Source organism: Argentina silus, assembly GCF_951799395.1.
Source record: "Argentina silus genome assembly, chromosome: 20".
NCBI lineage: Eukaryota > Metazoa > Chordata > Actinopteri > Argentiniformes > Argentinidae > Argentina > Argentina silus.
The window spans coordinates 2,690,464-2,762,552 of NC_139674.1; the positions used below are offsets into that span (position 1 = coordinate 2,690,464).

Here is a 72,089-nt window from a genome sequence, read left to right on the forward strand (position 1 = left end):
AGGTTGGGGTACAGAGGCAGGGGGGGAGGATTAACGGCCAATCATAAAGAACAGGAGGGAGGGAGTTGTGTGTTAGAGGGGAACAACAAAGAACGGGAGGAGAGAGAGAGAAGAAAGAAAGAAAGAGAGAGAGAGCGAGTGTGAGTGAGCAAGCGGTAGATAAAGCCAGAGCTGGCGCCATGAGCTGTGCACTGCCCTATGACTCCCTGCCCGCTCGGTTGAGCCCCCGGCGTGCGGTGGAGTGGGAACGCGAGCAACAAGCGGCGCGGAGGCTGTCCTCTCCCAGGGGCCTGGGTCTCCTCACCCCTTCCGCTGTCTCTCGTCGACCCTCGGCGCTGCCGGGGTACTTGCTCTCGCCCTTCCAGGAGCAGCAGGAGCAGCTTCAGCAGCAACAACAGCGCCTCTCCTTGTCTTTGTGTTCCGAGACCTCCCTGGCGCCCCCTGCTCCCCCTCCGGGCGTCCCTCCGCCCTGCTGCCGGCTGGTGGGTGTCATGCCCCTCCTGCGCCTGGCTCTGCTGGCCTTTAGCTGCCTCTTCTGGGCAGCGGGGCTGGCCATCTTCACCTTGGGCGTGTGGGCAAAAGCCTCACTGGCGGACTACATGCTGCTTTCGGCCAACCGCTACCCCAATGCCCCGCTTATCCTACTGGCCACGGGGGCAGCCGTAACTGCCTGGGGTTTCCTGGGCTGCCTTGGGGTGGCTGCCAACCTGCCCTTCCTGCTTCGGGCTTACGGCTTCTTCCAGCTGGCTGCACTGATAGCGGGTTTGGCTACTGGACTCTCTGGGCTGTTTTACCGCAAGGACATCGCTGGAGGGTTTCGCAGCGGGCTGCAGAGTGCAGTGGCGGGCTACGGTGAAGACGAGGGCTGTGCTGATGCTCTGGACAGCCTCCAGAGGGCGCTGGAGTGCTGCGGTGCTGAGGGATGGCATGACTGGTTGACTTCTGGCTGGGCCAACCAGGATGCAGCCGTCTCAGCCCTGGGCAACGGCTCCACAGTGTCACTGCCTGACAGCTGCTGTGTGCAACGCAAGGGCTGCAAGAACCGACCACTACCAGCAGGGGGCAACGAAGGGGTGGTTGCTGCCGGAATCCATCCCCATGGATGTTTCCAGAAGGTGTTCAGTTTTGTCAATGACAACGTCTTCCACATCGCTGCCACAGTGCTGGGGCTGGCCTTCACCCAGATAGGTGGCATCGCCCTGGCTTGTCTGCTTGCTAACCGCCTAGCACCTAGGCTACACCGACCTGTGGCACACTAACGGCCTCTTAATAATTTTTGGGCATATTTCTCGTTAGCCCACCACACCGATAATCATCACCAAAATATCATTACAAAGCGTGCATTGCTGTTAAGGTATGTTGAAGCTTGCAATACCAGGTGGCCATACAAGGCACTGCAATGCCTGGTGCCACAAAGCATGTTTCCCGTTGAAACCCATGTTAAACTTTGTATTACATCTGGCCAAGTAATGTTTTGGACTGTGATTTTGGTTTCTATTATTTCCTGCTATTACTGTATATGTAGTGATGTCAGTGATTTCAGTAATATTGCCGAATTGAAGGTTCCTTTTGACCTCACAAACATACATGCACGTCCAATGCGTGTGCATCATTGAGTATGTGAACCCAGAAAGCACAGAAACAAGCCTCTACACAACGGACTGCTCCTGGGTTGGTTCCCAGGTTGGAGCCACCAATCAGATGTCACTACGAATCAAGATGACAGCGCTCATGAACAGCTGGGCCAATCACCATCTCTCATAGGAGCCCATTGACAGGTCAGTAGTCAGCAGCATCCATATATGTCATCCATATATTATCAATGATACAAACCTCATAGATATCCTGGCAGCAATAACAGATGATTGATAGCTCAGATTGCCTATTCCAGGACATAAATCTCAGCTTGCTATTAGGATATCTATGATAATCAATATTTTGGAACCATCCAATTTTTGCAGGAATAATATTTTAAAAAGAGAGCTTTGACATATGGTACCTGCTCTTTTTCATATTCATTCAACAAACTTTTGCTCTGTCAAACTATCCTGAAACATTTTGAAAAAACCCCATTAAGACGTGATTGTAAAACTGTACTCATATTGTCATATTCATTATTGTGATATTAATATGATTGTGGTGTTTGATAATATGGGACTTAATATTCTAACAGTAAGATATTTTGTCAGAACATTTGGGTGTACATCATTTTGGTGTTTCTAGGGCTGTGATGGTTACACGATGACTGTCGGTTACACGGTTTAGACGACCAAAACAAAAAAGTGTCATAACCGTTTCAATACATTGATTTTAGAATTTTTATTTTTTATTTTCACATAAATATACTTTACCAAATAGCAGCAGTGTAAATCGATTATTAATATTTGTTTTGCTCCTCTAATCAGTCTATCTATCAAACTGTCTCCATCTCCTTTCTAAAGGGAAACGGGTATGGGTTACTTTCACTTTCACTATCACGTTCACACGTCATGTAGTTTGAGTGTGCACTTTGTTTTATGCCAGATGTTCTTCTCTTTCTGTTGAATAAATACATAGATCTTCTATTTAAAAACGTTGGATGTCTAGGCCTAGTTATTCAGTAATACGTTGGTAAGTAATCCCCCCCCATACATTTCGCAAGTGAAAGTGATGAGATAGCCGTGCTTGATTGTTTGATTTAATCAAGGCGTTGTATAAAGGTAATTATTTGTGCTTTCCTCATCATCCCAGAAATTGAGACAACCTGTGCAGGTTAGAATATTTGTTTTTCAAAAATCGGTTTTCAGCTATATTGGTGACTGCATTATTATTATTATTATTATTATTATTATTATTATTATTATTATTATTATTATTATTAGTAGTAGTAGTAGTAGTAGTAGTAGTAGTAGTAGTAGTAGTAGTATTTTTGGCACTTTACTTGAAACGGTTATGATGGTTATAACGGTTATTTGCATGATGATTGACTGAAACCAAAACTCCATGACTGTCACAGCCCTAATATAACCATTGATCAAACTCATAATACCATACTGACAAATATGATTATTATGATCATATTGACGGTTTCAGAAACTGTCCTGTTTCCCTATGCTGTAAATAAAGTGTGGCACAGTTTGACAGTCAGTTTTGACAGTCAGACCATTATGGAGGACAATATACCGTTTTATGTCCAAAATGCTATCCACAGCTGCAAACATGCAGGTCTATTTAATTCTGTAACTCAATTCACAAATGAATGGCAACAGACTTTGATTTGAGATTCAATATCATTACTTATAATCATAAATTACATTGCAATGTATCACATTTCTATTAGTCTTGTAATTTTGAATCAGTTTAAAACGCAAAAACATGTCAATATGCCATTTAGCATACACTTTTATTGAAAGCGAGTGTGGTTTCAAGTACAGTGAGTGTATACATTTTAAAACCCTCAGTCTAAAGCTGTGTGCACATAGACTGCGGTATACGGTTACGTTCAAGCGCAAGTCAAATGTTTTTCAAACCGTGTTTTGGACTTTTAGATTCAGCCAGTCAGTTGTTTGAATGACGATGTGCAGTGCACCCCAAACCACCCAGCTCAATCTCCCACTCACCACACCATGCTAGCAGGGTGAAAACCTTTGCTAGAGTTTATGTGCGCATCAGTAAGCATTCCTAGCTCTACCACCTGAGCCACACAGGACAATGAAAGTGATACACAGTACAGTATATGGAGATCAATGAGAAAGTTGTGCAACCAGGGGTTACATTGGGATTTGATAGGTAGTGGAACGGTTCTGAAATGTGTTGCTCTGCAGATATGTATTTAATTTCCAAAGGATGCTGTCTTTAAACCTATGGTGGTGGAACTCTGTCCCTTCCCATTAAAAACCAAAGTATCAACAGACCTAATGAGGTCTTGCAGTTATAATTCATCCTCTTCCTTCCCAATCCCCCACACTTGTCATTGTGTTGTGATTGTGTTATGTCGTCCATATACTATAATGTGTGTGTCTAGAGTAATGAGTATCAATGATGGTGATAGGCATGAACCAGTCATACAGACGGTGTCTATTTAACAATAAAAAGATTTGCGCCTCATACAGAGAGACAGGGAATGGATACATTTCACAGACTGGTGGTTATGCTTGAACATGAAAGACAAAAGCAAATAGGAATCATATCGAAGTTGTCATAATCCTGTCAACACATGTATAGATACTTAAATACATTAACTAAAATACTAACAGGATTAGATGAGGGCAAGTGAGTATAATGTTCCTGCTGAAATAAACATACTTTCACCATTTGATAACTTTGTGTGTTCATGTGTGTGCATTAGTAAACAGGTGTTGCATGTCCCCAATATGTTCTGTGACACTGGCTTTTAATTAATTTTAATTTAGATACTTAATTAGAGACTTCTATTGACTTGACGAAACACAAAATAATATGAGTATATTAGAAGAGCTTTGCTTGCCTGGGTAACCAGTCAGAGAAATATTGCTATCTTAGACAAACAGAAAATTCACAACAGGATAGCGGCTACTTCAGTGGAAAATTAAAATGTCCTCCACTACAGTTTACATTTACATTTACATTTATGGCATTTAGCAGACGCCTTTATCCAAAGCGACTTACAACAAATGCATTTGTCGAAGTAAGTGAATCATCTATCCATCAGTCACCATAAGAAAAAGTAATCTATGCTAGGTCCAGGGGCTATTGGCAGTCACAATGCTAGAAGAAAGTTTCTGAAATATACACTCTTTTTGTATGAAACAAACACTCTCTAAATGTATTTACCCCCTCTTGCTAGCAAGCTACTCTGTTACTAGCATAGAAATGACTACGAAGTTTGTGTTAGCATGGTAGTGGTAGTAATGGTTGTGTTGTGTGGGATCTGCCATGATGATCCATTGCTGTACCACTGTGCCCAGAATACATGTTTAATGTAAACCCTCACTCTACTGTGTTTTCTACTGTGTCTCTAATTCAACACTCTTTACTGCACGTCTTTGTAGAAGTCCAACTTTTCTTATCGACAGCATGAGAGAGAGAATGACGAGAGAACACCAACATGGATGCTCTCTCTTTGAGATGTCATACCTCTTACTGTTGTGTGGGTTATGTGTAGGGAATGGAGGGGTTTATTGTGCAGAGAGAAGGGGGAAATGGGGGATGTTGTGCGGAGTGTACTGTCCTTAAAGCCCGTATTGATTTGGGAAAAAGGGCGTTTAAGTATGCTGTTCCCTCTGCTTGGAATCAGTTGCAAAATTACCTGAATCATAGGGAGCTGGTCTCACTTGATGCATCTAAAGTAATTCTAAATGAATTGGGGATAGGCACATCTGGCTGTAGATGCTTTGGCTGATCCATATTGCTCCTGTTTGATCCCTGATGTTGATGACTTGTGAGGAATATTGACAGATATTTTTAATATTTTTGATTCTGTAATTTATTATTTATTTTCATTGTAAATTGTTATATGTTTTTTAGTTTTTTTTATGTCTGCAACCCCTTTGATGCACAAGCTATGCGAACCCCTTCTAATGCACAACATGGGTAAAAAATGACCCTTATTCATTTCCTATGTTATTTCATGCATGGCTGAGTGTTTCTTTGCTATATCTTTTGAAATCAATTCATTTATTTTAATATCATTAAATATCTTGTTTTTGATTCCCACAAATCATTATTTTCATTTTTCCTTTCTTACTTTATGACATTTCTTTTTTGTACTACTACATCAAGTTTACACACATGGGTCAAAAATTACCCATGTATGCAAGTGTGATTTAAAAAAAATAAAGACATACTATAATAATAATTTTGTTAAAAGAATTATTTTAGCAGTGATTTGGACCAAACAATAATACTGAGTATTTGAAATATGTTTATTTGTCACTTTGTCGCAAACTGCCATCTCAGTGCTTACATGCCTCACAAATGTCAGAAATGACAACTACATGTTTGTGCTTTTTTGTCTTTTGACTTTTCTGTCTTTGGCAGCTGGGCAGATCTTGCACCTCTTGCTCTTTACTTTCACCTGTCTGATGTCCTCCTGTGGCTGGGTGGTGGCTGCTTTTTTTTTTTTTTATCCCACATCTTCCCATTGCCTCTGTAATCTGTTTTTGGAGGTGGGGCTTTTGTAGGTGCCCTCCATGCACCTCTTCATATGTAGCATGACAAGCGCTTTGCCCAGCTCCTTGATGAAAAGCCGCTGTGCATTGGTCACACCACCCAGGTAATCAGGGTGTTGTGCAGTGATGTTGGTGTCGGCATTAAGGGTGGAAACATCCAGCACATTGTGCCAGAGCACCATGGGTCACCTCTGTGTTCTCCACTTAGATGAGTAGGTGTGAACCAACTGATCCATTGTGTCCAATTAGATTGTGCTTGACAACCCACAAGGGCTATTAAAAAAGCAGCAGCAGAGGCAAAACAGCCTAATATATAATTATAATTATAACACAGAAACTATACTGGCTGCGTGCGTGTGCCAAGGACATGCAAGTGTGGCAAAATAATGTAACGCTCTATTCAGTCATTTCATCCACCACTCACGTGCGTCCGTGAGCACCTGTTTTTTCCCCCACTGTCTGGTTCTACTGTATTTGAGACTCTCTGTGTCAAGTACTTACATTTGGTGGCGCATGGTCAGTGTCGTTTCTGTGTTTAAGTTGTACAGTATATGTTGTCTCAAAAGGAGAGGAGCATGTGCTAGCCAGCCTGTTGGTACTTATTGCCATAGAAATGTAGCTACCAGTTCGATTTTACAGTCCACTCAGTTGCAATGAAGTAACAAAAAAACAACTAATTCCAACAACCATGTTTTATCATCTATACATTTGGAGGAGGCGTATTGATGGACAGTTTTATTTCAGAGTTATTATTGGCTCTATGTACTCCATGTTCTCTACTAGTTTATTGATGTCCACAACATCTGGTGGAGGGCGCTCAGTGTTGAAATAGAGAGGGTTGTCAAATGTGGGCAGCATTTGGTGAGATCTCTTGTAGAGAAGAAAAGCTGTGAGTCCTATTACTGAAGTGATGGCCAGGACCACCACTACAGCCATGCCAGAGTGGATGCGCTGGTGAGCCTCCTGTGGTTCTGCAGGATGAAAGAAACAAGCATGACAGCAGATACATACTTATCAATAACCAACGTAAACTAGGTTTACGGTTAGTAGAAAAATTGTAGTAATAGTCGAGTCAGGATGTTCAACAAGACTTAATGATTTAAGTCAAATGTACTTTTGTAACTCCAGTGGATTGACAAATTCTGTTTCATGTAGTAGATAGACAAAACAACTCACCATGTGTTGGTAATGGATTTTGTCCAATAACTGGAGGGGGAAAATAAAATAAATCTTCTTAAGAGCCATCCTAACTATTAGTAATGCATGGGTTGACTCATACAGCCGTATGTGTTTTGGGTCAGAAAATATTGTTCCATTTTTCAATTTCAGCATGTGCTTTCTTCCACATTGGCCTATTGTTCAACTAATGTTCAATGAATGAGCATATCAGTGTGACCATTGATGTTGCTATTTTTTATTCCACCCTATTTTGGCTTTTATTTCAGCAAACAAGACAATGTCGTCCAATAGCCTACAATAGCCCTAAAGCAGTGCAAGCGGTTAATATAAGTCTCTTGTGGGAGAAAATTTTAAAAAACATTTACATTTGTACAGTGCATTTTTTATAGGGGTCGGGTGCAGGTCATTATTTTTTACATTATTCCTGAAATACAGTCAGGCGGGTGGGTTATTAAGAAACATGGGCAGGTGAAGAAATAACTGACCCGTGTATCACTCAGGTCTATTGTCTTACAATTCAATACAATACACTGACACTAATTTTCTTCACAAACACAAAGTCAACTTTACTAATCAATTCTCACCTTTAGGCATCTTGCAGATGTATGCTCTGCCTTCATAGCGGTTGCCTGTGCCCCATGTGCCATCAGAGGAGCGGATCTTTGCATAATTATACATGTTTCTCTCAGTGGGCTGACCCTCAGTCCAGTTAGTGTAGTCCAACACTGTGTTGTCCAACCAAAGCCACTGCCCTAGAGGAAGAAAATGCACTTTTCTGTTACCTTTCAACCGTTTGAGATCACAGTTATTGTTGGACCATGATTTAACGCAAAAGGCACATTGTGTTACCTTGGTGTGTTTTGTATAGGCCTATCCAGAACGATTCGTGACTGTCTTTAAGCATCTCCAGGTTCCTCATAATGAAGGCTAGCTCCATGGGATCTTCAATGCTGGCCAGAGATGCCCCTTCACAGAATAGGAGTGTTTTGTTGATGATTAAACATTGTTCATGTACAGTGCCCTGCGTAAGTAATGGGACAGTGAAGCATTTGTTCTTCTCTTGTCTTTACACTCCAAAATTTTGGATTTTAAATCAAACAATTACTATGAGGTTAAAGTATAGATTCCCAGCTTTTATTTGATGGTATTTGTGTTGATGTTGGTTTCACCATTCTGAAATTACACCACATGTATTGTGGTATGCATAATCCCCCTTTTTCAGGGTACCCAAAAGTAATGGGACAGATTTATCAGATCAAATAAGCAGGGCACTGTTTGTATTTTGTGTGAAGAGCACATGGATTTTCATTGTACAACATGAATGCCATGGTTGGGGTCAATTTAATTTCTATTCAGGAAGTGTTACAATTCCAAAATGGTCCATTTAAAAAGATTCTCATTATCAGTTTATTGAGAACTCTTTAAAAATGATGCAATGATTCAATTTACTTCCTGAATTCCTTGGAATTCAACCGACCCCAAATCTGATTAACTTTTCAGGAAGAGCGACCATAATGACATTTAATTCAATGAGACCCATGGCAAAAAGGCTCCTACCTTTTCTTACACAGCGAGTTGAGGCGTCAGCCCACTGTATATGATGTGTCATGAAGGCGTAACAGTGACCCCTAAAGGGTGCCCAGTAGGCAGGCTTGTTATACTGCTCGTCTTCCACATCCTTAGGGCACTCTCCAGGGTACTGGGCCGGTGGAGTCGGTGGCAAGGCTGTGGGAGTGAGTGATTGAGATTAGTATGTATTACTAATTGCAATCAGGGGTCTGGGAGAAGAAGTCATACTGTAAGTCAACTTAAGAGTTTGGTGCCCCCGCAGCCATTGAAAGAAATAAGAAATGGCTGATCCAGAACTTCCTCCAAGACACCTGTATGTCTTCTGCTTTCGTGCCTGTTTTGTCTACGCCTCTCTTGTCAATAAAAACATCATTTTGTACTCCACCATCTGATCCTTCATTATTGATCACTTTGAGTCCTTCAGCAATGACCATTGAACCACTTACTATCGCATCGTGATCAACAGTTGCCACAGTAAAATGACAGAATTTGCCTACAACTTAACCTAAATCTCTAAACCAAAAGATTTCACTTAAGGTTTTACTCAAATGGATTCACTGCAGAAGATGGCAATTCATTCAAGACTCCATTAACCTTCTTAATACTTCTACATTGGGATGTCTGATACTGTAAACAGGAATGATTTTCTGGTAAGTAAACTCTACTTTGTAGAATCATCTTATATAAGCCTACAGTATTTTGTCTATTTTTATCTATAAATCTAAAATGTATATATCTGCCTGATATCTCACCTGTGGACTGCTTACAAACACTGTTGAATGTGCGATTGCAGAAGTCTGTACTCCATCCGCCACGCACAGGGTCCAAGTACACACAGGGTCGATCTCGACTTGGCTCAGCCACGTTCCATTTGGCCAGGGTCAGATGCCAGCCATCGATCCATCTGAAGTAGCCCTCAGTCTGAAAAGGAAGGACCAAAGTATGTCTTACTACGCTGTGCAGCCATGTTAAATCTGAACACGTGATATTGGATAGATTTGAATAGAGGTATGAGTGAGTAAAGATAACCCATATACCATATATACAGTATTACATTGAACTAACAGGGGTTCTCTAAGAGGAGTTTCAAAATGAATATTGACAATAATAAAGTTTCTTATCAGTTATAAAGTCTGTAATCAGTTATAAAGTGATAGTTTCACAATTTAATAGTAATTACCAGCTAACACCAGAGGCAACCTACAGATTCAAATCAACTGTTGAGCTTGAAGAAGTAACATTGCAGTACTGTACCTCCATTTTATTGAGACCAATCCACAAAGGAGTCTTGAGGTTCAGAGCCTGCAGCTCAATGTAGGCCTCAGTCCACTGATCCAGAATGCTAGCCAGGTGAGCACCATCTTTCTCACATTGCACCATGGCATCTTTCCAGGTCATGTTCTGAGTCACCACTTTGAAGGAGTTGTTGCCCAGCTTGATGTAGGCATTAGGGAAGACTGTTGGTGCCGTAACACGGATTAATGGATCTGGGGGGGAGGGGATTAGAACAAGGGGGTGATGGTGTTACAGAATACGCTAATCAACTCTGGAAATCTAAACAAAGATAACAAACCTGTCTTCCAGGGTCACTGGTAGGACAACGATAGTCTGTCTCTATATCAACAAACACTGGTGATATTATTGAGTGTCCTCAGAGATGCTTTGACTGTACATATTGGACTATGTTCAAGTATTTGTGCTCAGATATTGACAAACTCAGTGGCTACATCACTTTCTGCAAGGATACTGTTATACCTGAAAAAACTGTTATGGTTCGTCCAACAACACCCCCTGGGTTACAAAATCACTTAAAATCTTACTGAATCAGAGAAATAGGACACCGTATTACTTAAATCCTTACTGAATCAGATAAATAGATCGTTCTATCACTTAAAACCTTACTGAATCAGAGAAATAGGACGTTGTATCACTTGCTCTAGTACTTACGTCTTTGCACAGGCTTCCAATTAAAGCACAAGCAGACTTTAAAATTATTAGCCAATAAAGCGTTACATGGACTCGTTCCCTCGTATCTCACTAACCTCCTTCAGCCGTATACACCTTCATGTGCGCTTCGTTCACAAGATACAGGGAGATTGGCCATTCCCAGAATATCTAAGACTACAGCAGGGGGCACAGCATTTTGCTACAGAGCACCCCATCTCTGGAATAATCTTCCAACTCATGAAATTAAATTTTCAAGTTTAGGCTCAAGACTCATCTCTTTAGTCAGTGTTACGACCGGTCTTAGCCTTAAACTATCCTTGCTGTCTCTGCCTGGCTTGCTGGGTGGTTACTGGGGCGCTTTCTGGTGGTGTGGGGACTGGGCCGACCTGGCCAGCTGCACCTTCTCACCGGATGCAGGAATGTCACTGGCTTGGCATTGGTCTGGTGGCTGGTGTTAGCTGTTAACAAGCGATTACCATGCTCTCTTCATCCCTTTTCATCTCTCGGGGTAAGCAGGCACTGCTGGGTTGGGCTGGCATGTGGCATGGGCTACACAGATTGGGGGTGGTGGTGGTTGCCCCGGGCGTTATCTGGGTCTGGCTGAAGTCATTGTCTGTGGGTGCCGAGGCTGGTTTGGCCTGGGTGCCTGGTGTTGGCCCTCATACCCAGTTGGTACAGTTTGGGGGGTGGGGGGCATCTGCTGCCTAGGTCGGTCTCAGGTCCTTCTTCCCGTTCAGTGGTGGGTGGGCTCCTGCAGTGTGCGGGCTTGGTTTGGCTGGGGCCTCTGCTTGTAGGCCCTCCCAGTGCAGGAGTACGGCCCTGAATCGTGCAGGCTGGGATGGTCGTGGTGCTGACTCTGGGCATCTCGGGTTCATGCTGCTGCCCCCTCTACCCCCCTGCCCATGACAGAGTGGATGCGGTGTAAGCGGCCGCTGGCCTTGTCCTTTAGATGTATTTTAGATGTGCCCCGAGCTTCAGGCCACCTGCTTTATGCTGATTCTCTCCTACTGTTTAATGTATCAGTTTTTCAGTTTGCAGTAGCCTCAAATCTTGTCCTCTTTGTGCTCATCTCTCCGAGGGGCTCTGAGGGGCTCTGAGCCCCTAAATTCCAGTTCCTGAATTCGTCCAGGCTGAGTCTACTCCACCATATATCCTGCTTCAATCAGAAAGCTGCCCTTCACTATGGACCCCTGAAATCTTGCACCACACCACATTCTACATTCCACATTAGTTTACTGTTCAGCACCTGATCAGCTAGAGGAGGATGGGTTCCCCTGGAGTCTGATTTCTCTTAAGGTTTCTTCCTCTGAGGAAGTTTTTCCTTGCCACTGTGCCCTATATTTTCTCCCCTCTGGGGAGTTTTGTCCTTGGCTTACTCCTGGGGGTTTATGATTTTGTGTTATTGTCTATATTGTTTCGTATTATTTTGTTGTGAAGCACTTTGTGACATTTGTCTATGTAAAAAGTGTGAAACAAATATACTCAACTGATGATTGACTGACTTAAAACCTCACTGAATCAGAGACATAGGACGTTCTATCACTTGAAACCTTTCTGAATCAGATAAATAGGACGTTCTATGAGGGTCAGATAAGAAGGGCCAAACAAAACTTCAAAGAAAGGCTAGAGAAATAATTGAGGATGAACAACCTGGGTTTGGTCTGAGATGGGATGAGTACTATTACTGGATTAAAGGATAAAAGTAAGAAGTGGATAGAAATTGATGGTGCAAAGCACAGGAGTTTTATGAGTTTTATCTCCGGTTTGATTTTAATGGAAAGGAAATCAGAGGTCTAAAACACCACTGCTACTGGACAAATACTTTTATGATGTGTGATAAAGGCATTCAGGTGGAGAAAAGCTAGGAAGAGTCCTGGGCCAGACAATATCTCTCTGGTCCTGTGCTGCACAACTTGGCCCAATCTTTTGTGATATTTTCTAGAAGTCATTTAATCAGCAAAGAGTGCCTAAACTATGGAAACAAGCAAATGTGATTCCCATAGCTAAAATCAAACACCCCCTCACGCAAAATAATTTTAGGCTGGCTGCATTTACATCATTAGTGATGAAGTCGTTAAAAACTGGTAAAGACAGAGCTACTGTCAAGAACCCAGGATCTCTTGGACCCACTACAGTTTACCTACAGGGCCAAGTCCAGAGTTGAGGATGCCACAGCCACATTACTCAACTTGGTACTCCAGCACCTAGTGGGCTGCAGACTCATGTTAAACTGCTGTTGATTGACATTCATTGATTTTAAGCGTAAATCCCCAGTTCCACAACAAACCACCATTAAGGTGGAAATTGTTGACAGTTACAAGTACCTGGGTACAGTAATTAATGATATACTGTGCTGTGACGTAAATGCTGAAATCTTATGGAACTAGGGCCAATAGCGTTTCAGACTCCCCAAACTAAAAACCAACAGATCCAAACATTCCTTCTTTCCCACAGCCATTAAGTCCCTAAATGCCACTCAATTTCCAGGAGTATAAAAGGACGATTGACCATTTGTAAGATTTTTGCCTATTAGTATTGCCTTTTTTTGCCTACTGAGTGGTTTACGGAGAGCTGTGATTGCTTTCTCCGAACTGTGTCAAGAGTGTTCCTTGTGGATTCTATGTATTTGACTTAGTGGGGGTGAGAACTGTGAAGACTCAACCCTCAAAAATTGCCATCTTGGATTACCCATGACTTTTGGTACTATCTTGCAGTTCCCTACCTCTCGCTGGAATCTATCTGTTGTGTTCTTACTACCAAACTTGAGTGATTACCCTCTCTTGAATCTCATACAGCCTGTTTGAGACTGCTTGCCTTCCTCCCTGCTTGTCTGCCTGCTCTACAACTCCTTTCCTCTAAAAGTACTTTTCTCCCTGGCCTTCACTGGTAATACAGCGTTGCTGTCTGATGGGCCCTAGCAGATCAGCCTATCAAAATATTTAAAAATGTTACGACATTATTGTTGATACAAGCTAATCAACACTGATTTGTGTGTCTTAACTTAAAAAAATGCTATTTGAAGGTGGCTGCAGTGTCAGAGGGAGGTCTGTGCTCACCAACATTCCGTTGACAGATGTATCCATTGCTGTCATTGCAGGACCTTGACTTCCATTTTCCCATGACAGAGGAGAGACTGCTGTCCATCACAACACACTGATCCTGATAAAGGTAAAGGAGAGGGAGCCCCAATTGATGATAGAAAAACAGTTACGCTGGCTTTATACTCTGATACATAGGCACTTTGAATGGAATATACTGTATGTGAGTTATGTTGAGGATGATAATACTGAACATGATGATTCTTATTATGGTTTACCATCATCATTGCTATTACATACTGTATATTGTGATGTTCAAGATATACTTATGACTTCACAGTAATTCATAGGTTGTACCATGTAATAACTAGGTAGTTACCTCAAATTAAATAAAGAGCAGTCAATTCATAAGTGCTCATAGTCATTTACCAATTAATGTATGGTGGCATTCCACAGACAGTGGTTTAAAGACCACAGACCAGTGTGTTGTTCATAAGTTATAGGGAATAACAGACTCACTGTAACATGTACACACATAAACTAATTTACATTTGAACACATTCATTCATTCATTGAACTTCGAATGCACTTTACCTGTTCCCCACGTTGTCGCCAGCGTGTACGGTACCTTCTCAATCCATACTATAGTAGAATTTTAAGCAGAATGTTGGTATAAATAAACAATAGTTTTGAAGAAAATTACTCAGAACAAAGTAAGAGATGCTACAGGATAATTTGTATAATTTCACATAGTTCTAAAAGTAGTGCTTAAAAGTAGCGAAAACTGGTCCCCGTCGTGTGCCCTGCAGTCTGTGTGTGTGTTGTGTGGATCAGTTCATAGATTTGTTTTTATTTTTATATGATCACATTTTTGGCTTAATTGTATAACAATAACTGAGACAACAAACTATCAAACTATTGACAGACAACAAAAGACAAATACATAATTCCTACTCACACACACACACACCCCACCTGCCCCTACATATTTGACATATTTGAATCTTAATTTGGAGTAGATATTTGGGGAGAAAATTGTTACATAAAAAAACCCAGGGAGATTTTAGGGTCATTCTGTTACCGAACATTGAAACTGCACAGTTCTTAAAAGTTCTTATTTTTTTTATTGTTAGAAGTAGTCCTTTTGCACAGAGTTGTATAGTTTGTTAAACTTTGTTATCAAGGGTTTTTGTTTGGCATACTTCTGAAAGTGAACAATGTAGTCCCAGGGTCATTCTGTTACAGTGGAATTGCCCTGTTCTTAGTTGGTCGCGACTTTTGCAGATAGTTGCAAAACGTTTTGCAATATATTACAATGAGTGATACTGTGTCTTTTTAGGTGTTCGGAATATTTAAACAAACAAACATGAGGGAGGGAAGTGTGTGTGAAATCGCTACATAGCCTGATTTTGTTATGTTATCAATCTACACACAATACCCCATAATGACAAAGCCAAAACAGGTTTTTAGAAATGTTTGTTAATTTATTAAGAATAAAAAACTAAAATATCACATTTACATAAGTATTCAGACCCTTTACTCAGTACTTTGTTGAAGCACCATTGGCAGCGATTACAGCCTCAAGGCTTCTTGGGTATGACGCTACAAGCTTGGCATATCTGTATTTGGGGAGTTTCTCCCATTCTTCTCTGCAGATCCTCTCAAGCTCTGTCAGGTTGGATGGGGAGCGTCGGTGCACAGCTATTTTCAGGTCTCTCCAGAGATGTTCGATCGGGTTCAAGTCCGGGCTCTGGCTGGACCACTCAAGGACATTGAGAGACTTGTCCCGAAGCCACTCCTGCGTTGTCTTGGCTGTATGCTTAGGGTTGTTGTCCTGTTGGAAGGTGAACCTTCGCCCCAGTCTGAGGTCCTGAGCGCTCTGGAGTAGGTTTTCATCAAGGATCTCTCTGTACTTTGCTCCGTTCATCTTTCCCTCGATCCTGACTAGTCTCCCAGTCCCTGCCACTGAAAAACATCCCCACAGCATGATGATGATACCACCACAATGCTTCATCGTAGGGATGGTATTGGCCAGGTGATGAGCAGTGCCTGGTTTCCTCCAGATGTGATGCTTGGCATTTAGGCCAAAGAGTTCAATCTTGGTGTCATCAGACCAGAGAATCTTGTTTCTCATGATCTTTGAGTCCTATAGGTGCCTTTTGGCAAAGTCCAAGCGGGCTGTCATGTGCTTTTTACTGAGGAGTGGCTTCCGTCTGGCCACTCTACCATAAAGGCCTGATTGGTGGAGTGCTGCAGAGATGGTTGTCCTTCTGGAAGGTTCTCCCATCACCACAGAGGAACTCTGGAGCGCTGTCAGAGTGACCATTGGGTTGGTCACCTCCCAGACGATGGCCCTTCTCCCCTTATTGCTCAGTTTGGCCGGGCGGCCAGCTCTAGGAAGAGTCTTGGTGGTTCCAAACTTCTTCCATTTAAGTATGATGGAGGCTACTGTGTTTTTGGGGACCTTCAATACTGCAGACATTTTTTTGTACCCTTCTCTAGATCTGTGCCTCAACACAATCCTGTCTCGGAGGTCTACGGACAATTCCTTCTACCTCATGGCCTGGTTTTTGTTCTGACATGCACTGTCAAATCATTGCCGTTCCAAATCATGTCCAATCAATTGAATTTACCACAGGTGGACTCCAATCAAGTAATCTCAAATCAATCAAAACATCTCAAGGATGATCAATGGAAACAGGATGCACCTGAGCTAAATTTGGAGTGTCATAGCAAAGGGTCTGAATACGTAAATATATGTAATATGAAATGTAATATCAGTTTTTTATTTTTTATGAAATTAGCAAACATTTCTAAAAACCTGTTTTCGCTTTGTCATTATGGGGTATTGTGTGTAGATTGATGAGGAAAAAAAAATATTGAATCCATTTTACTTTCCGAATGCACTGTCACAAAGATCCCGTAGCATCTCTTTAAGTAATGCCCAGTATGTATTTATGTAGGCCGATACAAAAACAACTGAATTACAATAGCCAGATGCTAGTCAAGGCAAAGTGACTGTAAAAACTAGCCCCGAATTATGACTTGTGGTACCACTACTCCATGTAACATTGTATTGGAAACACTTCCTCCAAATCTTCCTCAGCACTTGAAAGCTCAGCCCGTCAATACAATAATTCAAAGTTTGGAAGCAATTTTTGCAAAACCCTCAATCATTTGAGTTGCATTGATGGTGTCTAGCCACCACATAATAATAATAATAATAATAATAATAATAATAATAATAACAACAATAACAATAATAATAATAAAAATAATAATAAATTACAAGAAAGGCTGTATTTTGGAAATGTTTTTCAACTCATAAAAACATGACTGTACAACTGTTTTGATTTGTTTCTCGAAACTGAGGTCAGCATCAAAAATCACCCCTAGGTTATGAGCTGAAGATTTCCCGTTGGTTGATAGACAGCAAAGACTGTCCTGTGTTGCTACCGTGGAGCTAGGAGGGCCAAATATGACTACCCAAGATTTACTGTCAAAGTTCTGGGACATCCAACATCTAATATCCAAGCAATTATTGAGAGAAGCTAAACTGGACGAACACCTAGGGTTTAATAGGGTTTAATGGGAAGATATAACTGGGTGTTGTCCGCATAACAGTGAAAGGAAATATTGTGTGTACGGATAATTTGGCCTTGTGGAAGCATGTATAATGAGAATAAAATTGGGCCTAAAATGAAACCTTGTGGCACACCAAAGTTCACTTGGGCTGAGGAAGAGACACACTTTCCTAGACCAATAGAGAACTGTCTGCCTGAGAGGTATGATGAGAACCATTTTAAAGCAGTGTCTGTAATCCCTATACAATATCTAAGGTGGTTTATTAAAATGGTATGATCGATTGTATCAAAGGCTGCACTAAGATCAAGAATAATTAAAATGGAACACTGACTTGAATCAGCTGCTAAAAGTAGGTTGTTTGTTACCTTAAATAGAGCAGTTTCAGTGCTATGACCTGGGCAAAAACCAGAACTTTTCAAATGAAACATTTCTATCCAGATAGCTACTTTATAGACAACATTCTCTAAAATGTTGGATAAAAAGGGGAGTTTAGAAATAGGTCTAAAATTGTCGAGAAGTGTTTGGCAAGAGCATGCTTAGAACTTTTCACATTCTCCTGGAGAATGGTAGGTAACCTTTTTTTTTTTAGGTAACCTTACTTTTCTCTCGCTTTCTTTACAGAAGCATTCAATTTCAGATCCTTCAAACAAATATGAAAGGCCTTCCATTTTCTTTTGGCCCTTTTGAAGGCGCGGGTGCTTTCATTTACAGTCTATAATGCGTTCCCTATGCAATTTAGAGGTACGACTTTTAACTGTTGGACCACAGTAAAGGGTCGATAATTGTTTGTATGACATCTCTCATGGTTGAACCTCACCTGATATGTATACTAGAAGTGCTGTCGAGTACAGTGGTAGTAAAAATCATGTTTAGCCTTGGAAAATATTTTGTGTACAGTCCATTATGTGTCTATGTGCTCTGCAGTGGAGCAAGGGTAATTTGGATATTAGAAGAATTACAAACCATTAAAAACACAAATTATACATTGAGATGATTAAATGTTTATTCCCAGCTATAGTTCCATATAATTTGTGGTTCCCTTATCCATATTTAGTATTTCTAAATGTTTAAACAAGGTTAACGTGGGTGCTTTTATTTTGAAGAAATTTCAATTTCAATTTACATAAATGTACATTGACCAGAAGTAGGTGGGCGGAGTTCCACTATTGGAGCTCAGAGAACACAGATCCGAATGCCTCTCATCCCGTGACAGTGGCAGTTGGGAAGATGCACACAAAACAAAACCAAAGACACCTGTGGAATATGCAACCAATTTGTCTGTCGATGTTGCACACACAAACTGAAGACTTGACTGTGTTTTGACTGGTTCTGGAGTAGAACTGTAGGATAAGAGCGTATGAATATGTGAGCGATTGCTTCCCCAGCCGCGATTCGAGCCCAGCCCCGCTGCAATTGCTTAAAAGCAACATATTTGACCACGCGTCTTGTGGTTTAAAGTCTACTTTCTTACTTTTTATTTTACAAAACACATATGTTTTCAGTTTACTTGTACCTTATTCAATCTACAAATAAATATGTTATATTCAATATGTATGCCCAAAATGTTACACTAACATCAACAAAAAGTGATGCCAAGGCACTCGTAGTGTTAAGACAAAACAATTGCTTGAACTGAGCTTTCTTGGTACAACACTCTTGTTTATTTGGCTAAATTTCACTCACTATAGTGGAGACATACTTTTAGGGTTCATACTTGTATGGTGGTTATATACAGTGGGGGAAATAATTATTTGATCCCCTGCTGATTTTGTTAGTTTGCCCGATTACAAAGAAATGAGCGGTCTATAATTGTTATGGTACTTTTATTTATAGTAACAAATAGAGACAGAATATCAACAAAGAAGTCCAGAAAAAACACATTATATAAAGTTATAAATTCATTTGCATTTGATCGAAGGAAATAAGTATTTGATCCCCTACAAACCAGCAAGAATTCTGGCTCATACAGACCGGTTATATGCCCATGAGGCACACAGATTACTCCTGTCACTTTAAGAAAGTACTCCTAATCTCTGCTTGTTATGGGTATAAAAGACACCTGTCAATAGAATCAATCTCTTCCATTCCAACCTCTCCACCACCATGGGCAAGACCAAAGAACATTCAAAGGACATCAGGGTAAGAGTTGTAGACCTGCACAAGGCTGGAATGGGCTACAAGACCATCAGCAAGAAGCTTGGTGAGAAGGAGACAATTGTTGGTGCAATTATTAGAAAATGGAAGAAATACAAAATAACCATCAATTGCCCTCGGCCTGGAGCTCCATGCAAGATCTCACCTCGTGGGGTAAGGATGATCATGAGAAGGGTGAGGGATCAGCCCAGAACTACACGGGAGGAGCTTGGTAATGATCTCAAGGCAGCCGGGACCACAGTCACCACACCAAGAAAACCATTGGTAACACACTACACCATAACGGATTGAAATCCTGCAGTGCCCGCAAGGTCCCCCTGCTCAAGAAGGCACATGTACAGGCCCATCTGAAGTTTGCCAATGAACACTTAAATGATTCAGAGAAGGCTTGGGAGAAGGTGATGTGGTCAGATGAGACCAAAATTGAACTCTTTGGCATAAATTCGACTCGTCATGTTTGGAGGGAGAGAAATGCTGAATGCTACAATCCCAAGAACACCATCCCCACCGTCAAACACGGAGGTGGAAACATTATGCTTTGGGGTTGTTTCTCTGCTAAGGGTACAGGACGACTTCACTGCATTGAGGGGCCAATGGACGGGGCCATGTACCATAAGATCTTGGACGAGAACCTCCTTCCCTCAGCCAGAGCACTGGGTCATGGATGGGTCTTCCAGCATGACAATGACCCAAAACATACGGCCAAGGCAACAAAGGAGTGGCTCAAGAAGAAGCACACTAAGGTCATGGAGTGGCCTAGCTAGTCTCCAGACCTTAATCCTATAGAACATTTGTGGAGGGAGCTGAAGCTTCGAGTTGCCAAGCAAAAGCCTTGAAACCTTCAGGATTTGGAGAGGATCTGTAAAGAGGAGTGGACCAAAATCCCTCCTGAGATGTGTGCAAACCTGGTGACCAACTACAAGAAACGTCTGACTTCTGTGCTTGCCAACAAGGGTTTCTCCACCAAGTATTAAGTCATGTTTTGCTTGGGGATCAAATACTTGTTAAAATAAAAGTACCATAAAAATTATAGACCACTCATTTCTTTGTAATCGGGCAAACTAACAAAATCAGCAGGGGATCAAATAATTATTTCCCCCACTGTATATAAGAAAACAAGGATCAAGGACTCAGTGCGCAAGAAACTGGAAACTTTACTCTTCTCTCCAACCCCGAACTCCTGAAGGCCCACATACACAATAGCTCCACAAGAGGGGCATTTAACACAAGACAAGTCCAATACACCTTTCACTATTACAATAGCTTTAACTTCTTCCTTGATCTGAGTTATAGAAATCCGATTAATTATTTTCAAAAGTGTATTGTCAACTAAAGCATTAGTTGATTAATCTGTTCGATTAATCTGTACAGCCCTAGTTTAAATCAAAGAATATCTTATTTATTTTCCTGAGTATGGTGTCTCAGAGTGTCCAAAAATCCCAGTCAAAAATCAAACTTTGTCGACAAAACTCTCAACAGTCAGAGGACCCTACAAAAGCGACTGGTTATAAGTCTAATCTTCAGGAGTTTTAGAATTTCTAAAAGGATGTTTTGGTGCTTAATAGAGTAAGAAACTACATGTCCCAATGACTCCCATTCTATTGAGTGTTGTGATCAAGTTGAGTGATAACAGCTGCTGGACATAACTAAATAACAAAGTTAAATCCTTAAAAACAATATGGTTCTATCGTCAACATGGGAGATTTAAAGCTTATGAAAGTGTAAAAGCACTGCACTCGATTTTTGAAGTGCTTCCAATACGGCCTTAATGACGTAGTTCTAAGTATTAAGTACCACAAGTCATGATTTAAGGCTTTAAAAACGTGTATAAAAATGTGTACATGTTAAACATGTATTTGTACCTTTTGAGGTTGGTTTGGAGCCCAGTTTATGTAGCGCATTGGTCGTCCATCAGTCCACAGGAATTGGTCACGCTTTGAAGTAGTCAAGCCAATCCACAGGTCTGTAGTAACTCCATCAACCATCTTGGTGGTCAAAAATGCTACAACCCATAGGAGAGAGTCTTGGTCAGGTGTAAGTCAATGGTTCGGCTCTTTACTGACAGAGTTATACTCGGATCCATTGGGCATTTTCATGATGAGCATAATCATATTTGTATTCATATTCATTAAGGTTAAAATGATCTCACACACTTTGTACACGCCTGCTCGTAACAGATGCTAGATTTCCTCTCATCTGTATGCACTGTGATCTAGCCTCACTCCATGTGCCCTGGTGTGATTCAATGAGCCTGTAACACTATAGGTAACAAAGAGTACATTCATATACAAATCCTGAGAAACACACAAACTAGAATGTTCTATGGTGGAAGACAATAATGTAATTGTTATAATGTGAATGTTAAAATGCTCTGTTAGACATCAGAAATCATTGACAAAGTATGTGAACATAGCCAACCACATTTAGGGAAGTACCCCCATTAGGCATTCTATCATCATCTTTCTATTTATCTGATCTCTTCATCTCTTCCACTGAATGTAGAGTCTTTCTGACCTTTGACTCACAGCTGACCCAATCAGGTGGACAGCCACCTTTGGGGGGCACAGTGGGGGCCACAGTGCTGTTGGCTGGAGGTAACCCACTCCTTTTGCAGATGGATTTGTGCCCTGTCCCACAGTTGTAATCATGCCAGAACCCTACAAATGTGGAGGAGATAAGATAAATAAGATAATTTAATCATAACCTTGTCTGCAGGCTATTGTGCCCAGCGCATATAAGATTCAAGATTCAAAGTGTTTATTATCATATGCACAGTAGAAAACATGTTTCCCTGTACAATGAAATTCTTGCTTTGCTGTCCGCAGAATGCCAACCAATGTAAAATGTACAATACTAAAAAATATACAATATATACTAAACAAAATGTACAAGATAACAACATTTAAGGCAGCATGTGATAATGAAAAAGCAACAATAATAATAATAAAACAGTGCAAATGTGCAAATAAGTCCGGAATAACAACGACTCAAATCTGGCCTTCGTGGGAGTGAACTTTTTTTCATAATATGTTTTTACGAATCATATGACTGCGAGGCGTGGCTCCGAATCAGAAATGTATGGTGTGCAAGCACTGGGGGGAGGTGCTGTGGGAGATGACTGATTGGAGGCCAATGGCTATGTGTCTGGAGTTTTGTCGATCTTTGTATTGGGTAACGAAGGCCATGTTTGATGCATTGGTCCAACAGACCTTCCGAGCCTTGGGCGGAAATGTCTGTCAACAATATTACTTTAATAAAGACTATTCAGATACAAGTTCACATATATATGTTACCTTCACTATTTTACCAAATACCAGGGCTCTCTTGCAAAGGAGAATTGAATTAAATGAGACTAACCTGGATAAATAAAAGTTTAATCCTTGGAATCATTTCTGTCATACAAAAACATTGTTTACAGATATTTTCATAATTTTACCTTAAAGGTAGATTCAACAATATAACGTTACCACAGTGAAATGACTTCAGAGATGTTCACGACTTCAGCTTCATCCAAGCCAGTGTTAATTTTAGCACCCTTTTTTAGATTTAGTCTAGTCTTTGACTAAAATAATAATAATTTTGAATGCATAATAAATTATGTTCATAACACCTTACTCTGCAGCAGATTAAAAGTCACATGCCTGGACAGGGCACATAAAGGGTAGTAGGCCGAATCAATGCAAAAACAAGCTCTGTGTTTGAGAGGACCAGCCTCAGCAAGGCACTGCGCAGATTCACTAATATTGATCACCCAATCAGTGCCTATTTCTTTACCGCGGATGATTTGTAGATCAGTGATTCTGCGCAGCGCATTGCTCACACCAACCGGCCCTCTCAAATGTGAAGATTCACTGACTGTCTTGAGATCCGTCATATTTTTCCCTGTCAGTTTGTTGGTGCAAAAACATTCTTCTCCTGTGGAAACTTTGCATTCTGACTTGTTTGAATCCACATTAGCCCCTTTTTCTGCCGATAACAAGAGAGTGCCTGTTTGCATCAATGATTGGTTTTGGCCAGATTGGAGAAAGTTTGCCGGGCAGAGATGGGGGTGGTCATGACATGCAAATGGCCTGGCATGGTAGGCCTATTCATTTTTCAACAATAACATTGCAACGTTTTCAACAATAACATTGCAACGTTGCAATGAGAAAGTCTTACAACTCTGCTAACGTCATGCATGCTTTTGATTGCACCAAGCAAATAACAACTCCATCTCTCCAAAAACTCTTATCCATTTAGTCTGATTTTAGTCACAGAGATAATTTTGTCTCGTTTTAGTCAACCAAAATGGCAAATGATTTTCTTTTAGTTACAGTTTTTTCTGGGTCTATTTAGTCAGTTATGGTCTCGTCTTCTGCCACGGAAAAATAGAGAAATCTTTTCGTCATTCATTTTGTTGATGAAATTAACACTGATCTAAGCAAGACGTTTTACTGACATTCTGTTGACTCACGAGCAATGCAACGTGATAGCCACATGACAAAATATGCTGGCGAGTGAATTGTTTTACATTAGGCTAATTATCTATATAATTTGCAGGGCTATTTTGTGGCTACATCAAATAGCAAAGTCTACCTCAAAAACAGCTGTAATACAGATATTGCATTTATTTTTTTGCAGGTGTGCCAATAACAGCAGTGAGTCTAAACCAATCAGTCAGTCTCAGCTCATGTCGGTTCACTCACCCATCTTATGCCCCATCACCACACAGTTCTCATCATTGTTTATGAAGTCAGGCTGATTTTGGTCCCATTTCTCAAACACCACTGGAGAGCCATCCATCCACCTGGGCAGGACAAAACACAAACCAAAGTACAATTAAGAAAAAGGCCAGTACTCAGAGCTGATGATTTAATAAAACATTTCTAGCTAACATTTCCAAAACACACACAGACATTTGAGCTTTATATATGTGTGTATGTGTGTGTGTAGGTGAAGAACACATCTTTACCTACAGTACAATGTGAAGATCTCCCAAAGTACAGTACAGCTGTCACCATGTTTTTTTAACCATAGCCCTTAAAATCCTGGTGTCCTTGTCAACACGTTCCTCATTTAAACATGTCCACTGTGCAGGTTCACATATTTTATTTGTTGATATATCTATCCACTACTTACCCCTTCTCTGTGTTTAATACTGTGCGCCACTATACAGTGACGAGGACTCCTGAACGCCTCAGATCTGTCCTTGTAAATGTGTAGTGCCCACACCAGGCAGAGAGTGTTCAGATGCCTATCCTCCGGAGAAGAAGCAGCAGGAGATGGAAGGAAAACGTTCAGTAGCACAACTACTGTATGTCATAGGAATGACTTCTGGAATGAGTGTGGCGTTAGGACGTATCATAACCCAAAGTCGCCTGGGGCAAACTAAGTGCATGAAGGATAAATCGAGAGTGCATGGAGGTTGCTACCAAAAACAAAACTGCCTTAAGGAAAAGTTTCAAGTGGACAGTCACTAAAGGCTGCACCCACTGTGGTCTCCCTGGTCAATGCAGGGCAGTCAGGAGAAAGAAAGACAACGTGACCTCACTCTGTTCAGAGTGGGATAAAGTAGGCTGACAGGAGGGAATGCGTAAAGGAGCGCGTCTGGTTACTCGTGAGCCAGCACATCCACATCCAGAGGAGTGTTGCGATCCTTCATCGCTAAAGACCAACAGCAACGTGCTGTCCCTCCTTAGCGGTTGACCTACATCACTATGGACGACCTGTCCAGGACATGGAAGTCCCTGTAGGTATGGATAAAGTGCCTGAGGGCTAGAGCTTGAGAACGTTGATATGGGCAGAGCTCATTGAGTCTGACCACATGCCACTCATTGAACATCCTTTGTAAACTGCCCCCCAACCCTGTAATGACGCATCTGACATCAACTGTAATAACAAGTACGAAGACAGAGGACTCAATCACATGACTCAGGACACAGGCTTGATCCAAAATAATAGTTTTACTAGCAAAAGGGTTTGGTACACAGGTGGGCAGTCAATAGGTAGCGTATATCCAGAAAGGGGTAGGCAAAACAGAGTATAGTACACAGGTGGTCAATTCCAAGATCAAGGCAGATCGTCTAACAGGGAGAAGGCTAAAAAGTGAAGTCAAAAAACACTCAAAGATCAAAACCATGAAAACTAGGGTAATTGCTGGAATGTATTGACACAGAGGAACAATAAACAAACTGGCAACAAGACAGAGGAACACACAGACTATATACAGTTGTGGTCAGAAGTTTACATACACTTGTAAAGAACATGTATGTCATGGCAGTTTTGAGTTTCCAATCATTTCTACAACTCTTATTTTTCTGTGATGTATTGATTGGAGCACATACTTATTTGTCACAAAAAACATTCATGAAGTTTGGTTCTTTTATGAATTTATTATGGGTCTTCTGAAAATGTGACAAAATCTGCTGGGTCAAAAATATACATCTTGAATTATCAATTTTGGTGATGTAGAAAGTTGTGTCAAATTTCAAATTTGCTTTGTGGCATGGCCTCTTAATTTCTTATGAGTGATTATGATTGACTACAGCTGGTGACTTATTTCAGCCCATTTAAAAAGGGCTCGTTTGATACACTCATTACACTCAGCCAAAAACGCTACAATGGGAAAGTCTAAGGAGCTCAGCACGGATCTGAAAAAGCGCATCATTGACTTTAACAAGTCAGGAAAGTCACTTGGAGCCATTTCAAAGCAGCTACAGGTCCTAAGATCAACTGTGCAAACAATTGTTTGTAAGTATAAAATGCATGGCAGTTGTGTCACTGCCACGATCAGGAAGAAAACGCAAGCTATCACCTGCTGCTGAGAGAGAGAAATTGGTCAGGATGGTCAAGAGTCAACCAAGAACCACCAAAAAGGAGGTCTGCCATGAATTAGAAGCTGCTGAAACACAGGTGTCAGTGTCCACAGTCAAACGTGTTTTACATCGCCATGGGCTGAGAGGCTGCCGTGCAAGAAGGAAGCCGTTGCTCCAGAAGCGGCACCTTAAGGCTCGACTGAAGTTTGCTGCTGATCACATGGACAAAGAAAAGGCCTTCTGGAGGAAAGTTCTGGAATGGCTAAATCAGGCTAGAATTAAGGTCTTAGAATAGCCTTCACAAAGTCCTGACTTAAACCCCATCGAGAACATGTGGAGTGTGCTGAAGAAACAAGTCTGTGTCAGAAAGCCAACGAATTTAGTTGAACTGCACCGATTCTGTCAAGAAGAGTGGTCAAAGATTCAACCAGAAGCTTGCCAGAAGCTTGTGGATGGCTACCAAAAGCATCTAATTGAGGTGAAAATGGCCAAGGGACATTTAACCAAATATTAGCACTGCTGTATGTATATTTTTGACCCAGCAGATTTTGTCACATTTTCAGAAGACCCATAATAAATTCATAAAAGAACCAAACTTCATGAATGTTTTTTGTGACAAAGAAGTATGTGCTCCAATCAATCCATCACAGAAAAATAAGAGTTGTAGAAATGATTGGAAACTCAAGACTGCCATGACATACATGTTCTTTACAAGTGTATGTAAACTTCTGACCACAACTGTACATAGAGAATGATGGAAAGGAACAGGTGAATTCAATCCGGGCAGGGTAGACAATTACACAAGCGGGAAAATACACAAGGGAAGATAAATAAGTGACAGAAACGAAAAACAGTAATTAAATGAATAGCAAAAACAAAGACAAACAACACTAATGCACAGGACGGGACGTTACAACAACCCTGTGTGAGAGGACTCTCCCCATGAGGCAGCCTCTCAGCAGACGCGAGTGGTCTCTCCACTGCTGTAGCGCCGTTAGGCACATGTGGAGACAAGCATGCATCTGCACCGATGCAGAGAAGGATCCAGTTGGAGTGCTATGACCAATTGCTGGAATTCTCACATGAGAAGGAGACCAAGTGGGACTACCACTATCAGGAGGCCATGCGCCCAAGTAGCCTCAAACATTCAGTATGAGACTATCGTGGCTAGACGAAACACCTTGCATGGCGAAAAGCACATCTTGAGGTCTACCGTGGTAAACCATTAGTTGGGTCAAAGAGACTCCAAGAGAATGCGATGCGTGAGCATTCGGAAACGGAAGGTCCATAGGTGCTTGTTGAGGCACTGTATATCCAATCTGTTTCCCTGCCGCTGTTTGGATTATCATAAAACCCAGATGATGAGAATAAAGAGAAACAAACTGGTATGGAGCCGTGTGAACAACCACCCACCTCATCGCGTAGCCGACGAATTAGACCACGTACGGGGTAGTAGCGAAGACTGAAGTTTATCAACAGGTTAGTGGGAGCACTTTGATGGTGATCTAGACAACGAAAGCTTCTGGTCTTCTGTGGCTCAGTGTGGTCTTCTGTGGCTCAGTTGGTAGAGCATGGTGCTAACAATGCTTAGGTTGTGAGTTTGATTCCTACTGGGATCATATACTGTATACTGAAATGTATGCACTCACTGCAATGAGCTTTGGATAAAAGCGTCAGCTAAATGGCATATATTATATAAGCCCACCAGCTAGCAACAAAACTCGCATGGCACCTGAACGGCACGAGAGAAAGTAGCTAGGCTAGTGACTAATTCAGTCCAAACTAGAGAGAACTTCGCTCGGTATGAGTAGAGTTTTAGCAAATAGGGTATGCTCTGGTACATATTCCATAGTGAGATGTCTAACCTATGAACTGAAAGAGAACACCATGTTTTCCGTGTTAAGTAGTTACAGTGATGCCGGATGGTGCCTTTAGTCTTTTGCCACAATCTTTGTAGCTAAGTACTGCAGTTGCTTTTTTCAACAACACAAGTCGTTGAGGGCTCATAGGCTTGTTGAGGCTATTTTTGTTTATACTACAAACATGGGAATGGTGTCAAATACTTAGATACCCACCCAAATGACCTATCAAGATCGACTGTTAATCCAATATAGAAATGTCCATAACTTCTTGATATCTGGGGCAAGAAATAAAACAAAAGTTAACATTAATAGTTATATGCTTGTACAATAAAGAGGTTATAAGCCATGTTGGCTGACTGACTGTTGACTGTCTTTGAAAGGTAACCCGAATCCAAAGAATAGTTGTGTACCTGTTTCCATAGAAACTGATTTTCAAGTTCTCCATTGATAACTACCAGGTCACCATGCTTTTGCTGACAGTAGTGTCTTGCATCATCCATGGCCAGATCTTCTTGATTGAAGTAATACTGGTTGCCTCCATACTCAATCCAACCATCCTTTGTGACATTAAAGTCTGTAAGAGGTTGGAAAAGATTGTTAGTTCCATATGTTCCCAATGGTGATGAACTAATACTTTGGGAAGTCATTGGCATTTGAAAGATAGTGTATTCCATGTGTAGGGGTCATGATTTAGAAGGGATGTGACAGAACAATGATGAAATTACAGTAACACTTTACTTAGTCTTGGAGCATAGTTATAATGTGTTCATAATGACTTATGAAACTTGTTATAAGACTTGCATGACTTATATGTGGTATAATCTCTTATATCATCTCATAATGATTTTTGTATTTAAAGGGGCCAACTGTAGTCAAAGACCAGATTTTTCTGTTTCATATGGCATTTGCACACAAAGAGGTTGAAGTAACACTATGAAACTCTGCATCAAACTCTGCATCAAATTTGAGCTTGTTTTCCTTGGGTGTGGTATTGGTTCCTCGTAATACGTCAACAGAAGATATGATTTCCACCAATGATCGCTCACGTTCTTCAGCGAGATCTGCTTGCTCTGGGCAGTACAGCTCAATCAAATAAACCAATAATATAATTAGTTTTCGTTTTACATCCCTCCCGTTTTATGTAGCACTAGCAGTGAGCACTGTGACAGCTCCCGGTAGGCACAGATAACAGGCTCAATGAAACTGGCCATAAAGAATGTTGTGGTAAAATGCAACAAGAATACAATGGTAAGAATGATGTAGCTGAAGTTATCTTGTTGTTTGAGCTAGCACAGTGTATTTTGCAAGCTAGAAACACACTACCTATTCACTAACTTATGTTAGTAGAGTTGCTGACAACTTTACGCATACTTATGTTTACGCTTACTTATGTTGGTAGAGTTTACAAAGCTAGCTCCTAAGTAACTAATCAAAAATGGAATAGCATCCAACTGCAAACAGAAATGAACGCATGAAATATCACCGTAATTAGGGACGCAGGTTGGGTTGATAGATCTGGAATGATTGGCATGGCAACCCAGTAAAGAAATCTCAACCTAGCTAACCAGTTTGTTTTTTGAGGAGTCCACTCATCCACTCATCGGCAGATCGTTATTCAGTGTTTCTACACGTTAGTCTCGCTTCTCAGCCTCTTTAGTATTCTAGATACTAGTCCTCGTGTTTGTTCTCTGTTTTTGATCGTCTTTCCTTTATTCCCCAGAAACCCTACCCTGCTATTCACCTGTCTACCTGTCCGCCTGTCAACCTGCCTGCCCGCACTACCCACCTGACCTGCCTACCTAGCCTACCTGCACTGCCTGCCCTACTTGCTCTATGTGGCCGCCTACCCTGTCTGTCTGCCCTACCCCGTTTATCATTTTCCCCTGCTTGTCCCATTCCCAGCCCCCATTATTAAAAACCTTATTCTTTTATATTTGTGTCCTGACTTTGTGTCCGCGCTTGGGTTCATTAGATCTGACCGTAACAGTTGGTAGATGAAGAAAGTGACATCATAGTAACTACCGGATGAATAGTGAACAATATCAGAATACGTGTCTGTACCTATAGCCACTGTGCAAAATAAAACACTGTGATTGTGTCAGTGGAACACCGACATTTGTGACTTACCAGGGATAGTGCCATTGGGAGGAGGGTTGGGTGTCTTTCCTGTAGGTGCACAGACAAGGAGTAAGAACACAGAGACAAACACACTCAAAGAAAGATTTTCTGTTCAGAGAAAGCTTTTTTAGTATTTTCAAAACACAAATATAGCTGAAAATGATAATTTGCAAAATTACCAAATCACATACAGTATTTGGTTCCTTACCCTGAAAGTCTATGGACACTTCTATCCACACTTTGGTTCAACAAGTTTTCTCTTTTAATGCACTGGCTGCATCTGACCAATTTTTTGCACTGAAATATTTGTGCCCTGTGTCCGTCCTCAAAAATGGGTTTCAGAAGTAGGCTGCCTACAGTGGGAAATACTGAGATACTTGCAGTCCCAGGAACGGAGAAAGAAGCTGAACTTCATAGTACTTTGGACAGGCTAATAAACGCATTGTGGGGTTAGAGATTGGATGAGAAGCCTAATGCATATATAGAAGTATGAAACAGCAATTTTGTGTTTTACAGTAGTAACTGTGGAAACTTTGTTCTTGGGCCTTCCTTAAGTAAATGTTTTGGAATGTAACTGTGGGGGGACATGCAGCGTTCGGCCTGTAGAGGGAGCTACAGGACCGTGGCCGGGGTTGTGTCGGCGAGACTTTTGTTGCACACCTGCTGCGAATTAAGTCTCATCGGCGAATGTTTAAGATGTGTGTGCTTCTGCCATTTCAGTAGGGGAGCTAAGCTGGAGAAGGCGAGGCGAGGCGAGGAGAGCCGAGAACTGAGACGGGAGAGAGAGAGACTTTGGACGAGGCTGGAAAGCCAAACAGTGCCAGCGGAATACTTTATGAATAAACGGGACCAATTCCCTTATCGAGATACTGCGTCTGCCTCTGTGTATAAACGGACTTTGTTACATTGGCGCCCAACGTGGGGCACAGAATACAGGCAAGATGGACACGCTAACAGCGGCAATATCGAGGATAACGCTCGTCCTCGAGCAACAGACGGCCCTGCAGCAGACCCAGCAGGCGACGCTGGAGGAGCTGACGGCGGCGAGGGTCGCGGACAGGGCCCTCCTCCAGGACTTCACCAGGGCCGGCGGGAGGCGTTCCTCACGGTGTTCGAGGGGACGGCGAGGATCTCGGGGTGGCCGGACCGAGAGTGGGCCTACCATCTGCTGCCCCTCCTGTCAGGGGAGGCGCAGCTCGCGGCCCACAGTTTGCCGGCGGCCGCCCAACGGGATTACCAGTCCCTGGCCCGGGCGATTCGGGACCGCCTGGGCCTGACACCGGAGGAACACCGGTGCCGGTTTCGGGCCATGACAATGGAGGAGGGGTGCCAGCCCTTCGCCTTCGCCCAGCGGCTGGGGGACAGCGCATGGCGGTGGCTGGACCCCGAGAACAACTCGGCAGTGGAGGTAGGGAACCGGGTGGTAATGGAGCAGTTCCTCGCGGGGCTCCCGGCCCGCACCGCCGCCTGGGTCCAGTACCACCGCCCCCAGGACCTCAAGACCGCCGTGGGACTGGCCGAGGACCATCTCTCCCTCCCACCGCGGGGGCCACAACGACCAACCCCGGCCCCGCGGCAAGGGGGGGGGGGCCAACGCCCAGGAGGAACCGGGGGAGCAGAAGGAGAGAGGCCGGCGCCCGCCCCGAGGACAAGATGGCAGGGGCCCACCTATCCGGAACCGACCCCGGCCCCACAGGGAGCACCTCGAGCGACAGCGGGGGTGTGTTGGCGGTGCGGACGGCCGGGCCACGTGCAGGCCGAGTGTCGGGCGATGGACGTGGGACAGGTCGTCCGCATCGGCGACATACCGGGCCCTCCCCCCGGACCAGGAGCGGCGTATCGTATTCCGGTAAGGATACAACGTGATACGCACCAGGCATTCTTGGATTCGGGCTGCATGCAGTCCATGATCCAGGAGCGCCTGGTTCGGCCAGGGGCATTGTTGAAGGCATCGAGGGTGCGGGTGAGGTGTGTGCATGGGGACATTCACGAATATCCGGTGGTCGCTATCGAAATTCATTTTGAGGGGAAAAACCATAGTGTACAGGCGGCGGTTAGCCCACGCCTCACGCATCCCCTGATTCTAGGTGTGGATTGGGAGGGGTTTCCTCAAGCGGTAAAGAGGGCTACCGGGATGCGTGCACGACAGCTAGGGAGGTGTGTGGCGTGTAATGTGCTCTGTGCCGAGGCGGCGCCTCGCGACACTGCCGGGGAGCCGGAGCCGGCGGGGGCGCCTCACCCCGAGACTTCCCCGCCGAACTATCCGCGGCTAGGCGACTTCCCCCTCGAGCAGTCTCGTGACGAGACCCTAAGATCAGCCTTTGACCAAGTGATAGCAATTGATGGTACTTTGATACGGCCAGACACGGTGCGCGCCCACCCCTATTTTGCGATTATCCGTGACAGGTTATATCGAGTAAGTCGTGACTCACATAGTCAGGAGGAAGTAACCCAGTTGCTGGTTCCCCGCAGCCGCCGCGAAATGGTCTTCCAGGCGGCTCATTTCAACCCCATGGCGGGCCATCTTGGGTATGACAAAACACTGCACCGTATAATGGCTCGATTTTATTGGCCGGGGATTCGGGCAGAGGTGCGTAGGTGGTGCGCTTCCTGTCGGGAATGTCAGTTAGTAAATCCCCCGGCCATTCCACGGGCCCCCTTGCAGCCCTTACCATTGGTCGAGAACCCGTTCGACCGCATTGCGATGGATATTATCGGGCCATTTGACCGGAGCACACAGGGTTATCGATTTGTGTTGGTCTTGATAGATTACGCCACCCGATACCCCGAGGCAATACCTCTGCGCAATATCTCTGCCAGGAGTGTAGCGCAAGCATTGTTTCAAGTCATCTCCCGCGTGGGAATCCCGAAAGAGATTCTCACCGATCAGGGCACTAATTTTATGTCACGCACCCTCAAGGAACTGTATGGCTTGTTGAACATCAAGGCGATTCGAACCAGTGTTTACCACCCGGCCACTGACGGCCTTTGTGAGCGGTTCAATCGGACCTTGAAGTCAATGATCCGGAAGTTTGTCCACGAGGATAGTCGGAATTGGCTTAAATGGCTAGATCCCCTGTTGTTTGCGGTGCGGGAAGTTCCCCAAGCTTCCACCGGGTTTTCCCCGTTTGAATTACTCTACGGGCGTAAGCCCCGGGGTGTCCTAGACCTGCTTAAAGAAAATTGGGAGGAAGGGTCTAGCGACAGTAAGAGCGAGATCCAGTATGTCCTCGACTTGCGCACAAAGCTCCACGCCTTAGGGGCTATCTCATGTGAGCATTTGCTGCAAGCCCAGGAGCGTCAGAAACGCCTGTATGACAGGGGGACTACCCTATGAGAGTTTACACCGGGAGACAAGGTGCTCGTACTGTTACCCACCTCCAGCACGAAATTACTCGCGAAGTGGCAAGGGCCGTTTGTGGTCACACGTCGCATGGGGGACGTGGATTATGAGGTTGTACGCTCGGACCAGGGGGATAGCTTGCAGGTGTATCACGTCAATCTCCTAAAAAAATGGAACGACGTGGTCACGGTTGCTCTGGCTACGGTAATTCCGGAGAGAGAGGAGTTCGGTCCGGAAGTCCCAAAATCGAAAGTTAGCACTCCGGTCGATATTGATAACCATCTCTCTGCTAGCCAGGCCGCGGACGTTGCAGATTTGCAGCTTAAGTTCGCTGACGTGTTCTCTCCCCTGCCCGGTCGGACTACGCTCATCGACCACCATATAGAAACGCAGCCGGGTTTAACGGTGCGCACGCGTCCCTATAGGTTGCCGGTGCACAAACGAAACGTTGTGTGCACGGAGTTGGAAGCTATGCTGGAGCTGGGTGTGGTCGAGGAGTCCCGCAGTGATTGGTGTAGCCCCATCGTGCTTGTCAACAAGCCAGATGGGGCTATACGGTTCTGTGTGGATTATAGACGGGTTAATGCGGTCTCCAAGTTCGATGCATATCCGATGCCCCGGGTCGACGAGCTCTTGGACCGGCTTGGTACGGCCAGGTACTTCACGACATTGGATTGCACGAAGGGATACTGGCAGATTCCACTCTCGCCGGTGTCCCGGGAGAAAACGGCATTCTCCACTCCGCTCGGGTTATTCCAGTTCACCGTGCTCCCTTTCGGGTTGTTCGGAGGCCCAGCCACTTTTCAGCGCCTCATGGACCGTATTCTGCGGCCGCACGCCGCCTATGCTGCGGCCTACCTAGATGACATTGTCATTCACAGTGACACCTGGCCGCAGCATGTGCGGAGTGTGGCTGCTGTTCTGCGGTCCCTGAGGCAGGCGGGGCTAACGGCCAACCCGAAAAAGTGCGTGATCGGGCGGAGGGAGATCCGGTATCTGGGGTACCACTTGGGACGGGGGGAGGTGCGACCGCAGATTGAAAAGACTGCGGCCATCGCCGCCTCTCCCCGGCCCAAGACAAAGAAGGAGGTGAGGGCCTTCCTGGGGCTGGCGGGATATTACCGCCAGTTCGTACCAGGGTTTTCAGAGCTGGCCAGTCCCTTGACGGACCTCACCCGGAAGGGTGCCCCGGATCCGGTCCAATGGTCGGGCCAGTGCCAGGGGTCGTTCGAGGCCCTTAAGGGGGCTCTTTGTGGAGAAACGGTCCTGTATGCGCCTGATTTTAACCTCCCTTTCTCCCTACAGACGGACGCGTCGGATAGAGGGCTGGGAGCAGTGCTGACCCAGTGCGTGGAGGGGGCCGACCGGCCGGTGCTGTACCTGAGCCGCAAGCTGTCGGAGAGGGAGGGCCGGTACAGCACCGTGGAGAAGGAGTGCCTGGCCATCAAGTGGGCGGTCGCCACCCTCCGCTACTACCTGCTGGGTCGCGCCTTCACCCTCTACTCCGACCATGCCCCCCTCCAGTGGCTCCACCGCATGAAGGATGTAAACGCGAGGATCACCCGGTGGTACCTCGCGTTGCAGCCCTTCAACTTTTCCGTCGTGCACAGACCGGGGGCGCAGATGGTCGTGGCAGACTTCCTCTCCCGTGCAGGGGGGGGGGAGTAGGTCGTCGGCCGTCGGTTCCCCGGCCTGTGTCGGGCGGTGGGGGTATGTGGGGGGACATGCAGCGTTCGGCCTGTAGAGGGAGCTACAGGACCGTGGCCGGGGTTGTGTCGGCGAGACTTTTGTTGCACACCTGCTGCGAATTAAGTCTCGTCGGCGAATGTTTAAGATGTGTGTGCTTCTGCCATTTCAGTAGGGGAGCTAAGCTGGAGAAGGCGAGGCGAGGCGAGGAGAGCCGAGAACTGAGACGGGAGAGAGAGAGACTTTGGACGAGGCTGGAAAGCCAAACAGTGCCAGCGGAATACTTTATGAATAAACGGGACCAATTCCCTTATCGAGATACTGCGTCTGCCTCTGTGTATAAACGGACTTTGTTACAGTAACTAACTTAGTGAATTAAATGTTTGAGTTGTGTAGGCTGTGGCCACGTTGACCTGATTGTGAAACAAAGTCCATAGTAATAGAAACACAATATACAGTGTGACAGTCATTACGTGTGATTGTCATTTTCACCTCTTATACAGATCCTCTATCTCCCTCCAGATCCTGTGACTCAGACAGAAAGAAACAGGCAGGCAGTCCTCATAATATACCTTTACGTATCTGGCACACCCAGTCATTGTAGCTTTCACAGGCTGCGTCATTCCAAGACTCCCCCCTTTGCCAATAGTACATCGTCATTTCAACGCAATATTCTGCATTATTGTGGTTGTTGGGTTCTCCATCCATCCAGTGTTGGTAAGATAGCTAAGGAAAATAATTGTGATAAACAAACAACACAATGTACAAAACAATTGTTTATCCTGCCAAACTTGTATGCTAATTTTAAACAAGCATCACCCAACAAAGTGTATAGTAACAACATGAAAGACACGTTTTGGTGTGTTTGTCAACAAGAGACATCTTTCGGTAACTGAACTGTCTCTAAACAGAGGTTTTCCATGTAAAGAGAAACTGTTCACATTTAGTTAAAGACAAACTCTTTTGATATTTCAGCCTAACTCACAGGTGATCCATCACTCCATACGTAGCCAGTGTTAGGGTCCGGAGCACTGAGACCAATCCAGCCTGCTCCACGCCTTAAATATTAAAATAATATGAAATTTAATTCAGTTTACAGTTTTCCGATAGGGCTTGTGCACCATTTGGTGGTCAGTTACAGTACAGTCCAAGACCAATCAAAGGCGAATGCAGAAACTCTGCTGTGCAATTTTCAACCCTACAATTTTGAGTACAAAATGAACTATAACAGTTACCATCCATCTCCGCACCCGAACCAGCAGGTTCAGAGGTAGCTTCTTCCCTGCGGCTGTCACCCTACTGAACTCGAACCCTGCACCTAGGTGACAACCTACCAACCCCCCCCCCCAACCTGCTCTTACTCCATACCACTGCTCTTCTGTACATATACTGTACCATACTGTTCATAATCTGTCTATACTGTTCATAATGTACATATTCCTATATTTTCTTTAATACTACTGTTAATACACCGCACATATCTGTACATACTGTACATACCTGTTTATACTGTTCATACGGCATTCCATATTATATTTATTCTGCTATCTACCCTAATGCTACTGTTAATACATATATACTGCTAGATTGCATTGCCTATACAGCTCATATGCTGCTACACTGTTCATACTGCAACCTATTTATCTGCTTATAATGCCACTGCTAATTCATATACTGCTTACACTGCACTACTTGTACTATACTGCACTACTGCACTACTTACTGCTCATATACTGCACTACCTGTATATACTGTTCATTGCACTTTCTGCTTTTTTGCACTTCTGGTTAGACGCTAACTGCATTTCGTTGTCTCTGTACTTGTACTCTGCACAATGACAATAAAGTTGAATCTAATCTAATCTAATCTAATCTAATTTGCTGTAGGCTGTCGACTGTAGGCAAACAGAGCATCATATCGATTAAAATGGTCACAACAAGTCATTATATTAAACTGTGGTTGTTTGAACACATTTCCTGACTGTTTAAATGTGACATACAGAAGGGTAAGTGTAGGAATGTGTCTTACCTTATATATGCACTGTCAGCAGCAGTGTGGATGCTGAGCAGGTCTCCACCAATCCCCCTGCAGTAGTCTCGAGCCTCGAACCATGTCTTTTTACCTGACCGTGGCACTGTGAAAAACTGGGACAAGAAAGAGAGAAACAACTCTGGGTTTATCTAACCACATGACAAGAGACACAAGCAAAACAACTATTATTATACAGTTAAAATACAAATGCTAATTTGATGAGACATCTTGCATAGGCATGTACCTTAGACTGTGTAACAACAATAAACTTGCTGATGTTGTTTCTACCTTGAAGCAGTAGTTTCTTATTCCCACAGGTGACCAGCCCTCATGGCAGCTGGGAGGGGCTGGGGTGATCGGGGCTGGGGTCACAACCGCCCCCTCCGCCAGGTACTTGCAGACATACTTCTCTGTATTGGTGCAGCTCAGCACATCCCATAATCCAGCTAAAATCCCAGTTGTCATGGCTACACAACCCAGTCTATTGCCTTGTTGTTTTGGATAAAAAGAGGAATTGCAAGGAAAGATCATTTGTCCCACATAGTAAGTCTTTCTGGAATATACAGATATGTGCCATTTTTGCTGTCCTTATCCCATACCTGGCATTTCTGCATTCCAGTGGACAAATTTAACTCTTTTTGTGTTTGTCCACACAAAATTGTCAATATCATCCTGGTTAAAAAGCCCAATCCAGAAGTACTTCTCTGGCCTCGTCCCCACCAAACTGATGAGGAATGCATTATCTACTCTGGAAAGATTCACACAAAACAAAACCTTCAGTTTTACACTAGACAGGAGAACTACACTGGTCTCTAATACTGAGCTAGGAAAACTACGAGGATTTAAATGGTATTGTTTATAGAAATGTTGATGAATTGTTTTGAGAATAACAATAATGTAAACCTGGTAGAGCATGCACAGTGTTGCTGAACTGACCTCATTTACAAATACAAATTACAATAAAGAAACAAAAAGTCTTGGTTTCTTTCTTACCCGCTTGAAACATCAGCCAAATAAGAGCCTGAGCTGTGGCATGTATCTTTAGCTTCAATCCAAGTCTTTGTCTCTGATCCTAAAAGGTAGCAATAGGAACCATGCCTGTTCCAACCCTTGAGTGAAGAACATACAAACAAGATTTAACCAAACCCAACACAAGCGAGAGTACTCTACTGTTAATTTCACTGAAGGTTAACATGGTCTATTTGGCAAAGTAATTAAACCAGGAGAGACAGCTACTTGCACATTTGTCAGGAAAGTCCAATGTATTTAGTTTGTTTAAAACAGAACTGAGCATTTTATTTGGAAACTAAAACTAACATGTTATATTATGGTTGCCGATGTATTTCGCAAAGTGTTGAATATTGATATGGACTTTTTTGAAATATGGGGATACTGACATCATTTTTTTTTTGGAGCAGTGGGGGACATAAATATACAGTGGCCTGCCACGTCCACTGTGTGTTGCCCAAACCAAACCCAACAAAACACCAGGGAGACGGACTAATATTCTAGGCTAGCTTACTGAACTCACAGGTTTGCATCCTGGGTTGGTCTCAACCTGATCTCCAGAGGGTTTGGAGGCAGACTTCTTCTTGCAGACAAACCCAAACTTGTTCTCACACATCTGGCTAGCCCACTTCCCCTCCTGCAACAGAAAGATGACTGGCTCAGGGAAAGCACAAAGCTGGACGGACACCTTGTTACCTTCCTTGTTTCCCCCCACAGACAAAGTATTGCGCAGGTTAATGTGGGTGATATGGTATATGCAGGGGATGTGATGGAAACAGGGAGAGTCAATACCTCTCCCCTGATGAGGACACAGTCCTCTCTCTGACGGTTGGTGTGGATGGGCATCCCAACCTCCCACCTGGAGTAGGTGACGCTGGAGTGGTCACTCCATTCAAACAGAAGGGGTGTCTTCTGGTCGTTCAGTCCGATCCACAACTCATCAGTGGACGCTGCAGACCAGGAAAAAACACAAGAGGATGTCTTCAATATAGCATACCCTCTCAGACAAAACATTTTTCAGAAATGGATGTCCAGCTTGTTTGAGATACAATCAACAAAATCCTCCATACTTTTATTATTCCCTTTGTTCTTGGTGAGACAATGACACAGACAAGTTGTCAAGTCTAAAATGTGAGCAGGAGTGCTTTATTCTTTAACTCACCGTATCCCAGCTGCGAGATGACAAAGCTTTGCTCCTCTATGTTGTGGATGCTCGCAAGATCACTTCCCTCTGAGCGACATTCACTCATGGCATCGGACCAAGTCTTCTTAGCACGCCGAAGGTGGTAGCACTGGCCAGCATAGGGAATCCATGGACTTGTACAAAATCCAGGCTCAACTGTACACCAAAAGGTGAGAATGTTTGAAGAAAAGATGTGATACTCTTCCTAATAAATCACAGATATCATATTCTGGACACAATACAGCACATGATGAGGTCTATGTGCAACAATATGTGAGTAGGGTTGAGTGGAATATAAAATCATATTTTCACCTGGATGAGCAGGAGGTGCATGCTTGCCCTTCTGACAGATGTATCCGAGCTTCTTAGAGCAGGATGAGCTTTGCCAGTAGGACTGCACTGCAGAATTGAGGACTCCACAGTTCTGCCCGGGATCAGGGAGTGGATGCCCTAAAGCAAGAGATCAACAGCTACATCATTAGGTGGGCCTGGACAATATGAACCAAACCAGAGATAGGAATCACTCATAAAGTCCACCCTCAATAGTAGTAAGTGATAGTAATGACAAATAGCATTCATGATACCATCCACATAGTCAGGTGTTTGGTCTTCTAATATTGTGTGAGAGCATGTTGGGAACACTTACCAGAATCCCATCTCAGGTAGCGGAAAGGCTTCCCATCACTCCATTGCCATCCACTCTCCTGGTCCAGGATGTTCAGTCCTATCCACAACTGAAAGTGCTCTTTTCCCAATATACCTGTGTGTGTGTGTGTGTGTGTGTGTGTGTGTGTGTGTGTGTGTGTGTGTGTGTGTGTGTGTGTGTGTGTGTGTGTGTGTGTGTGTGTGTGTGTGTGTGTGTGTGTGTGTGTGTGTGTGTGTGTGTGTGTGTGTGTGTTTGTTTGTGTGAGCCAAACAGAGAATCAATCAATCAAAGAGTTAGTATCAGGTAGAAACAGATGCTATCCAAGGTTCAGATCATACAAACTGAGAATGTTCTGCTATGCAAGAATAAGTGGTCATACTTCAGCTGAAATAGGCATAGCAACCATGCTACCAATTGCTATGCATAGTAAAGCGGAGCCACCAGGTGGCGCTACCTGCTATGTAAGACTGCTCTTGAGGTTCGGTGATACTGAGCAGGTCACTGCCTTGCTGTTGGCAGCTGGTCCGGGCTTGGTGCCAGGTCAAGGCAGAATGGTAGTTGAATTGGTAAAACACCTTTGTCACAGGATTTTTATCCCAGTTCTCAGTGGCTGTAAGAAAGGGAGTGAGAGAAATGAAAAAGAGTTTTCAAAAACTACAGCCACAAACACCTGTCCAGCCAAGACATTTTCACGAAGATGGTAAAGTGCCTCTTTAATGCTGACAGCAACTGATGCCCATGTTCAACAAAGTTATTGGTGCAATTCTGTATTTATTACTAGAATACTGATCAACCCTTAAATTGCTATTACAGGTACAGTAAGAACAGGCACATAGCCTTGCTCTCTCTCTTATACTCACATGTACTTGGACAGTGGCCCCAGAGTTCATTCTCATATTTAGTTTCAGTTGCACACCATTCACGATTGACAGGGGAATCAAATGTGGTGCAGTCTCCATACCATCGGCCTTTGTAAAAGAAGGGAAACTGGCAAGGCTGGCCGTATGCATTACCATCAATGGTAAATATTTCTGGAACAAACAAGGAAATGTGTTAAGGTCAAGACGCAGGAGCAGGATAGGTGTTTTTGTTGAAAATGTAATGTCAATCTCTTGAACACTACAGATATTAATATAAAGGAAATCTTTTAGTAATTGAGTTGGTCCCAGTTCCATTTTTATTTAGTAGTCATGTATATCAAATCTAGAAATTCTAGGTTTGTTGTTTTTGCTCTAAAACATTTCATAGAAAGTGTTGAATCTCTTCAATCAAAGATTGTAAAAAGCAATTAATGGGCCCTTAATGTTATACACCTAGGGTACAGCACTGTATTCAAATGATATCTGCTATTTGCATCAAGTGAACATTTCCTGATCAGAAGTGAGCGCATTCAGGCAGCTACTGTGTTCAACTTAGCATGAAATACTTTCAGACAGGTGTACAAAACTAATAGGGCACATTACAACCTTTGATCCTTCCGAGATCTACTCACACAGCTGACAAGACATCATATTTAATGCCACAACATACTCGGGTTAACTCGAGCTCTTATCTTTGTTGCAAGTGGGATAAACCAGGGCAGTGGTTTACACTTGGGCCATTCCAGAAACGTGTAGCCCAACGCCAAAATCACAGCGATTTAGCTGGTAACTTGCGAGCAACGTTGCAAAGCTCTTTTAGAAAAAAATTATTGGAATTTCAACCTTGGAAGAAATTATATTGGTGATAAATGGGAAGAATGTCTATGACTGACAGCAACATTTTAACTAATGACCACCTTTTTTGATTCTGTATACATTAATGAACAGAATTTATTACACAAGGGATGTCATTCATAAATTTGACAGCAATACTTCGGAATCATGTCTCAAATGTCCCAAAAAAATTACTGCATGGATCCACAAACTTTGTAAATGTCGAAAGATTGAACCACTGTAAAAAGAGTTCCCTCAAAGAGTTGATCCTGGATAACTAAGTTGTGAAGTTCAGAAGTCGAGGATATAGAGGATATGTTTGCTACAATACGAGACAAAAAACTACAATAGCCTACAGCATGGAAGTACCCAATAAGATGGATTGTATTGATTTCGTTGTATTGATTGGTTGAAAGAGGCAACATTGACATTAACTGCCCTATAACATTAATTTGAAAAATGCAGAGTTTTGGGGAAATGTATATAATAATAATTTATATTTGCCCGATATTGTTTCGTATGGTAGCTTACCCATGTACATTTATGCCAACATTCATCATTTACAGTTGTGATGAATTAAACCAATTTCAGAGCACTTAAAATTCAACCTTGGACGGTTAACCAGTATGATGTATTTTCACCCTTTGATATAACAATACTGCAAAAATGTATCTTGCTTTGTGATTAATTGAAGTGGTACCAACAAGAGGAGTGCATGTAGGATTGTGATGTAAAAAAAAAATTTAAACAACTATTTTGATAAAGAAATATTGTCTTTGGACAGAAAAATAACACGTCATTGCCAATAATAAACAAAATTCAGCCAAATATAGCCTGAAAACTGCAACTGCAAACTGTCGAAAAGAAACGGTAAAAATTAATTCGGAGTCATGTTAAGAAGCATTTCTATGCACTATTAAGTTTGCTCAGTTGCGGGTAAACAGCCATTTAATTTCATGGGAAATGTGACTGGCTCACCTGGCCGTCTAACTGAACAATCTATGCTAGTTTTCATTAACATTTCTAAAATTAATAAATACCTCACATTCAACTCACAACTCATTTGCTTGTTTCAAAGTCATGGTATTAAGAAATTCGCTGGAGAAAAAAAATAAAATTATTCACAGATTTATTGTTTCAGTCATGAGTAGCCATGCTGGTTTGAGGGTGAAACTAGCCAGGAAACACGTTTTTGACAACGTTGATAGTTTGCTCCTCCCTGCTCCTCAGAATTACCCTTGGTGGTGGAAACACAACACACCCAAAAAACACCAGTGCTTGGGCCCAAAAAAAGACTGGAGTGGGACCCGATCTTGTGGAAAAGCGTTGTTATTATGATAAAGATTGTGCTTCATATTTGGGAAGCAATCTCTGCCCCCAGTTCTGAAACATTCCTCAGTTTGAATACACTAGTAAAGTGATTGCATCTTAATCAAAGAATACCATGACAACAAAGCAAGTTTATATTAAAAGCTCTATAGGAGACTAGCAAATATTTTATTTTATAAGCTATTTTAGCTTTTTTATGATTTTGATCAAATATGTTTTATTTGATATTTAAGACATGTGTGCTGTGTCACGTTTTTTAAACACACAGTTTTTCACACTGTCTCCGTTTCAGAGATGATGGGCAAAGCAAAACAAATTTAACACTAGTCAAGTGTTATTACAGCTGTGCACTTGTTTAGGTGTCTCCAGTGACATTCCACTTTACCATTGGTATGGGGTAAAATAACCAATGCACTACAGAAAGAGGTGTATGATCATACTGTACCTCTGTGTGTCCTTGAGCAGGGGCCATCTGTCGTACCAGTAACTGTGAACCGGCTCCTGGGTCCCATGTCTTTAGACAACACTAGTTCAGCATTGTCGTTGATATGCATGTACAGGTGTTGGCCTTTGAGGGCAAGAAGTGTTTGATTTTTGCATTCCCACTGTTGGAGGTCACTCTTCTCATCACAATCATACCAGCACAGTCCACTGCCCTCATTTTGTCCCTGGACACCAATGCACTTTGTCCAGAGAGGGGAGAAGAGCCGCCCTCCAGATACCCAGCGGAACGAAAGAAACTTACTGATGGACGCACAACTTGCCATTAAAGGTCCATTGGTGGCATGACTGTTCACACATTTCACCTGATCTGCATTGAAGAGACCAAATAAGGCATCTATAAAGAAAGAGAGGATGGTTACAACAATCAATTAACTTTGAGAAGACACTCTAAATACAGTACAGTGTCTTAGGCTATGCAGTGTTCCATTTATCCATTCTACATCTGGTTCCATCTAAATCTCAGGCAGATTTAGTTAAACCAATTGATTTCCAGCTAAAGGGATGTATACATGTGGCTCTATCTCTACCCTACTACATACTATCCTGCTCCCCACATGTAGCCATAGTACCAACATTTGCTGTGGAAGTCAATGGAAACATAGAGTACCTGATAGAGTCGAACACCGGGAGGTTTGAATGAAGAGCAAAATGACAGCTACTGTTATCTTGATGGTAAGCATTGTCCTGGTAGGACTGACATTAACTAACACTGTTGTTACACTGTTGGCAGGACCTGAGTGTGGTGTATGGTCATGAAAAGGAGGGTCTTTCTACTGTACTACAGTATTTAACAGCAATGAAATATCCTGTCACGTTTTTTTTTTTTTTTTTTTTTTTTGGGGCAGCACAGTACACGACTCCACACTCCCAAACTGTTGCATCAATGATATGATTCCAAGAATCAGTGTGACAACCATGCATTTAAAAACATTTAATAGGAAAGTGTCCATTCAGATTCTTGCTTCCTCTTTCTCAGAAAAAAACAAGATGCACAACAAGTGATCTGGGTCATGTAGCCTACCTTGAGAGGGTCAGTTGCTATTGATCAACCTATTGTGTTTATATTTCAAATGTATTAGCATTGCTTCAAGGCTTACCTTTGCAATGTTCGCACCCTGTTTTAGCAAGGCATTACATGCAACATATATGGCAGTCATAAAGGATTGATAGCCCTACATGTACAATATATCGGACAAGATATCAGATACATTGGCAAAATCAAGTTTATTATTGTAGCTCATGAATTGCAGAGATGAAGAGTGGAAATGGTTTAAATATCAGGTTATTTTATTGAGGACCAAGCAATCGGACCTCCTATCTACTCTCATACCATCATCACACATTCTCTCACAGCACAGAGAAACAGGGGGAAATGTTTTAGAGTAGTCTGACATGAATAATAATTAATAATAATAATAATAATAATTAATAATCTGCATTAGAGCGCTCAGTGGCGTAGCACACTAAGGCGCATACCATATGATCGCAAGGTCCCTGGTTCGATTCCGGCCATCGACATATCCTGCATGTCATCCCTCCTCTCTCTCACCCATCCTTCCTGTCAACCTCTACTATCTCTATCCCAATAAAGCAGAAATGCCCTAAAAATATATTTAAGAAAAAATCTGCATTAATAATGTAATGTATTGATTACAGAATGAAGTTAGGAATTTTCATGCGAGACAGTAGTAAGGATGTTGGGTTTCAATGGGATTGAGGTTGGATAGAAAAGTAGCCTACAGTTGTTTTTCCACATTTTCTGAAAAGGCAACCTTCTCTCGTTCACACAATGTAATAATAATAATAATAATAATAATAATAATAATAATAATGCATTTATTTTGTATAGCGCTTTTTGAGGGATCGTTTGAAAGGGGAGAGTGTGCTGGATAAATTGTCATGGTTTTGTTTGTTATTCGGAAACTATTTTAGCTTGTTATAGGTGGAGCTCAAGCAAGCACACACAGACCTTCCCCCACCCTTTTGTTAAGAATGGCCAGTAACTGGACACAAGGTGCTGGTTTGTGCTGTTATTTGATTTTTATTCAACACTGATGTTCTTGATCACATTCCGGTTGATAGGAGAATAACATAGTGGTTAGTGTGTGTGAAAAGCATGAAATGATCGGGTCTCTGGTAAATGACACAATGCCTACAGCTGATTCACCCGAGTGCACCTCCCTAGTTGCTATGGCAGCATGTTTTAGGTCATTGTCCTACTGTATGATAAAGCTGATGATGATGTTTTGAGGGTTTTTTTAATCATGGTGAGCATTCTTCGGTCATACACTGTAGAAGTCTTCCTTGGCCTACCATTTCTGGCTTCCCTGACTTTCATTGATGTCTCTTTGATCCTCCTGTTCACAGACACCAATAGCAGACTCTAAACGCAAATGCAAAGCCTAGAATCAATACTAGACATTGAGAGCTATCTTATGATGTAAAAATGATGTCTAGAAGATGTGACGGAACACATCTAATAAACCAGAAACACCTGTTAAGCCAAGTGTCCCATCACTTTTGGGTACACTGAAATAGGCATATGCATAAAAAGTATTGTAATTTCTGAATGGTAAAACCAATATGTACACAAATACCATCAAATAAAAGCTAAACGTCTCTACTTTAACCTCATAGTAGGTTAAAGTAGAGATGTTGATTGTTGTTTGATTTAAAATCCAAACTTTTGGAGCATAGAGCCAAAAGAAGAAAAATGCTTCACTATCCTATTACTTATGCAGGGCACTGTATGTATAATTATATTTCATTACATGTCATTATTGCTTCAGATTTGTGTTCTGTTTGACGTTATCAAGCGTTGGTGCTTCACATTTGACTTTTTTGCTTTGTTTTGTTACAGTAGGCTATCTAAAGTTACACAAATTATATCTGTCAATATCTTATATTCAATATGTAAACTCTTTAAAATACAACATGTGGTATTGTACTGACTCTTAAGTCCTAAACACAACCAGTGCATTATTTTTTGAATTCAATGATTACACTGTTACACTAATGTCAGCAAATGGATGTCTCTGGACCTCACTAGTGGCCTGGGACTAATGAGGACCCAGGGCTTCTAGTGGTAATTGAATATATCCAGTGTTCCATGTATATAGATGACAGATCAACTATGACAAACTACCTGTATGGTTTAGATGCATCATAGAAGGTATGACTTTTTAAAATGGAATGTATGACCTTTTGAAATGGTTACACAAGCTACTAGGTAAACACAAATGTGTGTTGTGATAGTGTTTCTCCCATTGTAAAATTGTGTTGCAGGGTACAGGAAACCTCAGTGTAGGGAATGACCAGTTTTTTATTATGATTTCTTTAACTATCTCTCCAGAAGGACTGCATAAAATGTCCACCGTCAAAAATGGGACCTGATGACTCTCAGCTTGGCACTCAGCACTGGCACATAGCACTAGCATCCTGTTCAGGGGTGTACCTCGCTCTACAGAAACAGGAGGCTCCTGTCAATTGTTAGAAACTCAATTCCTTACGTCTTCTCCTCCGTCCTCCACTCGCTTCGTTTTAAAAAGCATTAGAGGAGCAAATCTAAGGGGAGGAAACTAAATCTTCTCCCCCAATGCGTTGTGAGAAGGATGCGAGTGGAGGAGTTTCTACCAGTTGAGAAAGAGACATAGACTTGAACTCTAAAATCAGTGACCTGACCCAGCGCAACATGGAACACCCTCTTTTAGAGAGGTTAATTTGTGGTACATAATACTACAAGTTGCATGTGGCTTAGTTCCTTCTACAAAACTGCATTTTGTGTTTATCATAGAGGGTACTTAAAGTTTATGTGCAGTGCGGGAAAGGAGAAATACTAAGACCATACCAAATGGCTATGCTGTAGTAGCTGTACCATAGCAAACATAAGCAGTTTACACAAGTGCACTGACTTGGACATGCAAATCACATGTTTCCGAACTTTTATGCTGACTGAGGGCACTGAACAACAGTTTTCTAAATCAATTTAGTCAGACACAAATATTGCCCAATAGTGAAGCAACTCTGGGTTTGTGCGTTGTAAGCATTGAAGTTTGAACTAGAATTTCTGTAGTCAGTTGACATGAGCAAACACAGTAAAGAATTCCATTCAAATTCCATTTAAGATGTTGATACTGTAATGATGATTGTACAGAGTTTATCCAGTTGAGGCAGAGATCAGACAATTTATAAAATCTGTTCCCTGTAATTAAGGCACCAAAGGGAAAAGTTTGGGATGTCCTCTAAAATACAGAAGGAAATGTGTGTGAATCACTATACTGCAGCTGTGTCTCAAATGTCATGATTAGAGCTGTTTAATGAGCAAATGAACCAACTGGCTAATCACGTTCGTTGAAAGACCGAACGCTTTGTAAAAAAGGTACAGATGCTTCGGGTGCTGCACTTTTTCCTCTGTTTGAAAGGGTACACTTGGAAGATCAATGCAGTTATCTAGTGATGTGCAGTTCACAAAGGAATCATTATTTTTGAACGACTCTTTTGTAGTGATTCGAGTGAGTCGATTTGCCTTTGTCAGTGAATCGTGCTTTTTTTCTTGCTGAAAATGTGGGCAAGCAAAGTCCACAGCCACAGATTCAAGTGAACCAAGTCGTAATGTGGCATGCCACACACAGGTTTATTACACCTTATACCAAAGTTGACAAATCGTTCTTGAACTAATTTCCAGGGTTCTCCCGAAAGAATGTAAGAGTGGCGCTGTATATTGCTGTGAACTTTACGGCGCAACTATGTAAACATTACAAAGCAAATTAAATTATATATTTAGTGATGATGCAGTAACTACCTTTGATCTCCAACAACATTGTTGTTAAAAAGTGAAAGTGGTCCTGTATGTAACATTCAAGCTTTCTGAAAGCTTCCTAATGGTTTTAATGACAATGTTTAGTCAGTGGCGGTCAGGGAATGAGATCCCTTTAAAGAAATATTTCATTTACCAACACTGTCTTAGTCCTGTGAAAATGCTTTCTAAAATAAATACCGATATTCGGTTTGCATACAAACATGTTGTTACTGGCCAGGGGTGTTCTAGGGGAGTGGCGATTTTCACCTTTCTGTCTCTGGTGACTGCCTCATCGCATTGTGTGCACATGCAGAAACACAACAGCTAATGCCCAACAACATGATGTTGTTGTTTGGAACTTTGAACCGAATTTTGCCACAGTGGCCAGAGTGGCCATATTTCTGACAGACTTACACCCTGCTCCTTTAATTGTAGAATTAACAAACTGAACTTGTCAGTCTTCTAACTTGCCTACTACAATAGGCCATGACAATCAGGTAATTGAAGTCATGATTTTCCATCAAAAGGAACAATATGAATTTAAAGATACGTTCTTTCAATTTAACAAGTTCGAAAGAACCGATTCAGTAAAAAGAGCCGAACTTGCCATCACTACAATTATCAAAACACAATTTAAGTTATATTTTCTGTCTGAAAAGACCATAGCCATCATAGGTTATACTGTAGAGTTACTGTGCAGTGTGACAAAGGGGAAGAGGCCCCTGGGACAGCTTCAATGGACCAGCAAAGAGGAAGTTGGGAGACAGTAAGTGGGAGAGGCACCAAGAGGGTGTGAATAACCAGAACAGAGGAGGAGGAAAGTGACTCATGCATTGAATACACCGTAAGACTTAAAAACTGCTGACAATGTTTCATGGCAGTTGGAGGGTACACTGTGAAAGCTGTCACATTGCAAGATGTAAATTCCCAGAGACAAATGCAATGTCAACAAGACAGGCAAAAAACCTACAGCAGTAGGCTAGTAGCAGCTGGGTGGGCCCATGTGCATTTTGAGCAAGACAAACAAATGTTAATTAGATAGTGATTGCAATCTACTGCACCACAGGTTTTGAAATGTATACAACTGTACAACTGCATACTGGTTTTGATATCCACACACTTTGGGTAGATTCCAGTGTTATATGTGTGCCTATGTGTAATTGAGGCATAATACTGAGACTTAAAGGACCCAAAGTTTGTTGGGTTAGGAAATCTGTCACCACAGCGAAATTCAGTTTGAACTTTGAAATAACAACATCCTCCCTAATAATAATATGACCCCCTGAAATGGACTTGCAGTGTCAGACCTTAGCTGTTTCTGCATGTGCACACAATTTGAAGGCAGCCACCAGAGACAGAAATACGGAGCAGATATATCATGAATGTTGTTTTTATTTTCAATGACTGGGGAAAAAAAGATGGAAAATGCCAAACATTATCATAATTATCTTGAATTGTAATTTGTATTCAATGAAATAGTTGTGTAAATGGAGAGAGAAGGTTACGTTCCACGTAGGTTTGTCTGTTCTGTTTTCCCTCTTCCTTTATAGGGCGACATCACCACTCCCATTTGCTGCACCTGCTGCCAATCATCCTAATCACCTGCCATCCCAGTCCGGCCCCAATCAACTCCCTTCATTTAGTATTTAAGCTGCGTGTTTGATGCCAGTCGCTCTCTTCATGAGCTCATGCTATGTTGTGACACTTGATGTGCTTAGCCCCACTGACACTTGCCCCCCTACCGTGTGTGTGTGTGTGTGTGTGTGTGTGTGTGTGTGTGTGTGTGTGTGTGTGTGTGTGTGTGTGTGTGTGTGTGTGTGTGTGTGTGTGTGTGTGTGTGTGTGTGTGTGTGTGTGTGTGTGTGTGTGTGTGTGTGTGTGTGTGTGTGTGTGTGTGTGTGTGTGTGTGTGTGTGTGTTCTCGTTCGTTCCAGGCCCTGGGGCAGGTAAGACAGAGGCCTCTATACTCTCACACGTAGGTGGAACTATTGTCTAGATCAGCGGTCTCAAACTCGCGGTCAAAGTTTAGTGTTAGTGCGGCCCGCACGTTTTTCTCACACGCACCTTTTTGCAGAGTCGTTGCCCTGGGCGTTTTTATATTTTTTTATCACTTATGGGCTACCATAGCTCAGGCTCGTTACAGCTTCCGGTGGTGTTTGTTGACAAGTTAGCCAATGCAAATTAGCAACGTTAGTCATTTGGTTGAAAAGTGATTCCGGAGTGACACCAAGTGGAAGGAAAATATATCCTGTCACCCAGTGCAAGGTACAGAGGACTTAGGAAGTGGGCGGACTCAACAAGAGTAATCAGTGACCTAATAAAGACAGCAGAGTGTTGCAATAGGAAAGGGAAAAGAATTACATGAATAGCAAATAGCATGAGATGGGCGGCATGAACAAAAGCTAAATGGTTAGAACCTGAATATTATAAAGAAGAAGTTATAGATTATTATTACAAGAGAAATAAAGAAAAGGAAAAAGGACAGATATGTGCGATCGCAAAAGAAAAGGAATTTACCAAGAACAATTTAATCAAAAAAAGCAAGAAATTAAAAGACATAAAACATGAGACAATGCACTTGATGTTAAGAATTAAGACAGGTGGAGTAACATGGACACCAGAGTTAGCTCAATGGTATCCAGAGAGATTTGGTAGAGCAGAAGGATGTGTAGGATGTAAACAAAAAGAAGAAAATCTAGATCACTTTATTTATGAATGTGAAAGGTGTATAAACACCTGAGAGAGAACACGATTGATAAATGTAATAATGATAAGAAAAACGAAGTGCTCAAAAAAGCTATGAACAATGATAAAGTTTTCAAATCCCTCTCAGAATATATAGAAAGAGCATACTAAATAAGATCCCAAATACTCAGGTATTGGGATAAAAACATGTCACAATGGAAAGCCCGCCTTAAGGGTGCCCAAAGCGCTGTAAAAGTGTATGGTAGGCAGAAGCCAAAGCATTGATAGTAGTTTTTTTTATTAACTTGATGCGGCCCAGCCTCACCCAGACTCTACCTCCAGCGGCCCCCAGGTAAGTTGAGTTTGAGACCCCTGGTCTAGATACACTAGGAAAGGGGTGGTTGCCAACCGTGTACATTTTGATGTCCCTGGTTAGAGTAGTTTAGCTAGTCAGAGAGGCAGTATTTTGAGTTGTGGATGTTTAGTTCGGGTCAGTTAGTAGCCTCTCCTAACTCTCCTAGATTTTTGTTACTTTATTTTCTTTGGCAACATCCGTGTCCCCTTGGCCTGTGGGCTGCTAGTGTTGTGTGTGTCCGTTGCGTTGTGTGTACACTGCCCGTACACCCCCCCCCCCCCCCCCCTATTATTTACAATATACCACTATTTGAGTTCACTCCATCCTTGTCTGGTCTCCTTTATTTCACACCAAAGCGCTCAAGATTCCTGCCTTCAGTTGGTCAAACCTGTTACGCACTTCCCTTTACCCTAGACACAACTGAGTCGTAACACAGGTGCACACGATTTGAAGGCAGCCACCAGAGACAGAAAAACGGAGCAGGTATATCATGAATGTTGTTTTTATTTTCAATGACTGGGGAAAAAAAGATGGAAAATGCCAAACATTATCATAATTATCTTGAATTGTAATTTGTATTCAATAAAATAGTTGTGTAAATGGAGAGAGGAGTTGAAAGGTGCCTTAGTCTGGACCATGACCAAAGAAGATACCCAGCGTCTGGTGGGGTCAATAGCAGTTATTGTATGCAAAGGATTGTCATTCATATATACTCAATACTAAACATGAGGACATTTGGACATTATATGATTTTTTCCAATACTTTTGGAGCCCTGAAATAAGGAGAGTATGTTTAAAAAATGCTGTACTTTCTAAATGGTGAACCCTATCTGAAAAAAACAACAACATTGAATTAAAGCTGAGAATCTCTACTTTAACCCCATAGTAATTGTTTGATTTCAAATCCAAACTGTTGGGAGTATAAAGCTAAAAGAATATAATATGCTTCCTATTTTCAATACTTACGGAGGGCACTGTAGTTCTTCATTGCAAGGATTCATTCACCATTTGACACAACTGTCATGTATGTACGCATGCGCATTGGAAAGAGAGATGATATATAAGCATGTAACGGCGGAAGCCTCGCTCTCTCTCATCAGTCCTATCTGTTGTACCAGTTAATAAACGCGATTGATACTGCCAGACGTAGCCATCATTTTATATAAGCTGAGACTTACACAACAACAACCACACAATGACATGAATGATATCAAACCTTTAATTAATATAAGATACATCAACTTCTAAAACATTAGCAATGTGGCTAATATTATAACAGAGATAAGTAATTGTAATCTTTTGTCCAGTGCCTTGCATTTGCTGTTATGGATATGCCTGCAGTAGAAGGTATGAGAAATCAAATTAATAGAAGGACCAGGCTGTACATTTGACAGCTTCAGAGTAGCTAGCCATCTGTCGCTAATGTTATTGTAGCCCTATGGGAATTTTGGGTATTTCCTAAACTCATTGTATTTTTTATTTTGTTTCTTTTCTTTTCAAACATGTTTTCCAGAATGTTAAAAATGTTTAAATAATGTTTACATGCATTAAAAATATGTATTAGTTAAAATGCACTTACCTGGAGTGAGGACCAATCAGGAGTCGGGGGGAAAGGTCAGGAAGTTGGAGGGAGACGAACGTTGGGAGGAGGCGAGGAGAACGAGATGAGTGAGAACTGCGCCGTGGACTGCCACGTAGTGATGGGCAAATGAAGCTTTTGTGAAGCACTGAACCACTTGAGCCAATTGTTTCGAAAATGGGTTCATTACTCGAAGCTTCAGTTACAGTGACCTCTCCTGGCGAAGTGCAAGGCTGCAGTCAAATTAGGCAGGCTAGTTGGTGGACAGGAGGCTTTTAATTACACGCACGCACGCACGAACACACACACACACACCTCAATGAGCAGTGTTGGAGAAACTACTTTACTTTTGTAGAAAAGATCTTTTGTTCTGAAGCATCTTTGCTTTGATCACCCTTGGATTGAAAGTATTATAACAACCCTGTGAAAGGCCCGTTAGCAACCCCGCCAAGGGAGTTACCTCTCTTGGTGTTGTGGCTAGCGCGGCCGGTTTGTAAGCAAAAGATTGCGAGTTCGATACCCGCTTAAGGCAAGCTGCTCTACCCCGCCGTTCGCTACAGTATCTTTGCTTTGATGAAATTCTTTGATGCACACACACACTGAGACTGAATATCATGTTCTATTTACAAATAAAGATTGATGAATGTGTGTATTGTGTTATTGAGGAGAGAGTGCTGGGGAAAATATGGCATAGGTTGGGTGTGTTTGTGTAACTATGGCAGGGGGTGATTATGTGGGATGGGGAACACTCAAAGATTACAAGAAGAACACTCAGAGAATACAAACGCAATACCAACAACTCAACAGCAACAATGCACCTACTACGACAATCCACAAATTGTGCATTGTTTAGAGCGGTTATAAAGTGTTGAGGCACTCAAATTCAAAACTGTCGCAACCTATCACCTGTCAGAATCGAGACGAGGCAGTGCCAGTGAATCACCTGATTGGACCGCGAACCAGTCAGGTGATTCATTCAGGCAACGAAGCAGTTGCTGCTTCGGACGTCATATGTCACGTGATTTTTTTCGCACCAAAGCAAGCTTTGAAGCAGTGGTTCGATGGAATTGTTGTTCAGTGTTTGAAGCACGTATCGAAGCTTCAGTGTCAAACTGCCATCACTACTGCCACGTTAGAAGTTGGAAAAACACCAAGTTAATGCGTGGTATAGTAAATGTGCTTTAAGACTGCACGAAGAGTGAGTTTATAGACATTTTACTTTAAGTTTACAGTGTAATAGTTGACGGTTTTGAAGAACTCGGTTAGAGTATTCACCAAGGAGAAAGAGCGGATGGCTAGTCAGCGCGAGTTAGCTGAGAGGACTTTGCCAGCGAGTAGCCTGCTCGGTTGCCCTTTTGTGCATCGTCTGAGGAAGCACTTATCTCCAGAACCATATCTGCTTTGCTGTCGGACGACGTCTTCAACCACCAGCATCCCCAGAACCGCGTTGCCGCGGCGTGGATGAACGACAACGACCAGCACTACAGCAATGAGTTTCTTTTGTTTGCTGCGCAACGGCGCGAAGCGGCCATTTTGTTTAAGGTCTCCACGATCCCGAGCAACGTTACGGGCCTGCCACGTGTCCTCCTTTGACTGCGACTTGCGACCCATTCATTTCATTGAGCATTTATTTAGTCATTTGCCGGCTTAGCTTTAGCTTCAGGTGAAACTGAATGTGTGTGAATGTGTGATCATTGAATTGAACTGTGTTTATTTGTATTGCACTTGAAAAGCCAAACCAAATCATTTTACTTGTTTTACTTTGATACTCAAACTGTTTATATGTAAATGCTATATCTTTCAGTAAATAGTTGAAACGTATTTCTGTTGAGGACTTGTATTTCATTGGATTAATAATTATTGGTGTAATGTGAAGAGGTGTAAATGCTAACAAGTAGGTAATAATTAGGTAATTACATTAGAGCATTAATTAACATTAGAGAGAGAGAGATCTCTCGCTACATAGGAATTCGGGGAGCGCACTCCATACTAATAGCCAGACACGCTAGGGGGCGCTACATTATTATATGATGAATCGTACCTTTCATAATTTCAGTTATCTTGTCCAGTTGTTGGGTTATTTGCTCCCGCTGAGTGTCCATAAATTGACATGATGAACTAAGGGCTACTGATAATCTATCTTTTCCATTATTTCACTAACTGGGGAATAGCATCTCCTCTCTGTTTTCCTTTCTGTTTTCAGATTGGTGAAGCCCGCCCTCACGAAGGAGCAACATGTTTGGCTGCATCTGCAATGCATTTTGGACAGATGAGGCAGAGAAATGTGGTGGACCCTCTGTTAAAATACACGTATCTCAAGATTCAAGAATATTGCACAAATATGATCAATGGCTCATTTGAGAGAGGACAACCTCCCGCGTTAGGGTTCCCGTGGCCAGTGTTAAAATCTAATGTGTATGATAGACGTGTTCACAATCTAAGAATCATCTTAATATTAACTTCCAGTGTACTGATAATGGCTTCATCCCAATTCTGCGTCATACTGGCTGGATTTCTGCCTAAGTGAACAGCCAGAGCTCCAGATACACCCTAACTGACCCTCGGAATCCATAGAACAGAGGAAATTACCCCTATGATGTCATTGCGGGTATAAAAAAAATTAATTCAGTGAATTTCAAGAACTACAGCCACAGATGCACTCCCCTTGGCTGGGAACTTGTTGTAGTTTCTCATAATCACTGAATTGACAAAAGAACTACCCCCCTAATGACATCATCAGGCTTGGAATTTCGTCATTTTAGGGGCAAGGCCATTTGGCCTTCCCGTTCAAATTTTTTTTAAGGGCACAAAGGCCACATGACAGGGCACAAAAGCCGTTGGGTTAAATTACGCTGGTTTTACCTTTCAGATTGATACCTTAACATTCTCATTCACCAAGAAACATTAATTATGTATTAAAACATTTGTTTTAATTTAAAAACATTGAAAAACAAAAGAAATGTCAGAATTTGAGTTCAAAAAGCCCAGAAATTCATATAAGAAGGATTCCAAAAGTAACCCCTACAATTGACCAAAGTAACTGTATTCTAAATACCACTCAATGAAAATGTAACTGTAACAAAATACAGTTACTCATAATTTTGTATTCTGAATACGTAATCCCAAATACATGTATTCAGTTACTTCCCAACACTGGTTGCGTTTCCATCCAGCTCATTCACATATTCTATCTTGCATTTGTGAAAATTCGGCTACAGAAAATGCGCATCTGCGTGCATTAAGATGTTTGATGGTAACGCAACTATTGTTTACTTTACAGCAGGAGTCAGTCAGATGCAGTAGCCTAGGTAACCCTCTTGGCATTTTGCGAGTGTCAGATATTGGAGTGACAATAGTGAGCTACAATTAAATTTATTTGGTCAACTGTGGGTATTTGGACTGGCGAGAAATGGCTAAATTCACAGGTTCAAGTAACTTATAGATGCCGACCTTTTTTCCCCCCTCCAAAGAGAGACGTATCCTAACTAGTGATAGCTCACCAGCTATCGCTAGTCAATCAACATGACAGAAAAGTGTAGCACTAACGTCAACACCAGTCGTTTTAAGATTACAAATGGCTGAATAGCAATAGTGTTTCTTAAACGTATACGTTAAGTTCAGCCATAAACCACATAAGTCAGTCATGTATTATATCAAAACCGCTTAGCAAGAAAAATACTAGATTCAAAGCTGACCGTAGCTGACAGCTATCTGCTAGTAGAAGCAACACTAGATGTCGACCCCTTTTCCCTGAGGAAGGGAAGACGTTAGCGCTATCCCAACTAGCTAGCTATCGCTAGTTTTCATGACGCAAAAAAAATGTAACGTTAACGAGTCGACTTTAAATACGCTGTGCTTGTCTTGCTCCCGTTTTGAGAGGCTGAGGAGGAGGCTTTGTTGACGTTCTTCTTGCATGTGATGTTGATACTTCACCTGCGCGGCTCGCGAAGTTGCGCAAGTTCTATTTTGGAACAATCACAGCAAAGCAATCGCTCTGATCCACAGACACGGGACTAGCCTACTGTGCGCACTAGGGTGGCTGTAATTCCATAAAAGCCCACCACGCGTCACTAGCGTTGTTTACACTGGAACTTTGACAGGGGCACAAAGGCCACCTTGGCCGTAAATTGAACATTTTTTCACAGGGCATCAAGGCCAAAGTGCGGGGCAACGACGGCCGTGGCCGTCGTGAAATTCCCACCCTGGACATCATAGAGATTTCTGTAGGACATTTTCTACTATCATTTGGACTACAGAATGTAAAAAATTGCAGTTTTCAAATATGCAGACACTGGTATGGTGCCGGAGATAATGAATATGAGGTTAAAAATCTGTGAAGTGGGGGCTTCAGGTTTCAGTATGTAAAAGGTAAGTCACCAGTGGTTCCCTCTCATCGACCAGTGGTTCACTCATATTTTGATTAAAACTCATTCTTTAATTGCTCTTCAACTGCTGTTTTGGTTAGGCGAATGTGACATTTCAGGGCACCAAAAACAATGGGACAAATTTATCATAATATTGCAAATTAACCACTCATATTTAGTATTTGGTTGACAATCCTTTGCATGCAATAACCTGCCTGAAGTTGCAACCCATTGATCCCACTGTTCTGCCAGGCCTGTACTGCAGCCATCTTCAGTTGTTTTTTTTATATAGATATTTTTGCCTAAAATCTTTTCATCAGGAAATTAAATGCATGTTCAATTGTATTTAAACCTGAAGATTGACTTGGACATTCAAGAACTTTCCACTTTTTAGGCCTGAAAAACTCCTTAGTTGCTATGGCAGTACACTCACTGAGCACTTTATTAGGAACACCTGTACACCTTCTCATGATGGAGGTGGTGTAATGGTGTGGGGAATGTTTTCTTGGCACACTTTGGGCCTGTTAATACCAATCAATCATCGTTTGAATGCCACAGCCTATTTGAGTATTGTTGCTGACCATGTGCATCCCTTCATGGCCACAATTTACCCATCTTCTAATGGCTACATCCAGCATGATAATGCACCATGTCACAAAGCAAAAGTCATCTCAAACTGGTTTCATGAACATGACAATGAGTTCGGTGTTCTTCAGTGGCCTTCCCAGTCACCGGATCTAAATCCAATAGAACAACCTTTGGGATGTGGTAGAACGGGAGATTCACAGCTTGAAAGTGCACCTGAAAAATCTGCAGGAATTGCGTGATGCAATCAATGGCATGAAGAATTGCGGCTGTTTTGAGAGCAAAGGGAGGCCCTACCCAGTATTAGTATAGTGTTCCTAATAGAGTGTTCAGTGAGTGTATGTTTTGGGTCATTATCTTACTGTATGATGAATCACCATCCAATGAATTTGGAGGCACTTTGTACACTATATATACAGTTCGGTCCAAATATATTTGGACTCTGACACAATTTTTGTTATTTTAGCTGTTTACCAAAACATATTCAAGTTACAGTTATGAAATGAATATGGGTTTAAAGAAGAAGAAGAAGTCTGTTTATTTGGCCATGCAATCACATCAATTGTAGGAATGTGATATGTGCATACCCCAAGAGCAGACTCTCAGCTTTAATTTGAGGGTATTCACATCCAAATTGGAAAAAAGGGTTTAGGAATTAAAGTTCTTTAATATGTAGCCCCCTCTTTTTCAAGGGACCAAAATTAATTGGACAGTTTCATGGACAGATGTGGGCTATTCCTTTGTTATTTCTTTATCAATTAAGCAGGTAAAAGGTCTGAGTTGATTCCAAGTGTGGCATTTGCATTTGGAAGCTGTTGCTGTGAACACACAACGTGATCAAAGGAGCTCTCAATGCAAGTAAAACAGGCCATCTCAAAAATCCATCAGAGAGATAGCGGCAACATTAGGAGTGGCCAAATCAACAGTTTGCTGCATTCTGAGAAAAAGAGAATGCACTGGTGAGCTCGGTAAGACAAAAAGGCCTGAATGTCCACAGACAGTGGTGGATGATCGCAGGATCCTTCACATGGTAAAGAAAAACCCCTTCACAACATCTAGTCAAGTGAAGAACACCCTCCAGGAGTTAGGCATATCATTATCCAAGTCTACCATAAAGAGAAGACTTCACGAGAGCAAATACAGAGGATTCACCACAAGGTGCAAACCATTCATAAGCCTCAAGAATAGAAAGGCCAGATTAGACTTTGCCAAAAAACAACCAAAAAAGCCAGCCCAGTTCTGGACCAGCATTCTTTGAACAGATGAATCTAAGATCAACCTGTACCAGCATGATGGGAAGAAAAAAGTGTGGAGAAGGCTTGGAACTGCTCATGGTCCGAAGCATACCACATCATCTATAAAACACGGTGGAGGCAGTGTGATGGCATGGGCATGCATGGCTTCCAATGGCACTGGGTCACTAGTGTTTATTGATGATGTGACAGAAGACAAAAGCAGCAGGATGAATTCTGAAATGTTTAAGGATATACTATCTGCTCAGATTCAGCCAAATTCAGCAAAGTTGATTGGACAGCGCTTCACAGTACAGATGGACAATGACCCAAGACATACTGCGAAAGCAACCCAGGCAAAGGAGTGGAATATTCTGCAATGGCTGAGTCAATCACCTGATCTCAACCCGATCGAGCATGCATTTCACTTGCAAGGCAGAAAGACCCACGAACAAACAACAACTGTAGACAGCTGCAGTAAAGGCCTGGCAAAGCATCACAAAGGAGGAAACCCAGCATTTGGTGATGTCCATGGGTTCCAGACTTCAGGCAATCATTGCCTGCAAAGGATTCTCGTATTAAAAATGAACATTTTATTTATGATTATGTTCATTTGTCCAATTACATTTGAGCCCCTGAAAATAGGGGACTGTGTATAACAATGGTTGCAATTCCTAAATGTTTCATGCAATATTTTTGTTCAATCCTTTGAATTAAAGCTGAAGGCCTGCACTTGAATTGCATCCTGATTGTTTCATTTCAAATCCATTGTGGTGGAGTACAGAGCCAAAATTATGAAAATTGTGTCACTGTCCAAATATTTCTGGACCTAACTGTATATACTCTATAATACAATCTGCTGCTGCCGTCAGCAATTGCATCATCAATTAAGACAAGTTAGCCAGTTCTAGTGGCAGCAATACATGCCCAAACCATAACACCCCCTCCACCATGTTTTAGAGATGAGGTGGTATGCTGTAATCTTGGGCTTTTTCCCAAACTTTCCTCTTGCAATCACTCTGGAACCATTATCTTAGTCTTATCTGTCTACAAGACCTTTTTCCAGACCTCTGCAGGCTTTTTAGAAAACTATAACCTGACCATCCTTTTTGAAGATAACTAGTGGTTTGCACCTTACAATGAAACTGGTGAATTTGGCTGGTGACGTATTCTGCAGATGGTCGTCTCATATTCACACCTACCTTCTGGAGTGTTCCAGACCTGTGGGACAGTTGTTTTGGGGAAAGGGTTGGCAAGGAAATCTACTGTTAATAGCAAAGCATATGTTAATATTATTAATCTGACTCCAAGTAATTTAACTAACACTGTGCGAAGAATTGTTGAGTTTGTGTTGGTTAGGGCAAGAATGGTCATATTAGAATGAATCAAATGAAGCTTTAATAATAATGTAAACATATACAACATTTACAAGGCAAACACATTATAGAGAAATGTTACATTCTATCCTCATGATAAATGATAGAAAGAGAGAGAGAAACAAAGACAGACCACATTATCGATGTGTATATGTACAACAGCTGGGACCTCTGGCCAGAACACAAATAAAGAGAATCTGTCCTCTACACTATGTTTTTATACATGACTTCCAACCATAGCATTTAAATTAAGAGCTGTTTGCAAACAGAACCAATGAGACCTCATCCTATCAATCCTATTCATATGACACCACAGCATCAACACATTCCCACAGGCTTGTAAAACATCACAGAGAGATCACAATTATTTGGTCCATCGTGGGAAGGGTCATTTGGCCCATCAGGGGAAGGGATCTCAAGAAGGGGGGCAGAATTGATTTGTCAGAATTGTCTCCAGCTTCAGTTCCAAACTTGATTTTGGCAAGCCTAAGGTTTTGGATATGTTTCTGATAGTGTGGACCAGAAACATTTGGATATGTTTCTGATTTGTTAGTTTCATTGACACCTTTTTGGTCCTCATGTTGACAATAGCAGACTCCAAAGGCAAATGCAAGGCCTAGAATCAATACTAGACATTGACAGCTATCTTATGCCTGCACAAATGTTGTGACGAAACACACCTGACTAACCAGAAACCCCTGTCAAGCCAATTACTTTTGGTGCCCTGAAATTGGGGGACTATGTATAAAAAGTGTTGTCATTTCTTAATGGTTAAACAAATATGTACACAAATGCCATCAAATAAAAGCTGAGAGTCTCTAATTTGACCTATAATAATTGTTTGATTTCAAATGCAAACTTTTGGAGTATAGAGCCAGAAGAAGGAAAAATGCTTCACTGTCCCATTACTTACGCAGGGCATTGTATTTATTTTACAGCTGTGTTTTATATCTGATATATTGCCTGATTTCCTGGCTCTGCTGTCTTAATTTCTATTATGTATTTTAAGCAGAGTGATGCATGATGATGAAACATGCCACATAAGAGTTCAATAAAAGACTAATGTGGGTGGGTAGGGGTGTTCTTTTTCTTTTCTTTTTTGTTATCTTACTTTTGTTCTTTTTGCTCTTTGTCTTTGCCAATGTTCATACATGTCATTTTTAAATTGTAATAAGATTTATTTATTTTTTACTTTGTAAACTCGTAAAATAAATTGGTGAAGTGTCCCTTGAAGTTCATGTTATTTTTAATAGGAGCAGCGAAATGGCACACAGTTTCAGCATTTTCTTTACGTATCTTACCTATTTCAGAATTGCCACCACTATTACAAAATGTGTTCCAGAAACCTGTATGCCACCTACCATGTTATGCATGAAAACAAACTCAAGGTTTGTATTGATGTATCCCAGATATTGTAAGGTGTTTTGGTTAAGAAAACCACTCAACCCAGAAACAAGAGAATAGTTTACCATCATTTATATAAAACAAATATATATTCATAAATTATATGATGATGTTGATTATTTATCATTTAATAATTCATAGATTGTTAATTTCATTTTACAGTTAAAGCTTTATTTTTTTTAATATTGTGTCTGCTGACATTTAAGTTTAAATGCACTACAAAACACAAAGGGCCACTTGCAAATTCATTAGCATTTAGGCAGCTATATTGCTGTAACTTTCCTCAGGCTAGAAGAACTAACCCTCAAATAATACTGTTCAATAAAAGAACATTTTAAAAGAATGAAAGGCTATACTGTTAAATATTCACTACTATTTTTGCACGACAACCGTGACAACAGTCGCAATGACAGGGTCTGTATAATATATTTTATATAGCCTACTCTAGCTCTTAGCTCCACAAATGAAATAACACCAACTAAAAATGCTTCACTGTATTAGGTAACAAATTAGACACATTTTTAGGAAGGTACCCAGTGTTTACTACAGCCCACAGGCAGCAATGCTTGTAAAGACTGAAAGGGGTCTAAAACACATTGTAACAACTGGTGGTTGTTTTGCCCAGGTGAAATACCTAAAATAAAACGTATGAATATCATGGCAGTACTGCTGCGGTACCGTCACTCAACCACAAACCTATTGAACTTTGAGCTACTGTAAGTTGTATAAATACAGTTGTATATATATATAAATCTAAGTTGCCTGAATAAAACGGGTCAATTCACATCATGAATGTCTACTAACAGCATTTAATTTTTGATATCAGACAAGCATCATATAGATAGTGGCTGGGGGTCAAAGGTGATATGGGGTAGTGCATTTGCAGCTACCTAAGTTAGCCTAATGTTGTAAAACAATTCCAACAACCATCTTTTATCATCTATACATTAGTTATTATTGGCTCTATCTATGTACTCCATGTTCTCTACTAGTTTATTGGTGTCCACAACATCTGGCGGAGGGCGCTCAGTGTTGAAATAGAGAGGGTTGTCAAATGTGGGCAGCATTTGGTGAGATCTCTTGTAGAGAAGAAAAGCTGTGAGTCCTATTACTGAAGTGATGGCCAGGACCACCACTACAGCCATGCCAGAGTGGACATGCTGGTGAGCCTCCTGTGGTTCTGCAGGATGAAAGAAACAAGCATGACAGCAGATACATACTGACTATCAACGAACAACATAAACTAGGTTTACTGTTAGTAGAAAAATAGTAGTAATAGTCGAGTCAGGATATTCAACAAGACTTAATGATTTAGTCAAATGTACTTTTGTAACTCCAGTGGATTGACAAATTCTGTTTCATGTAGTAGATAGACAAAACAACTCACCATGTGTTGGTAATGGATTTTGTCCAATAACTGGAGGGGGAAAATAAAATAAATCTTCTTAAGAGCCATCCTAACTATTAGTGATGCATGGGTTGACTCATACAGCCGTATGTGTTTTGGGTCAGAAAATATTGTTCCATTTTTCAATTTCAGCATGTGCTTTCTTCCACATTGGCCTATTGTTCAACTAATGTTCAATGAATGAGCATATCAGTGTGACCATTTTTTATTCCACCCTATTTTGGCTTTTATTTCAGCAAACAAGACAATATCGTCCAATAGCCTACAATAGCCCTAAAGCAGTGCAAGCGGTTAATATAAGTCTCTTGTGGGAGAAAAAATGTAAAAACATTTACATTTGTACAGTGCATTTTTTATAGGGGTCGGGTGCAGGTCATTATTTTTTTACATTATTCCTGAAATACAGTCAGGCGGGTGGGTTATTAAGAAACATGGGCAGGTGAAGAAATAACTGACCCGCCTATCACTCAGGTCTATTGTCTTACAATTCAATACAATACACTGACACTAATTTTCTTCACGAACACAAAGTCAACTTTACTAATCAATTCTCACCTTTAGGCATCTTGCAGATGTATGCCATGCCTTCATAGTGGTGGCCTGTGCCCCATGTGCCATCAGAGGAGCGGATCATTGCATAATTATACGTGTTTCTCTCAGTGGGCTGACCCTCAGTCCAGTTAGTGTAGTCCAACACTGTGTTGTCCAACCAAAGCCACTGCCCTAGAGGAAGAAAATGCACTTTTCTGTTACCTTTCAACCGTTTGAGATCACAGTTATTGTTGGACCATGATTTAACGCAACAGGCCCATCATGTTACCTTGGTGTGTTTTGTATAGGCCTATCCAGAACGATTTGTGACTGTCTTTAAGCATCTCCAGGTTCCTCATAATGAAGGCTAGCTCCATGGGATCTTCAATGCTGGCCAGAGATGCCCCTTCACAAAATAGGAGTGTTTTGTTGATGATTAAACATTGTTCATGTACAGTGCCCTGCGTAAGTAATGGGACAGTGAAGCATTTGTTCTTCTCTTGTCTTTACACTCCAAAACTTTGGATTTTAAATCAAACAATTACTATGAGGTTAAAGTATAGATTCCCAGCTTTTATTTGATGGTATTTGTGTTGATGTTGGTTTTACCATTCTGAAATTACACCACGTGCATTGTGGTATGCATAATCCCCCTTTTTCAGGGTACCCAAAAGTAATGGGACAGATTTATCTGATCAAATAAGCAGGGCACTGTATGTATTTTGTGTGAAGAGCACATGGATTTTCATTGTACAGCATGAATGCCATGGTTGGGGTCAATTTAATTTCTATTCAGGAAGTGTTACAATTCCAAAATGGTCCATTTAAAAAGATTCTCATTATCAGTTTATTGAGAACTCTTTAAAAATGATGCAATGATTCAATTTACTTCCTGAATTCCTTGGAATTCAACCGACCCCAAATCTGATTAACTTTTCAGGAAGAGCGACCATAATGACATTTAATTCAATGAGACCCATGGCAAAAAGGCTCCTACCTTTTCTTACACAGCGAGTTGAGGCGTCAGCCCACTGTATCTCATGTGTCATGAAGGCGTAACAGTGACCCCTAAAGGGTGCCCAGTAGGCAGGCTTGTTATACCGCTCGTCTTCCACATCCTTAGGGCACTCTCCAGGGTACTGGGCCGGTGGAGTCGGTGGCAAGGCTGTGGGAGTGAGTGATTGAGATTGGTATGTATTAATAATTGCAATCAGGGGTCTGGGAGAAGAGGTCATACTGTAAGTCAACTTAAGAGTTTGGTGCCCCCGCAGCCATTGAAAGTAAATAAAGGCCTAGATATAGAAGTGGAATCGTAGTGATTCTGACTTTGGTGTATTTGAATACTATTGCTCTGTTTGACATATTTAGCTTGAACAATGTAGCTAACTTTTGATAACAGAACAGTCTCTTTGTCTGTGAGTGTGAAGTCATATGCAGGTGTTCAGCATGAATTAGAGAAGAGTTTTACTCCTTAATGTTATCTTGTGGCCCCCGGAGAGTTTGTGGTCCGCGGGGCAAAATAAGACAGGGAGAATAAGTAGCTCATTATCTGGTTAAGTTCTCATATCGGCACGTGACTTCATACCATGCAAGAAATTGATGTAAACAGCTCACTGTGGATTTGAAACCCAAAACCTGTTTTGGTGTTCTAATATGATAGTCTGATTTTGATTCCTCCCATAAGAAAAGACCAAGCAGTGCAATGCTAAATCTAACGTGGAACCAGGTGTAACAGTTAAGAAATGGCTGATCCAGAACTTCCTCCAAGACACCTGTATGTCTTCTGCTTTCGTGCCTGTATTGTCTGTGTCTGTCTTGTCAATAAAAACATCATTTTGTACTCCACCATCTGATCCTTCATTATTGATCACTTTGAGTCCTTCAGCAATGACCATTGAACCACTTACTATCGCATCGTGATCAACAGTTGCCACAGTAAAATGACAGAATTTGCCTACAACTTAACCTAAATCTCTAAACCAAAGGGTTTCACTTAAGGTTTTACTCAAATGGATTCACTGCAGAAGATGGCAATTCATTCATGACTCCATTAACCTTCTTAATACTTCTACATTGGGATGTCTGATACTGTAAACAGGAATGATTTTCTGGTAAGTAAACTCTACTTTGTAGAATCATCTTATATAAGCCTACAGTATTTTGTCTATTTTTATCTATAAATCTAAAATGTATATATCTGCCTGATATCTCACCTGTGGACTGCTTACAAACACTGTTGAATGTGCGATTGCAGAAGTCTGTACTCCATCCGCCACGCACAGGGTCCAAGTACACACAGGGTCGATCTCGACTTGGCTCAGCCACGTTCCATCTGGCCAGGGTCAGATGCCAGCCATCGATCCATCTGAAGTAGCCCTCAGTCTGAAAAGGAAGGACCAAAGTATGTCTTACTACGCTGTGCAGCCATGTTAAATCTGAACATATGATATTGGATAGATTTGAATAGAGGTATGAGTGAGTAAAGATAACCCATATACCATATATACAGTATTACATTGAACTAACAGGGGTTCTCTAAGAGGAGTTTCAAAATGAATATTGACAATAATAAAGTTTCTTATCAGTTATAAAGTCTGTAATCAGTTATAAAGTGATAGTTTCACAATTTAATAGTAATTACCAGCTAACACCAGAGGCAACCTACAGATTCAAATCAACTGTTGAGCTTGAAGAAGTAACATTGCAGTACTGTACCTCCATTCTATTGAGACCAATCCACAAAGGAGTCTTGAGGTTCAGAGCCTGCAGCTCAATGTAGGCCTCAGTCCCCTCATCCAGAATACTAGCCAGTTGAGCACCATCTTTCTCACATTGCACCATGGCATCTTTCCAGGTCATGTTCTGAGTCACCACTTTGAAGGAGTTGTTGCCCAGCTTGATGTAGGCATTAGGGAAGACTGTTGGTGCCGTAACACGGATTAATGGATCTGGGAGGGAGGGAATTAGAACAAGTGGGTGATGGTGTTACAGAATACGCTAATCAACACATCCAAAGATAACACACCTGTCCTTCATCTGCTTTGATCTGAAAATGAATGACATCAGTACATATAAAGTCAAAGGTAGACTCATTGATATGATGTTACCCACGGGAAGTGGAATGACGACTCAAAATGGCTGGAGAGTGAATTGTCATGTCTACGTCATATCTACCTTTATAAATGAACCACTGTAGACCTTTGAACCCTTTGTCTCTCTTCCTCTCTCAGACAACTGAATGTATAGGCAGAGGCTCTATCTGCAACATCATTATTTCTTTGTTTAGTCCTGTAAGATCCACATGAATGAAACCGCCTTGAAGGTGGCTGCAGTGGCAGAGGGAGGTCTGTGCTCACCAACATTCCGTTGACAGATGTATCCATTGCTGTCATTGCAGGACCTTGACTTCCATTTTCCCATGACAGAGGAGAGACTGCTGTCCATCACAACACACTGATCCTGATAAAGGTAAAGGAGAGAGAGCCCTAATTGATCGAAAAACAGTCACGCTGGCTTTATAGTATAATACATAGGCACTTTGAATGGAATGCATGTGAGTTATTTTGAGGATGATAATACCGATGATGATGATGAGTATTATTATGATTTACCATCATCATTGCTATTACATACTGCATATTGTCACATTAAAGAGTCACAGTAATACGCTGTGAAAACTGCAGAATGAAAACCAATCTGGAGACACTAGTCATTTTTGGAGACAGACGTCAGTGTTATGATTGCCATCAAAAGAGAATCAGCGCAGTAGTCTATTAACACTAAAGTCTCGTAAATTACTCAAATTACCTTACTTGCAAGCTTAGTAAATCTTGGGCCAAATCAGAACATATTAACGGTGATGTCTGTCTCCAAAAATGACAATTGTCTCCAGTGATATTAACTCATCTCAATGCCGCCTGTAAGCATCACTTGTAGATAACGCAACTCAGAGAGAAATACAGAATTAATTATTGTTGTTGTGTTCCTATGTTAGCTCAATGGAAAAGATTGGTAAGGCCGTGTCTACCTTGCCTATAGTGACAAGCCGCCACTGATTATATGCATAGAAATATGTTATAGGGAATAAGAGACACCCACTGTAACATTTGCACACATAGAACTATGGACACATATGAACTCAGCTTTAACCTCAAGTTAGAATGCACTTTACCTGTCGCACATGTTGTTGCATGCGTTCGTAGAACCTTCTGAATTGACTCTACAGTAGAATTTGAAAACAAAATGTTGGGATAAATAAAGGGAGGGAAAATTACACAAAACAGAGTAAATACCAATGTATGGATAATGTATGCATCATTAAATTGTTGATTAAGTTATGCCCAGTATGTATTGCTGTAGGCCTATACTAAAACAGCAGGGTTACATTAGCTAGACAAGGCAAAGCAACCTGTAAAAACTAGCCTTATGGTACTGGAAACGCTTTCTCCAAATCTTCCCTCATGCAAAATGTAAATCACTATCTTGAGAGAAAACATACTCTAAAAATATATGAATGCACTTTACCTGTTGCAAGTATTGTAGCAAATGATTATGGAACCTTCTTGATTTAGTCTACAGTAGAATTTGAAAACAGACATTTGGGATAAATAAAGAAATCAAGAAAATTACTCAGAAAAATACCAATTTAGGCATCCAATTAAATGCATAATTACATTTAGGACAAGCCTGCAGAGGTCTGAAAAAGGTCTTGTGGACAGATAAGACAAATATTATCATGTACCAGTGATAAAAGAGGAATGTTTGGAGAAAAAGGATCCGCCCAAGATTGATAGCATACCTCATCTGTGAAACATGGTGAAGTGGGTGTTATGGTTTGTGCACTGCCACTAGAACTGGCTAACTTGTCTTAATTGTTGATGTAACTGCTGACGGCAGCAGCAGAATGTATTCTGAAGTGTACAGAAACATCATGTCTGCTCGAGTACAAGCAAAATGCCTCCAAATTCATTGGATGGCGCTTCATCATACAGGAAGACAATGACCCCAAACATACTGCTATAGCAACTAGGGAGTTTTTCAGGGCCAACAAGTGAAAGTTCTTGACTGGCCAAGTCAATCTTCAGATTTAAATCCAATTGAACATGCATTTCATTTCCTGATGATAAGATTTTAGGCAAAAATATCTCAAAACAAACAACAACTGAAGATGGCTGCAGTACAGGCCTGGCAGAGCATCCCCAGAGAAGATACCCAATGTCTGGTTGGGTCAATGGGTCGCAGACATCAGTTGTTGCATGCAAAGCATTGTCGACCAAATACCAAACATTTCTGAATGCTGAAACCAATGTACAAAAATATGAAAAAATGTATAAATACCCCAAAATACCCCCTAAATAAAAGCTGAAAATCTATACTTTAACCTCATAGTAATTGTTTGATTTCAAATCCAAAGTTTTGGCGTGTAGAGCCAAAAGCAGAAAAAATGCTATTGAAAGTAATGTTTAAATTGAAGCATCCTATGATATCTCCTCCCGTGTGTATGTAGGCTACAGTAGGCTATGCATCTGTGCATAAAGGCCAGTTGAATCAATACAAAAAGGGGGCACGCGTTGCATAATGATGTGGATAATGGATGAGGCAAACAATTTGCTCTCCCGTGTGTGTGTGTGACTGGCGGGTTTATGAAAAAACAGTGACTGTGCTCAGTATTTTCCATCGAAACCTCACAGTTATAATATGGCTACAAAGGCAAAATGGGCAACCTCTTCACATAAATGTCCCTGGCAAACAAGTTGATTGCAAAAAAAACAAAACAATAACAAAAGTGAATCGGGAGCAATAGTCAAAAGTTCGCAGCACGGAAGTGATAAATCTGTAATTGATCTAATTCAATGATTACACTGTTACACTAACGTCAAATCAAAGGTGTGAATTGGCATTCCCATAGATTAAGACAAAAAGATAATAATTGCTTGAACTGAGCTTCCTTGGTACAACACTTACTACTAATTTCAGTCACTATAGCTTTAACTTCTTGTCCTTGATCTAAGCTATAGAAATACAACGTCAACTAAAACATTACTTAATCTGTTTGATTAATCTATTCATCTGTACAACCCTAGTTTAAATCAAAGAATATCTTATTTATTTTTCCTGTGTATGGTGTCTCAAGGTACACAAAAACCCTGGTCAGAATTCCTGTCAGAACTCAAACTTTGTCAAGAAAGCTCAGAATTGTGAGAGAACACTACAAAAGTGAGTGGCTATATGTGCAACATCTGGATTGCTAATCTTCAGGGCCCAGTATTTCAAAAAATGTAATCTAGATCAGAATGATTTATATAATTGTTTGCAATCAAGGATCAGATCTATCTGGCAGATTTGGAGATACATATCTAAAAAACTGAATGATTTTGGAATAGTGTTTCCAATACAGCATTACATGACGTAGCTGTAACTATTGAAGGGGAACAGTCTGGCTCAGTAGAGGACTGTCTGTCAAAATGCACACTTCTCTCACTCAGGGAGAGCAGACCTACAGCGAAAACAACACATGGTTACACTCACTGTAGCACTAGATAGAACTTTGTAGAATACAAAAAATGCTCTGTCACAGTGCACAGATTACATTTGGGAAGCCCAATTGATTCAGAGATATGGCATATGCATTTTATTGGATACTATTGTGTCGTGGGTTCACAATTTTACCTTTTCTGAACTCTCTGCCAAGCAAGGAGGAAAGAGAAGCCTGTTGGCTTAGATCTGAAATTTACCCTTTGAAAGTCAATAATGACAGTGAAAAACCTAGTGACTTACAATGAGCGTCATTTAGTGAAGGCACGTTGAAAAATTTCCCAAATTTGCAGTTATTCCCCTTTAAGTACCACAAGTCATGGCTTAAGGCTTTAAAACATGTATAAACATGTGTACACAGTAAATCATGTATTTGTACCATTTCAGGTTGGTTTGGAGCCCAGTTTGTGTAGAACACTGGTCGGCCATCAGTCCACAGGAATTGGTTACGGCCTAAGGTATTCAAGCCAATCCACAGGTCTGTAGTAACTCCATCAGCCATCTTGGTGGTCAAAAATACTACAACCCATAGGAGAGAGTCTTGGTCAGGTGTGAATCAATAGTTCGGCTCTTTACTGACAGATTGTTGTACTAGGATTTGTTATGAAACCAACTAGCTTGCCTATTGGTATCTCTACTCTCATCTAATCTAGGGTGTTGGATGTACATGGCCCGTGGGGGAAACCAAGAAAGTGGCGTTGGTGCCGGCCAGCCCCAGAGGAGCGTCGATGTTCAAATGACAAATGATAACTCATAATCCCAAAATGTTGTCGTCGCCACTCCCACCCCGGGTCCTGACCGCACTAGTCCCCCCCACCCCCACCCCTGGGAGTGGAGTGTGAAATGTGACAGTGTGCTGTCCAAACTACGCTCTGTACCTGTCTTGACCTACCTATCCCTAACAGATCCATTGGGCATTTTCATGATGAGCATAATCACATTTAATTAAAGGAGCTGTGCATAAGTTGTCTGCTACCTCTGACCACCGAGGCAAAATTCAGCTCTAAGTTCCAAACAACAACATGACAATAATATAACGCCCCCAAATGGACTTGCAGTGTCACACATTAGCTGTGGTGTTTCTGCATGCGTACACAATTTGAAGAGGCAGATCTGTGAGTCCACTCCCCTAGAACACCCCTGGCCAATTGTAAACAATTCCCTGATCGCTAACGATTAAACATAGTCATTACAATCATTAGAAAGCTTGAATGTTACATATTGCACCTGTAAGGTTAAAATTATCTCACAAACCTTGTACACGCCTGTTGACAACGGAGGCTAGATTTCCTCCCATCTGTATGCACTGTGATCTAGCTTCACGCCATGTGTCCTGGTGTGATTCAATGAGCCTGTAACACTATAGCCAACAACATAGGCATCATACATAAATCCTGAGAAACACATGGAAACAAACTACAATGTTTGAATGGTGGAAGACA

The 72,089-nt window shown here is 41.8% G+C and overlaps 2 protein-coding genes across 2 annotated transcripts; one reads left to right on the forward strand and one right to left on the reverse strand.

Moving 5' to 3' along the window:
* Nucleotides 1-179: 179 nt before the first annotated feature.
* On the forward strand, nucleotides 180-1,259 carry LOC310820707 (tetraspanin-7-like; the record flags this gene model as incomplete). Its single annotated transcript, XM_083692475.1, has 1 exon — nucleotides 180-1,259. One exon carries the CDS (start codon nucleotides 180-182, stop codon nucleotides 1,257-1,259), a length of 1,080 nt encoding a protein of 359 aa, XP_083548601.1.
* Nucleotides 1,260-22,063: 20,804 nt separating this feature from the next.
* LOC310820253 (macrophage mannose receptor 1-like) lies at nucleotides 22,064-44,362 on the reverse strand (the record flags this gene model as incomplete). Its single annotated transcript, XM_083691834.1, has 16 exons — nucleotides 22,064-22,257; nucleotides 24,286-24,386; nucleotides 30,384-30,422; nucleotides 37,432-37,547; nucleotides 37,723-37,922; nucleotides 38,034-38,182; nucleotides 38,428-38,543; nucleotides 38,966-39,079; nucleotides 39,235-39,392; nucleotides 39,605-39,781; nucleotides 39,938-40,075; nucleotides 40,272-40,359; nucleotides 40,730-40,881; nucleotides 41,132-41,302; nucleotides 43,740-44,132; nucleotides 44,338-44,362. 16 exons carry the CDS (start codon nucleotides 44,360-44,362, stop codon nucleotides 22,064-22,066), a joined length of 2,331 nt encoding a protein of 776 aa, XP_083547960.1.
* Between the last annotated feature and the right edge of the window lie 27,727 nt (nucleotides 44,363-72,089).